The sequence below is a fragment of the Borostomias antarcticus genome, assembly GCF_949987555.1.
Source record: "Borostomias antarcticus genome assembly, chromosome: 1".
Taxonomy (NCBI): Eukaryota; Metazoa; Chordata; class Actinopteri; order Stomiiformes; family Stomiidae; genus Borostomias; species Borostomias antarcticus.
The window spans coordinates 42,207,092-42,279,180 of NC_140234.1; the positions used below are offsets into that span (position 1 = coordinate 42,207,092).

The 72,089-nt window shown below is 46.1% G+C and overlaps 1 protein-coding gene across 1 annotated transcript; it reads right to left on the bottom strand.

Moving 5' to 3' along the window:
* Positions 1-1,946: 1,946 nt before the first annotated feature.
* On the bottom strand, positions 1,947-47,664 carry gmnc (geminin coiled-coil domain containing; the record flags this gene model as incomplete). Its single annotated transcript, XM_084462065.1, has 5 exons — positions 1,947-2,804; positions 2,896-3,012; positions 3,100-3,182; positions 3,386-3,554; positions 47,635-47,664. The coding sequence occupies 5 exons, from the start codon at positions 47,662-47,664 to the stop codon at positions 1,947-1,949; spliced, it is 1,257 nt and encodes a 418-aa protein (XP_084318191.1).
* Positions 47,665-72,089: the final 24,425 nt, after the last annotated feature.

Consider the following 72,089-nt stretch of genomic DNA (forward strand, 5'->3'; position numbering starts at 1 on the left):
AGTAGTAGTAGTAGTAGTAATAGTAGTAGTGGTAGTAGTAGTAGTAATAGTAGTAGTAGTAGTAGTAGTAGTAGTAGTTGTGGTAGTAGTAGTAGTAGTAGTAGTAGTAGTAGTATTATATCGTGACAATGGAGAAACAGTAATACTAAAGATTTGTGTAAAGAGGTACCTTCCTAACTAAGGACTCCCGTGAATCCCCCCTGGGTGTCAGGGGTCTTCTCACGCTCTCCAGTCAATAGGCAAATCTAATCCACAGAACAAAAAGATTTCACTCATAAGCATTCACAACCCAAACGATACCCTGATGTTCAACGGTTATTTTAATGGGTGTTGATATACTATCTATATTAAATTGCAATGCCACCATTGGGCTGCAACGTAGACATGTTTTCCATCCTGTATGTTGTTGTACAGTGAAACCTTCTGATAGTCACAAAAATAAATAATAATAATAATAATAGTAATTATAACCTCCATGGTGCTCTGTAACCCAATACAATAACTACTCATTTCAGTTAAAATATGCTGTGCCAATCAAATACAAGTGGTTTAAGGAAATAGTAACATATGTTTTAATGGATTATTATGTACTATTTGGCCAAAAGGTTCACTCTGCTATTCAAATGTGGACTGTCTGCTTTGCAGCTAACTTTAGTTGTTCATCATTACAGGTATATGCTAGCGATGATGATCAGGTGGGGTAAAATGATATAGTCATGTCTACTCAGATTGAGTGGGCCGTATTGAGTTTCAGCAGGTAGGCCCACTTAATGATCCCTTTGCATGCCCAATACTTAGCAAGGAAACAGAGGCCTGGTTTTATCAGCCTCCTGTCTCAGGGTCTGTGCCTTTCATGCTGCTCACCAACCCAATCTGGTGGACATCTGCAGGGGGCTTTACCGTGTCATTAAGGATAGACCACTCACTCAGGGACCACCACGGCCAATTCTGGGACCCAAGTTTCCCTCTGCCCCGCTCAGCTCTCGGGGGAGCCCGTTGCCACGTCGGGTCCCAAAGGGGGTGCAGCCCATCGTTACCTAGGTGGGCGGTTTAGGGTGGATATCCCTCAGGGGAGCTGCCAGCCCCCTTTTGTTGTCTAGAAAAGGGAACAGGAACACCAGGAAAAGTGCAGGGGAGACAGGTGCTATGGTGTGCACGGTAGGGCCGGATCACCATGTAGCACAGAGCTGCGGCTGACTTGGATTAGCCATCTATCCACCTCATGTCCAAGGGCCTGTATACAGTACAGTACTCACACTGTGACTAAGTGGAAGTCTGTTATCCAACTGACATAAAATATCAGCATGACACACCACAGTGTGACAGTCACGTTTTCATCACAGAGTGCGGTTTTAAATTCAAAATCAGAAGGCAGTTTGTTACTGTGATTTGTAGTGTTTACCGCTGGCAGCGATGTGTGAAGCATTCTGCATCAATCTGTCAGCCAATAAAGGCTCAACAAATCAGAAACCACATTTATTCTTGATGACACTAGTACTACCAGTGACATTTACAGTACAGAAGAGTTAAGAGTTTAGTAGAAATGTTTACACATTGAAGCCAAACTTTTAAGATGTTTTGTGTGGTTGTGGCTCAGCAGCTTTTCTCGTTTCCCCCAGTGTATTATACAATCTGTTGTAATATCTAAAGTTATCAAATTCTTATTAAAGGTCAGTTGTTTAAAAGCTACATTTTTGTAGGTAGAGTTCACTGTGCTCAAGTCTGTACAGTAGGCAGTGTGACCTACCGTAGGTCTATACCAGTATAGTGGCACCTCACCAAGTTGTACTACTGCTTTTACGACCGTTGTACGACCGTTTTTACAGTTTGATGGGCAGTGTTTTCCGGCAGCATGGGTGCTTGTCACTGTGGCAGTCATTGTTCTGTCAGTATTTTATGCTGGCATTTATCAATTGCCCTACATCTCAGGAGTTCTTCCCCACAGCCTAGGGCCCTTGTTTGGGGACCCAGGTGAAGCTCCACCCTCCCCGGGTGTGTTTGCGGACGAAGGCCTGGCCCTGGGGGAAGCTGTGTGTGCGCACGCTGCTGGAGGAGCTCAGGGACATGCTGAAGGCCACGTCAGTCCGACAGCACGGGGCGGACGGGCCGAGGGGGGAGGGGGCAGGGTTGAGGGGGGAACCGGACAGACTCCGACAGTGTCGGCTGGGGGCGCCGCTCAGCCTCGGACATCTGTCCTGAGATAGGACTGGGGAGGACGTCACCGTGGGGCTGAAGGGCTGTATGTCCTGAGTTGACAACGGGTTATTGACCAGTGTAAGAGTTGACTGAAAGGGTGTGACATGGTATTTGGGAGTGACCACAATATTAGGGCTAAATAGAACAGCAGATCCAGTAGCAGTGACATTACAGCAGGGGTCTCTGGAGACTGTCATGGGGTTAAAGTTCGGGCTGTAATTAGTGGACAGTTCAACACAAGGACAGGGGTCTGTGGCGCGAATAGGAGATCTGTAATTGGACATTTCCTCACTTGTTGTTGGGCAGTAGTTATCAGAGGGGTCCTGGTTGGGGCTACGTTTCGTGTCTGAGTCAAAGGGGGAGCTGAAGCTGAATCCAGCAGAGGGGTCGATGGTGTCAGCATCCTTCAGTCCCAGCGTCCGCAGGATCCAGTGGTCGACTGGCGACGTTGAGGCCAGCTCCTCCGCCGTGCAGAACTCCAGGGAGAGGTTCCGGCGCGTCCGTTTCACCTGAGAGCTGAACAGGAGCTGGCTGGTGCTGAGGTTCTGGAGCTCTTCCTCCTTGGCCCGTTGGTTCCTCTTTCTGTTCTTCTTGGCAGAGAGGAACCTCTTCAGGACATGAAGGGATGTTGTTTTGAGAGGCATCATCTCTGAAAATCACTTAACTGTGAGTCAGTAACTGATTTTGTTGAATCATTACCTTAGATTTTTCCTCCAGGTTCTTCACATACGAAGAGTTAACAAACTCTTTGAGTCTGTTGTTTTCCGCCTGCAGTCTGGCCAGTTCCTCCTCTCTCAGTATCAGTGTGTCTTGGAGCTTCAAAAAAGCAAGAAACATTGAGAGACCATATCTCAGAATCAAATCTGCATCTAAACTATTACCCAGTCATGTTCTTGTAAATACCTGTTTGTTCCTACTCAGATGGGGGGACAGGTGATCAGTCCAGATAGGGTCAGGAGTCCCATAGTTAAAGCATGCAAGTGTTTCTTTTTGTGAGAGAAGAAAAAAATAACTGAAATAACCTTGTGACTTGACAAATGAACCTAAACAATAACCTAAACCGGTCATAAACATGCGTGTGGAAATATAGGCTAATATGGCAAAATAGTCATTTCTGTGCAAAAGAAGAGTAACATATAGCCCACCCATCATAAATGACTGTCACGAGATTTAATTTCAACAGAATTACCCGCAGGCTCGCGCTGGCAAGATGTGTAGTCCGGGGGACCAACGGCCCGGGAGGAGGCCAGTGTTTCCGTGGTAACGTCAACACTGTCTGCGGACGTCTGGCCGGTATAAGGGCAGTTGTCGCGCTGGCCCCCTACAAAGCTCAGATCTCGGCAAGTCAGGACAGTGCTCTGCGGAGAAAATGGACAAGAGAATATCTAAAACAATGATGAAAAAAAGTGTAACCGTAATAATTGCGTGTAATTTGAAGTGTAATTTCTTGATATTATTTGAGACAATAGCCAACATCCGAAGGGACTGTAGCTCGCTACAGTTGTAACTCAATCACCCCCCCCCCCCCCATCACCGAAGTGATAACGTCTCTCGGGACCTTTGGCTCGCTGAAGTGATAATCCTCTCTCTCTGTCCGTCAACGAATCAGGCGAATTTAGGCTAGGCTACTCAAAGAAAATTGGTCTAGGCTACTGCCAGAGAACAGTAGATATTATAGCCTATTCGAATTAAAATACTTAATTAAAATCATCCTGTTTCCTCGCTCTATCAGAATTCCTCATATAGGCATTGTCAATATGCTAAAGTAGCCTATGCCATATAATCAAATTCACAAAATTAATTGATTTTGGTTTCATCATCCGTAAGAAACACAAACCCATCCTCACATTTAACTAAACGCACCAAATTGTCTGTCTGCACTGTCACCATTGTGAACATATGGAAAATTAGGCTAAAATGAAATTAAGCATAAAACATAAAACATTGACATTACTATGCGTACAAATTGCATTGTCTGTGTCTTAAAATTGTGTTTAGTCTAGGCTACTGGTCTGATTGGGACACTTACCATTGCGCAGACTGGGTCGCACAGGCAGGGCGCATACGGTCGGTGCTCCGGTAGGCTAGATCTTTTTTATGAAGTCTGTTGCGCGTATTGGGGGTAGTGATCGAGTTCTCATCATCTTAGATATGCCATTGGAGTGACGCCTTAGCCCTGCACTCTCTTCAAGCAATCCGAGCTAATGTCGTCAAACTTGTGACGTGTGATATTGGATCAAGACCTCATTTAACTTGTGACAAGTGAGAGCGCAACTAATGCCTTCAAGACACGTAATTATACCTCATTGAAGAAGGATTAAAGTTTACCCAATTCTAAATGTCTAGCCTGCAAGAACATCTACCTCTTCCTCTGATACAAGAAGAACATTTCGCGAACGGAGATCTCAGAGAGAGAGTTAATGTGTAAAGAAAGAAAAGATAGGAGACACAAGGAATTAATTTGAGCAAACATGTCATTGGTAGACATTCATACCCCCACCTCAACTGCCAGTTAGAAGAAAATAGCATATTATTGGGTGACCCATTAACCCGCCATTTACATGGAGAGAAAGAGTTTAATTATTGCAACATTTTATTGCCATATCGATTGATAATTAGAATCTAATTAGCGTCTAATTCATGCTATGTTGAATTTAAGATTACATCACAGTCATTTAGCAAAGGCTTTTATCCAAAGCGACTTTTGCATTTATACTACTACCACTACTACTACTACTACTACTACTAATAATAATAATAATAATAATAATAATAATTCATTAAATTTATAAAGCACTTTTCATTGAGAGACAAGGTCAAGTACTGATAAAACGGTTTGTTGTCTCCCCAAATGCGCTACGCCTATACCTCAATTCCTGAATGCGATTAGGTATGACCCAAATCCCAATACTCCATCGATGTGGAGTCATTCCACAATTTCGGTGCACAAAATGAATGAGAATGCAGCCTTCCCAAATATTTACTTGTGACTGTGTGGTATACAGAGAAGGCCAGCATCAGAAAACCTGATGCTGGGAAGTGATGTTCAAGCTGGTAATGTGATGGTCTTGCTGGGAAACCAGCTTGGGTATACTGGTAGTGTGATGCAGTAGAAAGAATCCTCATGCACTCCATGGGTATATTTTTTCAAACGTTTTATTTATTTTATTTTTTTGTAAAGTAGGCCTACCTGACACACACACTTAGGTTACAAACTTCATTTAAATCATTTTCTGGAGGTTTAAATTGCTGGGGTGAAATTTACCCCAAGGAAACCAAATGTAGTGTACATTTGAGGATAGCAGGAGGCTAAATGCACACAAAATTACTTTAGCCTTTCCTGAGCTAGATATTATCAAACAGATCTATAAGCAGAATTATGGATGTCTGGCATCTTCATGTCATGACAGCTAAAGCGCTATAACACTGGGCTGGAGTTACAATTATGTGTACTGTACCTGTAGCAAGCTGCCAACCCAACAAAGTGGAAAGATGAAGAAAAGCACAGGTACTCTCACTTGTCAGTCCTTGGCGAGGACCAGGAAGACACGTTCAGCTCTGAGGATGAGCCACATACAAGGGGTCTGCCTGGACACATGACATCACTGGTGGTCCACCTGTCACCTCTGACATGTCACTTTCACATGACTGCACAGCAACATGGCACACAACATACTTGTGCACATTTCACAGGGTGTTCACACATAATTCTGTCTTCACTCTAAAGGAAATATATCTGACACTGAATATTGTGATAATTAGACATTTTTATAAAAAAAAAGTTTTTCAGCTTGATTTGAAAATGTAGCCCTTTTTTTATATATCGGTCCAAAATATCAGTATCGGTCAGCTAAGACTCTCCTAAATCAATATCGGTATCGGACCCAAAAATCTGATATCGGTCGGGCTCTAGGCCGGACCCTCCTTTCCAGCACCTTGGAGTACACTTTCCCTGGGAGGCTGAGTAATGTGATGCCTCTATAATTTGCACACACCCTCTGGTCCCCTTTTTTGAATATTTGGACCACCACCCCAGTCTGCCACTCCTTTGGCACTGACCCGGCCTTCCACGCAATGTTAAAGAGGCGTGTCAACCAAGACAGCCCCTCAACACCCAGCGCGTTCAGCATTTCTGGACGGATCTCATCAGTCCCTGGGGCTTTGCCACTGTGGAGTTGTTTGACTACCTCAGTGACCTCCACCAAGGAAATTGACGACCCCCCATCATCTTCCGGCTCTGCCTCGATCATAGAGGGTGGATTAGTCAGGTTCAGGAGTTCCTCAAAGTGCTCCTTCCAACGCTCAACAACCTCCTCAGTTGAGGTCAGCAGTGTCCCCTCCTTGCTGTATACAGCTTGGATGGTCCCCCGCTTTCCCTTCCTGAGGTGTCTGATGGTCTTCCAGAAACACTTTGATGCCGACCGAAAGTCCTTCTCCATGGTTTCTCCGAACTCCTCTCACACCCTCTGCTTTGCCTTGGTCACGGCCAAAGCCGCAGCCCTCCGGGCCAGTCGATACCCTGCAACTGCTTCTGGGGTCTCCCGGGCTAACATATCCCGGAAGGCCTCCTTCTTCAGTCGGACGGCTTCCCTGACCACCGCTGTCCACCACGGTGTCCGAGGGTTACCGCCCCTCAGGCCACAGCTCCCAGCCGCAGCTTCAGCAATGGAGGCTTTGAACACCGACCACTCATGCTCGATGTCCCCAAACTCCACAGGGATGCCTGAGAAGCTCCGCCGGAGGTGGCAATTGAAATCTCTCCGGACAGGCTCTTCCTCCAGACGTTCCCAGTTCACCCTCACTACACGCTTGGGTTTCCCAGGTCTGTCCAGAAGCTTCCCCCGCCATCGAAACCAGCTCACCACCAGATGGTGATCAGTGGACAGCTCTGCCCCTCTCTTTACCCGAGTGTGCAAAACACATGGCCTCAGATCAGATGATACGATAACAAAATCGATCATCGACCTTCGGCCTAAGGTGTTCTGATGCCAGGTGTACTTGTGGGCATCCTTGTGTTCGAACATGGTGTTTGTTATGGACAAACCATGATTGGCACAGAAGTCCAACAACAAAACACCACTCGGGTTCAGATCGTGGTGGCCATGCCTCCCAATCACGCCCCTCCAAGTTTCTCCATCATTGCCTACGTGTGCATTGAAGTCCCCCAATAGGACAGTGGAGTCCCCTGCAGGAGCCCCAAATAGGACTCCACTTAGGGTCTGCAGGAAGGCCGAGTACTCCGAACTGCTGTTCGGTGCATAAGCACAAACCACAGTCAGAGTCCCCCCCCCACAGTTCTAAGGCGCAGGGAGGCGACCCTCTCGTCCACTGGGGTGAACTCCAGCACAGAGGCACTCAGCTGGGGTCTAGCTAGTATAGTCACACCTGCCTTACGCCTCATACCGTGAGCAACTCCGGAGAAGAACAGGGTCCAACCCCTGTCCAGGAGTTTGGTTCCGACGCCGGTGCTGTGCGTGGAGGTTAGCCTCACCATGTGTAATTGGTATCGCTCCACCTCCCTCACAAGCTCCGGCTCCGTCCCCCCCAGCGAGGTCATGTTCCATGTCCCCAGAGCCAGCCTTTGCTGCCTGGGTCCGGTCCGTCGGTGCCCCCCGCCTTCACCGCCACCTAGTTGGCAGCGCACCCGACCCCGACAATTCCTCCCGCGGGTGGTGGGTCCACGGGACGATGGAGGATGAGATGGTGTTGCCACGTTGCTTCTTCGGGCTGGGCCTGGCCAGGCTCTGTGGTAGGCCCGGCCACCAGGCCCTCGCAGGCGGGCCCTCCGTCTGGGCCTGGCTCCAGACGAGGGCCCCGGGCTTCCTCCGGGCCGGGTCTCTCTTCCTTTTAGTTGTTCTGTCATCAGGGTTTTTTTTACCTGTAACCCCAGGTGGGGGGGCTAGGGTGTACTACCACTTTCCCAAGGTGGACCCCCAGACTAGTGGAGGGAAGGAGGCGTCTTACTTCCCCATTCTAGTTTTGCACAGCAAACTAGCCACTGCCTTACAATAAAAAGTATGATTTAAAAAAAAAAAAAGAAGATAAAAGATGTATCTGTCTGACAGGAATACATATTAATCTTTGACAGGGATACACGGTAACATTCCAGGACTTATTTCCATTGTGGTCCCTGGTGGCCATCAAACAACACGTTACATAATTGCATTCAGTTAACAGTGACAGATGCAGTACTAACATTTACATGTTTGCACTATCCACATGTTTAGCAGTGTTGCTCATTCCACGAATGCACAATCCTTATAAGTTGTACCTCGTTGTAAAGGTGACTTATCAGGCTTTCCAACAATATGAAATACAATACCAATTGGTATTATTAAAGGGGAGAAATAATCGACCGAACTAACATTTCTGAACTATTTTGGGCGAGTTTGGATTAGGGCTGCACAATTAATCGTGAATTAATCCAAATCGCGATTATGACCTCCACAATTAACTAATCGCAAAAGGCCGCAATTAATGTGATTAATAATTTTGCTTTGAATTGAGTGTGCTAGGACTACACGGACGATTCACGCTTATGCTGTCTGACCAATCACATGCGTTCCCGCTGAGTGCGCAACAATTTCACTGAGAAGACAGATTGCAGTAGGTCAAGACAAGTGTCACAAGAGTACCCGCAGCTGTGAGTAGTGAAAAAATGAGCGAAAACGAGATCAGTGAGTTAGTAGCAAGAAAGGGATGAACGTCCGTGATTTGGGAGAATTTTGGTTACGAAAAAGATGATGTCGCTCAAGCCCAGCAGGTCATATGCAAACTGTGCAGAGCTAAAGATATTACTTTGAAATATTAATTGCAATTATTAATCACAACTAGAAAGTACATTTCCTGGAGAAAATGTGAGGTGGGCTAGCTGCTGCAGCTGTATGTAACAGCTACTGCTAGAACTACTACGGACCAGGCAATCTCCATGCACCCACCGGCGAAGACCGTGCGTCTCTAGCCCAATCAGGGGCTGAGTTGTGGGGTCTGTGGTGTGGACAGTGGCATGGTGGTGAGACTCCGCCCCCTCAGGTCAGAGCTGGTCGAGGACAGTGTACCCCTCTCCGGACCACCTACCCGCCCGCACCGGTGAAGACCATGTGTCTCTAGCCCACTCAGGGGCTGAGTTGTGGGGCCGTGGCGTGGATAGTGGCGTGAGTGTGAGACTCCGCCCCCTTGGGTCAGAGCCGGTCGTGGATAGTGTAGGCCATGCCGGGCTACCCACCTGCCTTCACCAGTGAAGACTGTGTGTCTCTAGCCACCTCAGAGGCTGTGTTGTGAGGTCCGTGGCGTGGATAGTGGCGTGATGGCGAGACTCCGCCCCCTCCGGTCAGAGCAGGTCGGGGGCAGTGCACTGACATCTGGGCAATCTCCATGCACCCAACAGTGAATACCGTGTGTCTGTAGCTCACTCAGGGGCTGAGATGTGGGGACAGTGGCGTGAATAGTGGCGTGGTGATGAGACTCCGCCCCCTCGGGTCAGAGCCGGTTGAGGACAGCGTACTGCTCCCCGGACCACCCACATGCACCCAACCGTGAAAACTGCATCTTTCGCCAACTCAGGGTCTGAGATGTGGGGACGGTGGCGTGGATAGTGGCGTGGTGGCGAGACTCCTGTGGGGGGCAGGTCAGTGATTGCCAGGCCATCCCAATGCACCCCTCATTGGAGACCATGTGTCTATAGCCCACGCCGGTCGGACCAGTAGCTGTGGAGGTGTTGCAGTAGTTGTTTGTTATAAGTACTGCTAGTACTACACTCAAAAATAGATTAGACCACTCATCATAACTCATAGTTTTATTGAGTTCAATAGCTGAAAGAGGAGAAAATATATTAATATGAGTTTGCAGCCTGAAAAAGAGTGTCATTTTTTATGAGTGTCAATATTTCTTTGAGGAAGAAAGAAAGAAAGAAAGAAAGGATGGAAGGAAGGAAAGAGAAAGAAAGAAGGAAGGAAGGAAAGGAAGGAAGGAAGGAAGGAAGGATGGAAGGATGGATGGATGGATGGAAGGAAGGATGGAAGGAAGGAAGGAAGGATGGAAGGAAGGAAGGAAGGAAGGAAGGAAGGATGGAAGGAAGGATGGAAGGAAGGAAGGAAGGAAGGATGGAAGGAAGAAAAAAAGGAAGGAAGGAAAGGAAGGAAGGATGGAAGGAAGGAAGGAAAGAAGGAAGGAAGGATGGAAGTAAGGGAAGGAAGGATGGAAGAAAGGATGGAAGGAAGGATGGAAGGAAGGATGGATGGAAGGAAGGAAAGGAAAGGAAGGAAGGAAAGGAAGGAAGGAAAGGAATGAAGGATGGAAGGAAAGAAAGCAGGAAGGAAGGAAGGAAGGAAGGAAATAAGGAAGGATGGAAGTAAGGGAAGGAAGGAAGGATGGAAGGAAGGAAGGAAGGATGGAAGGACGGATGGAAGGAAGGAAAGGAAGGAAGGATGGAAGGAAGGAAAGAAGGAAGGATGGAAGGAAAGGAATTAAGGATGGAAGGAAAGAAAGAAGGAAGGGAAGGAAGGATGGAAGGATGGAAGGATGGAAGGAAGGAAAGAAAGGAGGAAGGAAGGATGGAAGGAAGGAAGGATGGAAGGAAGGGAGGAAGGAAAGAAGGAAGGAAGGGAAGGGAAGGGAAGGGAAGGGAAGGGAAGGGAAGGGAAGGGAAGGGAAGGGAAGGAAAGGAAGGAAGGAAGGATGGAAGGAAGGAAGGAAGGAAAGAAAGAAGGAAGGAAGGATGGAAGGAAGGATGGAAGGAAGGATGGAAGGAAGAAAGGAAGGAAGGTAAGGAAGGATGGAAGGAAGGAAAGAAAGAAGGAAGGAAGGATGGAAGTAAGGGAAGGAAGGATGGAAGGAAGGATGGAAGGAAAGGAAGGAAGGATGGAAGGAAGGAAAGGAATGAAGGATGGAAGGAAGAAAGGAAGGAAGGAAAGGAAGGAAGGAAGGATGGAAGGAAAGAAAGAAAGAAAGAAAGAAGGAAGGATGGAAGTAAGGGAAGGAAGGATGGAAGGAAGGATGAAAGGAAAGGAAGGAAGGAAGGATGGAAGGAAGGAAGGAAAGGAAGGATGGAAGGAAGGAAAGGAATGAAGGATGGAAGGAACGAAAGAAAGAAAGAAGGGAAGGTTGGAAGGAAGGATGGAATGAAGGAAAGAAAGGAGGAAGGTAGGATGGAGGGAAGGATGGAAGGAAGGAAAGCAATGAAGGATGGAAGGAAAGAAAGACAGAAAGAAAGAAAGAAGGGAAGGATGGAAGGAAGGAAAGAAAGGAGGAAGGAAGGATGGAGGGGAGGATGGAAGGAAGGATGGAAGGAAGGATGGAAGGACGGATAGAAGGAAGGAAAGGAAGGATGGAAGGAAGGAAGGAAAGAAGGAAGGATGGAAGGACGGATGGAAGGACGGATGGAAGGAAGGAAAGGAAAGGAAGGAAGGAAGGAAAGGAAAGGAAAGGAAAGGAAAGGAAAGGAAAGGAAAAGAAAAGAAAGGAAAGGAAAGGAAAGGAAAGGAAAGGAAGGATGGAAGGAAGGAAGGAAAGAAGGAAGGATGGAAGGAAGGAAGGAAAGGAATGAAGGATGGAAGGAAAGAAAGAAAGAAGGAAGGAAGGGAAGGAAGGATGGAAGGAAGGATGGAAGGAAGGAAGGAAAGAAAGGAGGAAGGAAGGAAGGATGGAAGGATGGAAGGAAAGAAGGAAGTATGGAAGGAAGGGAAGGAAGGAAGGAAGGAAAGAGAGAAGGAAGGAAGGAAGGATGGAAGGAAGGAAGGGAAGGAAGGATGGAAGGATGTAAGGAAGGATGGAAGGAAGGAAGGAAGGAAGGAAGGAAAGAAAGCAAGAAGGAAGGATGGAAGAAAGGATGGAAGGAAGGATGGAAGGAAGGATGGATGGATGGAAGGAAGGAAAGGAAAGGAAGGAAGGAAAGGAAGGAAGGAAAGGAATGAAGGATGGAAGGAAAGAAAGCAGGAAGGAAGGAAGGAAGGAAATAAGGAAGGATGGAAGTAAGGGAAGGAAGGAAGGATGGAAGGAAGGAAGGAAGGATGGAAGGACGGATGGAAGGAAGGAAAGGAAGGAAGGATGGAAGGAAGGAAAGAAGGAAGGATGGAAGGAAAGGAATTAAGGATGGAAGGAAAGAAAGAAGGAAGGGAAGGAAGGATGGAAGGATGGAAGGATGGAAGGAAGGAAAGAAAGGAGGAAGGAAGGATGGAAGGAAGGAAGGATGGAAGGAAGGGAGGAAGGAAAGAAGGAAGGAAGGGAAGGGAAGGGAAGGGAAGGGAAGGGAAGGGAAGGGAAGGGAAGGGAAGGAAAGGAAGGAAGGAAGGATGGAAGGAAGGAAGGAAGGAAGGAAGGAAAGAAAGAAGGAAGGAAGGATGGAAGGAAGGATGGAAGGAAGGATGGAAGGAAGAAAGGAAGGAAGGTAAGGAAGGATGGAAGGAAGGAAAGAAAGAAGGAAGGAAGGATGGAAGTAAGGGAAGGAAGGATGGAAGGAAGGATGGAAGGAAAGGAAGGAAGGATGGAAGGAAAGAAAGAAAGAAGGAAGGAAGGGAAGGAAGGATGGAAGGAAGGATGGAAGGAAGGAAGGAAAGAAAGGAGGAAGGAAGGAAGGATGGAAGGATGGAAGGATGGAAGGAAAGAAGGAAGGATGGAAGGAAGGAAGGAAAGGAATGAAGGATGGAAGGAAAGAAAGAAAGAAGGAAGGAAGGGAAGGAAGGATGGAAGGAAGGATGGAAGGAAGGAAGGAAAGAAAGGAGGAAGGAAGGAAGGATGGAAGGATGGAAGGATGGAAGGATGGAAGGATGGAAGGATGGAAGGAAAGAAGGAAGGAAGGATGGAAGGAAGGGAAGGAAGGAAGGAAGGAAAGAGAGAAGGAAGGAAGGAAGGATGGAAGGAAGGAAGGGAAGGAAGGATGGAAGGATGGAAGGAAGGATGGAAGGAAGGAAGGAAGGAAGGAAAGAAAGCAAGAAGGAAGGAATGGAAGGAAGGAAGGATGGAAGGAAAGAAGGAAGGATTGAAGGAAGGATGGAAGGAAGGAAGGAAAGAGAGAAGGAAGGAAGGATGGAAGGAAGGAAGGGAAGGAAGGGTGGAAGGAAGGAAGGATGGAAGGAAGGAAGAAAAGAAAGCAAGAAGGAAGGAATGGAAGGAGGGAAGGAAGGATGGAAGGAAGGAAGGCGGAAGGAAGGAAGGAAGGAAGGAAGGAAAGAAGGAAGGACAGAAGGAAGGAAGAAAGGAAGGAAGGAAGGAAGGAAGGAAGGAAGGAAGGAAGGAAGGAAGGAAGAAATGAATATGAATGCTACCACAGTAGTCATTAAAGGGTGCCTGTACAGAGAGCCTGCACGTGTCCCCAAATTCAAATCCCAACTGACACTGTGAGCATCCTCTCATTCACTTCAATGGAAAGGCATGTTGGATTCAGACAGCTCTCTCTCAAAAAGTATAAAGGTCACAGCCTAGATATTGACACCGTAGGAATCCTGAGAAAATGCTGAACATTTTAGGCTATGATATGTCTGTGTAGCTTAAAAACTGTAGGCATGGCGACGAGTTAGAAAAAGGGTAAAAATGCAAAATTAGCAGCTCAAAAGGTAGAGGGTGGGCCCATATGTTTCAATGGAGAGCGCAGTTGCCAAACAAATCGTCATACAGCGAAAATTATAAGTCACACGGCTAAGATACTTACATTGTACGAATCAGCACAGTTGTGTGAAAGTTTTGATGTATAATAAGTGTGTGAGCTTTCAAAACTGTAGGAGTGCCAGCAGTTTACAAAATGTGTAAATATTTTAAAAGCAACAGCTGCCACCACTCTAAAAACATAATGATACTGAACATTCCACCAGCAGTTTCAATGGCACAAAAATTACTATTAAAAGTTAAATTACTAAAAAACTATAAAAAATATCAAAAATCTGAATACATCCGTTAAAGAGCTAAACATCGTGAACATTTTAAAGTTTGAATGAAGTTTCTAGCACAAAGTATGTAGAAGTTATAAAGGACACAAAAAACGGGGAGAATAATAAAGAAAGAAAGAAATAGTGGGAATATCACAAGTTGGGCTAGCTTCTGCAAGCTAGCCCACCTAATTACCACTTTGAAGCAAATAATCGCAATTATTATCTTTTGTCATAATCATGCAGCTCTAGTTTAGATGCTGTCTAACAGCCTCTGTTTTACCTTTTTCTTAAAAACCTGTGGGTTCTGGGTATGAACTAGCCTAGCCTAAATAATACCTGGGGGTATAAATTGAACTAGCCCAGAACATACCTTGGGTATAAAACGGGCTAGCCGTTTGGATTGGTTTATTTATTTTACGTTCAAAGTGTATTGTATTATATATGCACATTTCAACTTGTGGGATATTTTTATTTGACAGAGTGCTTGCCCAACATAATATAACCGTCATGACAGCGTTTGATTGTCTCGTATTGAGCTTGATTACCTATACAATGTCGCCCCCCATTGGATCTATAATGAACTGCAGTTGTTGTTTTTTCACTTTGAGAACGAACGCTTGGAGCTTTGAACCCTAAAAAATGACATTCAGAACCATGTTTCACAAAGCTAGCTAACTGAGCAAGCCTGACTTCTGCAATGAGTAAAACCTGGAAACTCTTCAAATCTGGAACATGGACTGAAGTAAAACAGAGCTTTCCGGGTTTTGCTTTGTGCAGAAGTCAGGCTTAACCAGTTAGCCAGCTTTATGAAACAGACCCCAGGTCAGCTCTAGGGTGAGGTGAGGGTTCCTCAGCTTGGTTGGCATGAGAGTGAGGTGGAGTAGGCTTTGGCTCAGGGTCTGCCGCACTGTCATTAATAGAGTCAGGGGTTAAGTTGAGCACTGCGTTTAATTGCTTCAGTCTTTCTTTATGGTCCCGTTGGTTTTGCCTCCATTGTCTCCTCTTTATTTCTGCACCAAATTTATCTAATTAGCTCCTGGACCATCCCTGCCTGTTTACATCTGTGGTATAGCTACCAGTTAACAAAAATTATTATAGAAGTGAGATGAAATTAGTCAAAGTGAACTTTGGCTTGATTTGTTTTATTACTTTTCCATAGTAATTTTCATTTTAATGTACAGCCCTTGTGGCTACTACACTGAGTAGCCTAACAAAAACGTTATTCAGACAATAGATGGCCTCTCAGTATGATAAACCAATTTTGACTTTCCATTTTTCTTTTATTGAACTACACTTGTTACTTCTTTCCTCCATCACAAAACAATACCTCTCTTTTTTTTTTTGCCAGAATCTCCTCCCTAGTCAGTGGCTCAGCATTCCTCCAGGTGCTGAGCCATGCTGCAATGTGAGGACTGGACACATACATATTAAAAGCACACAACACACAACTTAGAAGCAACAATACAATTTCAACACAGCATAAAACAACATTTAAAGCACATAATACACAACATACGTAACCATAAATGGAGACATAGTATCCTTAGAAAGGAATAAGTCAGAAGGCGGACGGAACCTAGTCAGGGAAGCAACTACAGATTCCAATTAACTCATCAAGCTGCATATATATCAATCAATCAATCAAAGCTTTATTTGTATAGCGCATTTATTACCCAGAGGCAACACAATGCGCTTTACAGAGAACAAGGGAGGTGGGCATACATCCCATCCCTACATATTCCAGAGGGAAGCAAAAAAACAGTAATCACCCGGTAAGTGAGCTGTAAAAATTCTTCCCTGACCCCTCTCAACAAGGCGATCGAGCAAGCTCCAGGAGTATGTTTGTCTACCGGCTAAGAACATTTATAAAGCAATACATTACATTAAATTACCTTTCAGAGTAAGATAAGCTAAAAAACAACATAGGAGAGACATGGCTGCTTCAGAATCAGTCCTCTCTTCTTTGACATGCCTGCACTTTTCTCTTTCCTGTGGCCATTTTATTCCTGAATCATCTTATTTTTCCAGTTTTCACTGACATTTTTGTTGTTTGCTTTTCTTTGGGGATCAAAATCTGCAAAATCTCTGCAGGTAACTTACAGTATAGACTACCTAAATTAACGGTGGTAAAAAATAAATAAAAAAGTTCCTGAGCTGTCCATGGCACTCGTGTTGGATCGGCTGATATTTGGCTGCCTTCCAAACGAAAACTAGACTTTATTTGTTTGGTTTCAGTAGCTTATCTATTTATTCAGTCCATCATGATCAGTGGTTTTGTATTAGGCTACTAATTGTAAATTGTGTTACCCATACTACATTTGCGTGCAAGCCAACGATGAGTCATCAAAGAGCCAAATGTGGCTCCAGAGACACAGGTTCTGGCCCCCTAGCCGTGCGATGAGTAACATTGCAATTGAGTACTGTACTTTTTTTTTTTTCTGATCAAAATGTTTTATTTCCATTTTTTATATAGCACAAACACAAATTATGGATAATGACAAGAATAACTACTATAACAACAATGGTAAAACCAACAATAAAAGCAAAAATAATAATAAAAGCGGGGTGCAGCAGGGTCTACAGAAGGGGAAGATGACTATCTTTCCGGTCACCGTGTGCGGCGCAGCTCTGCGGCTAGGGTCTCCCACGTCTGCTCCGTGCGCGGCCGTGCCTTGTGAAAGCAAGCTATAGACTGCTCCAAATTAACAATATATCTAAGAGAGCTCATCCAATAAATATGCATCGGCAGATCCGGTTTGAACCAGTGTTTATTGATGGTTTTCTTGGCCGCCGTAAAGCTGGCAAACAACATTCTCTTCTGGACAATACTCAGTTTATGGTCGGAGTCGTCATTTAGTAGGCATAGGCATGGATCAGGGATAATGGTAGTGCTCAGCAGGTCAGCCATAACTGAGGCGACCCGAGCCGATAGGTCAGCTACTTCTGGGCACTCCCAAAACATATGTAGAAAAGTACCGGGTGTGGGGGCGGTACAGATCTGACAATTGTAGTGGGGTTGTAATTTCATTTTATATCTGACATATGGAGTGGCATATGTCCTGTGCACCACTTTAAAGAGTATTAACTGGTGTGCTACATTCTGAGAGGTTAAATCCCTATTGGACCAAACCACCTCCCAGTCCAGTTGAAAACCCAGCTGACCTAGTTCTCGGGTCCACACTGTCTCCACGGGTGGAGGTACTCTAATGATGAACAGTAGGTGTTGGTAGATTTTGGAGACACCTCCTCATGTGCGTGGGGTAGGTTCGATCCATGGTGACATTGGGTGAGATACTATAGAGCCCTGTCGAGGAACACCATACAGGTATGTGTTCAGGGAGGCCCTGAGTTTAAAATAAAAGAATGGGGACTTATCTGGGATAGAGTATCTATGCTGTATCTGCTAGAATGTTAAGAGGGCACCATCTATGATTATACTGTTAATAGTGTGGATGCCGCGCGTGCTCCAGAGGGGCTGTACAAAAGGAAAAGAAGTGACTTACAATAAGTAGGATACGTACTGTACAAGTACATGTCAGCATACACATTGCCTGTTCCTACCCAGCTAAATGAATGAATCTATGATTGAACTCCCTCCCCTTGAAACCCTCACCATGCATGGAACTGACAATCATTAGAAATAAAACTACACTGCATTTTACAACCTTGAAATTTGTCGCTTGTCTTGCAGTCTTTGTCTCTGTGGTGTGTGTGTGTGTGTGTGTGTGTGTGTGTGTGTGTGTGTGTGTGTGTGTGTGTGTAGAGGATCTTGAGCAGTTTTCATGAGGTGGGCTTCACCCTGTGGTTGGTCTCAGTTGTTAGCAGGAAGCACACTGCTCTCAGGAAGCTGTCTGCTAATCAGTCAGATCCTACCGTTCCACCCTACTCTACCCCCCCACCCCCCTAGCAACCAATGGGACAGGACCCCCGTGGCTTCAAGCAGTTGGGCAGTTAATTGACACCACTCTGGGGCAGTAATGAGAGTGTGCAGGTGGAGTACCTGGGAGTCTAACATTGTGGCTCTAACACAGATGTCCGCCCCCCCCCCCTGCCCCCCCCTGCAGAGAGCTCTAAGGACAAGAGACTGCAGAAGACACTGGATTTGTTGGGCAACAACCGTGCCATGTTGTCTGCCTACAACCTGTTGTTAGGCAGCAGACAGGTCTGTTCCCCCGGTTGTCTCTGCGTGGGGCCCATGCCTCATGAAGGTCTAAATAAACTATATTACCATGTTAACCTCCCATTATAGACCCAATTTCAACTCTCCATTCTGAAACAAGCACATTGAACATTGAACTCTGACACAAGACTATACAAGAAACATTTGAGAGCAAAGATTATTTTTTATTTTTTTGAAAAGCACATTTCCCTCTCAAGTGTACTCTCAACGTCAGCAACAGCTCACTTTTTTGTGGCTCACAGAGCACCATGCTGATCCAAATCAGAGGCTTATTTCATGGACTCAGAATCCTCTTCATTAGAGGGTTGAGGATGTCCCGGAGGAAAATGGGCGGGTCGACGCTCAGCCTAGCTAACCCTGCTAACTGAGCAGACACTCAGCCTAGCTAACCCTGCTAACTGAGCAGACACTCAGCCACTCAGCCTAGCTAACCCTGCTAACTGAGCAGACACTCAGCCTAGCTAACCCTGCTAGCTGAGCAGACACTCAGCCACTCAGCCTAGCTAACCCTGCTAACTGAGCAGACACTCAGCCACTCAGCCTAGCTAACCCTGCTAACTGAGAAGACACTCAGCCACTCAGCCTAGCTAACCCTGCTAACTGAGCAGACACTCAGCCACTCAGCCTAGCTAACCCTGCTAACTGAGCAGACACTCAGCCTAGCTAACCCTGCTAGCTGAGCAGACACTCAGCAACTCAGCCTAGCTAACCCTGCTAACTGAGCAGACACTCAGCCACTCAGCCTAGCTAACCCTGCTAACTGAGCAGACACTCAGCCACTCAGCCTAGCTAACCCTGCTAACTTCCAGCCATGAGCCTGGGTAGTTTAATGATGGCAGCAATAATATGGCTTTTCCTAGGTTAAATGCAATTATTGTAAGTCGCTTTGGATAAAAGCATCAGCTAAATGACTAAAGCAATGTAATGTACTTTCCTTCATGGCCACCTAAACACAAACTCCTTAAACTCAGAGGACCTGTAGAGTCAGTGTGAAGCCTCAAAACGAGGACCTGTGGAGCCTCAGCCTCACAAGCTTGACTTGCACACAGGGGACCTCTTCACTTCCACCTGGCTCCTCCTTAACTCTGCATTGGTGTTAAACACCCCGCAATAATAAAGTTCATCCCCAGTGACCATATCCAGCTATTGCCTACCAGGATCGTAGCTTGGACATGGTTGGCTAGCCGCGCGTGCTGCTAAGCTTCTTTTATCTTAACAATGGCTGCCTGCTGAGAGCTCTGTGCCAATTAAGCCCTCGGGCCGAGAGAGCCCGCCCCCGTCCAGATTCTACGCTCTCGTCCCAGACGGGCCGAGCCAGCTGCCCCAGGCGTGCCGAGGACCCCCCTCGTCTGCCATGATATTCCGCTGGCAAACATAAACGTCCCCCTTTGTGTGATGCAGGAGAGCCATATTGGTTCCTGCAGGACGTGTGTCGCCCCCGTGCCCAGGCGTTCCCCGGGGCACCGTGCTGCCACCTCTCTCACATCAAAGCAGGGGCGGCCCAGCAGGTAGAGGCTCTGACCAGACAACTTAAAGGTGCAGTATGCTATTTGTGATGTCCTCTTAAGACTTAGGAAAATGTATGAAATATTTCGAAAAATGCGTCCCTTTAGGCCGCCCTCCAAAGCCACTCCTCCAAACCGGGGCAAAACAAATGACACTCGCTAGTCAGGTAGGTAGGTTGACAGGCAGGTAAGCCATCCAAGTTGGTAGCTCAAAATGATTGGACACTTATTACAGTCCTGCGACTTACAGATTTATTTCATTTTAGAGTCAGAGCACTTTATTCATTGCTGTCAGGATGTAATGGGAATTGCAAAACATATAACAAGTGCTTCTGAACTGCATACTGCACCTTTAAGCGGAAGACTGGTTCAACCTCCCTCACACACTTGACTTCGTAGGAACAGGATATCTATTCAGTCAAGTTTCTCACACACCACCATTTGTGACACTGGCACTTCCTGTTGTGATGGACCATGACAACAATTTATAATCAGACTGCTCTTCTCAGTAACCTCTCAGATTTGCTTTTCGAAGCCTCATTCTGGAGACTCTATCAAAAAAAAATACAGTAATGCTTAGACATCCGGCAGTCTTTGTCCTCCATGTTTTGCTCCTCTACTGTACTTTGCATGGTTGATTTGTGTGGAATGTGCTTCAACACAGAAGGCTGCAGATTAAACTAGAACTGGTCGGAACAGCGCTGATTATAGGTTCATGTTACAATCTTTATGGCGACTAACCATTCCTCAGCAGAAGGGAAGCCTTGCTGGACTTATGGCCTCTGCTTCTGCTTGGTACCGTCTGCATAAACTGTGAACAGACAATAGTGTCATGTAACACGTATCGCGTGGCAGCATACCCCCTTATGTCTGTTAACAATGACCTAGCACTGCGACCTAACAATGACCTAACACTCCTGTCGAGGTGACCGTACCCTACTCCATTGGCTACTCCATATTCCAATTGGCTATACTCGGTCACATGACACATAAGCGAGGCCAAGGCATGGTAAACGTGTGCCGACGTTAGTGTGTTTGAGTTTCTGTCTCAGACAAAGCATACTTGGTGATTAGTGGGGCATGAGGTAATGAGATACCATATTTCCTGGGAGGCTGGTGTTTGGAGCAGGTCCAGCACAGTCTTTGTGTGGACCCCACCCAGTGTGTGCGTGTGTGTGTGTGTCTGTCTGTCTGTGTCTGTGTGTTTGAGGGCCACAGGATAAGGTGCTCTCTCAGGAATGGGTTAGGTTTATAATGTGCACCCATTGGGGCACGATGTCAGATCAAATCCCTTCAAAACTGTCCCGTATTACCTTTCCTTTTTAAATATCAAATACCTGTGAAAAGAGGTGTATCCAGATTGGAATAATCCTGTACACTCACAGATATGTACCAAATAATCAGAATACATCAGATTACCTGGTGCATATCCGTGAGTATATAGGATTATTTGAGTTTGGATGCACCTCTCATCTGCTGCTTTTACTTTTATTCTGGTCTTTTTTTTAAATGTTGTCAGTCTTTAGTCTCTCTCCATGGCTTGGTTTCTCCTGTGCAGTCTTTAAGGGTCCCTCACCTGTTTGCCTAAGCCTCAGCAGGAGGAGCGCCACTGCACGTGTAATCTGTTATAATCCCACCAGGAATCCATTTAACTCTCCTTAATCTGTCCCCTAACTTTTCATTACTTCCATATTAGCACACTTTACTCAGTCTCCGAAATGTAATACAGCAGTTAATTTCCCAAACAACACATGTAGAGCACAGTGAATGTGTGTGGACGTGGGTGTCATTTTTGTTCTCGATTAACCTTAATTTAACCAGGTTTAGACCCATTGAGATTAAAATCTCTTTTTCAAGAGTGACGTGGCCAAGAATGGCAACAGTACAAACGGTTTCATATACTCTCACATTATGACTGTAAAGGAATCCTTATGGACAGGTGCATAGGAGATAATGTCCATGGAGTAGAAGAGACATTCCCACACACGGTCCTTTATTAGCAAAGGAACTTTATTACAACAATGTTTCAGTCAAAGACGTTTGTCAGGTTAAAATGAGGGATAAATGGCATAACAGGCATATACAGTATGTATAATCAACTGCTCCTCCGGCTAATCACATGTTCGGAAGCATCACTCAATCAACCCCACCGGCTGTAATCAATAAGATAATCAGAACAGCCAATCTAGTTAAAGGGGTAGTGTGCTATTTTGGACATGTAGTCCTATTTATGGTCTGTCTACCATGAACCTGAAACATAGAGATCATAATTTCACTGACCGTTCCAGTATGTAGCTACAGTAACTCCAGTTTTTATGCAGGCACTCATAGGGCTACAATGGAAGTCTATAGGGCATAAATTCATCCGAATCCGAATTTCCTGGAGGTTTACAGCGTGAAGGGATGCGTGAAGGGATGGCTGTTGTATGTTCGGTGAAATTAGTACTGTTTACAAGTTACTGTTGTTTCGAAATGCAGAGGCGAAAGGACCTATGGTGTTTACAGGACGACTTCAGAGCTTGGTAAGCATAAACCATGTAATTCCTGAACTTGAAATCCACGTATATCATACTTTTTAGAGTTTTCCGCGTGTGCCCATAGCTAGCAACGAGCCAGAGTGCGCGCGCCGACGTTATTGACACAGAACTCTGTACTGCACAAAACAGAAATATTTTAACCTGTACTAGTCAAATACATGCCAGGGAAGCCAGGAATAGGGCTAAACATTAAATTCAGTGTACTTATCCTTTAATAATTTCTTAAGAAACATTTCTTTTTACCCTCCACTTACACCGTTTCCAAGAAAACTGGCATTCACCATTGTTCTCACGTGGAAAATAAGAACAGAATCTATGAACACGAAAGAGCAGCGGGCTCCAGCACGCATGCGCACAGCGTGCTGGAGCAACGATTGCGCGCTGTGCGCATGCGTGCTGGAGCAAGTGGGGAAGCTATTTCGTTTCGAAAGACGTTTCTAAAGATCATATTACAGAGGAATGTGAACAACCACAACAGGCCTACGCTCTATGTAAGAACAACTAGCGATTCATAAAGACAGATTGATGAAAACAACCGTTTCGCGGCAGTAAATAGATTTTTAGAAACTGCATTCTCGGTGCCCCCACCACCGCCATTACATGGATATACTGGCTCGCACTGGATCTTCTACATGCCTCCGAACTACACCAAAGTGATCTCGGTGAGTCAAACGTCTTATAATATGTCGTAAATAAGGTCCAGGTTGTCAAAAACGAGCATTGTCCTTTAAAGGGTTCCACGTTTGCAGAACTAACTTTTTCATTGTTTTGCATACACATTTGAGTCTCTGATGGGCCTACTAACATACAAAGTATGAAGTGAAACAACCCAGTCATTTTGTTGTGGTCAACCGAAATGAAAACCCCCCAAAAAGTCAGTCTCAACAAGCCATTCAAATCTCCAGTGTCAAATTACGTCACAGTCGAGGACCTATTATAGTAATCCCGCCTCCATCTGAATACCTCCAATCACCTGCGTTTGTTTACCTGGCTATGAAGGCTGACAATATTTGCAGGTCCCGCCTGCTAGCATAATATCTTAGCATGGAAAATGCTCTGTTCTTGGATGCTCAAAGGTCAAGAAGCTCAAAGGACAGAAGATGGCAATGCTTCCGCTGAAACTGGCAAAACACTGGCAGTGTTTTTGCCAGTTAGTTAGAGTAGAGTTAGTTGCACAGATCTTTTCAGCCGCGGGGCTATTCACATTAGTTTGGTTGTTTGTGGCCCTTTCGCCTGTTCCTCGTGAGCCATGATGAGTTGATCCTTCCTCCTCAGGCCCTTCGACTTGGAGAAGGTGAGGCGCGTGCGTTTGCTTTATGTGATAGTAATACCAAGTATACACCCTTTACTCATTTTGACAGCCACAAATGCCACACACCATGCGAAAGTCAGGGCTGCAAATGTGCATAGTGTTAACTTGAATAATTTGCTCGAACGTGTGATATTTATTCGATCTAGACCTAATAATACATACAGCGAAAACATCAGAGCGGGGTTTTCAGCTGACTGATTGCCAATATTCAACGATCCATTATGAACGACTGGCTAACGTACGAGCACACTCACAACAGCTCGACTCGTCTGGCGAGGCGAGCTGTTAGGCTCGTAGGCATAGTAACAAGACCAGACCCCACCACGCGCATGTAAATCGCAGGGTACCTGTAGCACAAGCACACAACCATGGGACCTGATTATGAAGAGAGAATGGCTGATTATGAACTTAAAAAAAAATATATATGTATATATATATATATACCAAAATGTTTGAGGGGGCTTAACCGGGGCATAGCAGATTTGTGACGGGGCTATAGCCCCGCGTAGCCCCGGTGTAGCCCCATCCCTGCACACACACAAACACAATCATTGTATATTAACATTGAGCATTTTAATAATAATAATGAAGGTGTCAATTTGAGTGTCAAGTGGCAGAAGATTCCGCTGAAGTTGAGGTCCCGAGACATCAGCTAGTCCTCCACGTTCTCCTGTGCCCACTTGTGCTCCACAATCTCCAGGGCGTCCCACTCACTGACACACACACACACACACACACACACACACACACACACACACACACACACACACACACACACACACACATACACACACACACACACACACACACACACACAAATAGACAGACACAGACAGACACACAGACAGACAAATAGACAAACAGACAGACATATCTCCAGACCAGGGCCTCCCAGTCACTCTGACAGACAGAAAGATGCACACAGACAGACAGATGCACACATAGATAGACAGACAGACAGACAGACAGACAGACAGACAGACAGACCCACTCACGCACACATAAAGACAGACAGATGCACACACACACAGACAGACAGACAGACGCACACATACAGACAGATGCACACATACAGACAGATGGACACAGACAGACAGGCAGATGCACACATACAGACAGACAGATGGACACAGACCAACAGACAGACAGAACAGAAAGATGCACACATACAGACAGATGTACACAGACAGACAGACAGATGGACACAGACAGACAGACAAATGCACACATACAGACAGACAGAGATGTACACAGACAGACAGATGCACACATACAGACAGACAGACAGACGGACACAGACAGACAGATGCACACATACAGACAGATGGACACAGACAGAAAGACAGAGACAGATGCACACAGACAAACACACAAAGACAGACAGAGACAGATAAACACATACAGACAGACACATACAGACAGATGTACACAGACAGGTGCACACATACAGAAAGACATATATGTAGGGTGAGTTCAGGTAAAGTGGGCCATCAGGTAAAGTGGGCCATTTATGCAGTGTCGTCATTTATTATGGTTAAAATCAACATCCCAACACCAAATCAGAGTGGGCGTGGTCTGTCCTCACAGGGGGTCTATACAGTGAACACACTTGGTAAGTTCAGTGGCATATGCCATTCTATTTCTCAATGTTAAGGCTGTTAATGGAATAGAAATTTGGTAACAAGTTGTACTACTGGCTTATAATGAAGTAGTCTAACCACTGGTTGAAATACAGGAAAAAAAGTGTTCAATAATCTTTCATTTTTATGAAAATAATGATTTATGTCACTGGCCCACATTACCTGAACATGCTAGATATTGTGGGCCAGCATTGTTCAGGTAAAGTGGGCCAGCATGTTATGCTTTATTTAGTTATCTTTTATTTATTTATCTATAGGCTAAAGTTAAATCCTAACCTAAACCTAAAGTCTAATCCACCATTACCCTAACCTTATTCCTACCCCCTAGCTAGCTAAATAAAATGATCGTTGTAGTACAAAGGTTAAAGGGTAGAGCTATGGTTAGCTAGAGGAAAAGGTGGTCCAAACAAACAAAAAAGGAAACGTGGGCGTCAGTCAAGACCAAACAAAATGCAATGGCTGCCAGGAGACCTATGGGGATAAAGAGTACCCCACAAAAGTAGAGGACTGAGTCAAATGTGTCATGTGCGAGCTGTGGTATCACCAGTCCTGTGCGGAGGAAAACGGACTCCTTGATGAAGGTGGTTTTATTTGCAGGGAGTGTTTCCTAAAAATATAGGCTGAATGACAAATAGTCTACTGCAGGAACATTGACAAGAGTGATTGACATAGACCTCCATGATTTAAACGATTTTTTTTTAACTACACATGATATTTTTAACGACACATGATATTTTTTATACCTAAAGGCCTATAGTGCCTAAACATTGAATTACATGATTAATATTTATCTAATAAAAATGTTCATTGTTAATGTTCATGTTAATATTCAGTGAAAATAAACCTGTTTTAATCTAAAAATGACTGGCCCACATTATCAAACAAACTGGCCCACATTATCTGAACATGCTGCCTAAGTGAAAGAGGGGGTCATGGTAGGTTTGAAGGTGTGTAATTTGTATTCCAATTTAATTCCAGCTCAAACATGTTTATAAGGCCTAAAATGATTTATTGAAGCATCATTGGGGTAAGTTAATATTTGTTTCAAAAGTCTAACGGAGCATCTACCAAAAACTGTCCCACATTACCTGAATCCACCCTACACATACAGACAGACAGATGTACACATACAGACATACAGATGTACACCTACAGACAGGTGGACACAGACAGATGCACACACATAAAGACAGATGTGCACTCGACAGACAGATGGTTGCAGTGTTAACTAAATCGTCAGCACCACACAGTAGGCTATAACACACAACATCAGTATTATTATACAACTACCCTAATAGCCTACATTTGATTGTTATTATATGAAAATTAGACATTAGGCCTATATTTGCAATAATACGTAGCCTGCTATTCTAAAGCCCAGTTCAGTCCAAACATTAACAACAAGACTGCTTGCAATAAACAATAATAATTCTAACCCTATTGTAGTCTAATCTCGCTTATTGCATGTCGTTAAAACGCTGGTTGCAATAGACTAGACTGTGTGTGGTTACTGTTGTTGCCTTATGCTGTGCGTTATTGCTGGTATTCTAAATTGCAAATAACGTTAGAGGGGCGGCATAATGCACGCGCCGGAAATAATAAAGACAAAGTCTTATTCCAGCCAGATTTGTCCTGAAATGCCTGTCCTTAAAATGATTGGGGTATATAACAATTGAAAGTGTTACATCATTGATTAGCTATGTCAATAAATGAAAAGTAGTCTTGAGCTTCGAGTAACTTTACAACGCTTAGCTAACTAGCTAGCTACTAGCTAAAATCACTGAGGTAATTTTTAGTCTAATTTGTAATCTTTTGTCACAAATCTGGATGATTACATATATGACAACTAGCAATACATATAGGCTGTAGTGGACTCTAATTCCCAGAAAACCTGCGGTGTGGTCCTATTTCCCGGGTCCTATTTCGGCGTCTGCACGGCTGCAGCTGGATACTATTGTGCGATTGGTCATTTCGAGCAAATATCTCCCCTTTTACCGTGAACGCGCTCATAGCTAGATTGGACCAGCTGGGTCGACTTAACGAGTTGATAGCCACCGTCATAGTACAGTTTATCTGTGATTGCGGTTTACTCGAGCGAGCTAGCGAAAAGTTATCCTGGATATGTTGAACGAGCTTCGTAGTACGGGGCCCAGACCTGACGTTATAACCTTAGCTAACAATGCAAGCGAGCTAGCTAAACCGTGTGCAAGCTAGCTACAGTAAGCTAACAATTTTTAGTGTTTAGCTAGCTAATGTTATCTAGTGAGCGTCCAGACCGTCTTTTAAGATTTGACATCAGTCCAGCAAGCTAACGTTACCTGTTTTTGTTCTTCAGCTTTTTAAATCTTTTTGCTGGGCAGTTTTTGAAAATGAATGGTTGTTTGCCTGCGTCTTACTCTTTTCATTTTGCCTTGCTCAGCCAACATCAACCTGGAAAATACCCACAATGAGCTGCGGAAAGTTAGTAAAATGAATTAGCGTCTGATGCGTCTTTTCCAGGGATGCTACAAATGTAATTTTAACCTATATTGACAGATAACTATCTTTCCCCCAAACTAGCTCAAAAGTTATAAAAACAACAACAAAATAACCACAACAAAAAGGCAAAGTGGTGATGAAAAGAGAGGGTTTAAAAGCACACGTTTGCACCTTCACTTGAATAGTGGGTGCAGCTGTGCCGCTTGCTCTATAGCGCAGGAGCCAGTGTGTGTAGCATTACCTCTGGCAGACTGATCTACATTTATAACTGTCTTGGTTAGGAGTGGGAGTGGTGAGTATATGAGTAGGAGTGAGGGAGTATGTGAGTAGGAGTGAGGGAGTGGTGAGTATGTGAGTAGGAGTGAGGGAGTATGTGAGTAGGAGTGGGAGTGGTGAGTATGTGAGTAGGAGTGAGGGAGTATGTGAATAGGAGTGGGAGTGGTGAGTAGGAGTGAGGGAGTATGTGAGTAGGAATGGGAGTGGTGAGTAGGAGTGAGGGAGTATGTGAGTAGGAGTGAGGGAGTATGTGAGTGGGAGTGGTGAGTATGTGAGTATGTGAGTAGGAGCCAGTGTGTGTAGCATTACCTCTGACAGACTGATCTACATTTATAACTGTCTTGGTTAGGAGTGGGAGTGGTGAGTATGTGAGTAGGAGTGAGGGAGTATGTGAGTAGGAGTGGGAGTGGTGAGTATGTGAGTAGGAGTGAGGGAGTATGTGTCTGTACAGCATATTCTTGTTGACAGCCTTTAAGTATAGACTATTGGCTACACATAAATCAGTAGAGAGATTTGGTCATAACCCTGTCCAAGGGACTTGGGGGAGATGGGGTGGGGTTCTTGGGGACGGAGTGGTGCCAGGGTCCCAGCATGCGCTCGGACCAGACAAGAGTTGTCCAATCAGAGCTACTAATCCCTGCAAAGTTCACACTTTGAGGGGGCCCTTGGCACTGGCCACAGCTTTTACTAAGCAATAGTGCCCCCAAGCCTCAATGGCCAAAACAGTACCCCACCACAACACCCCCTAGTCATCCCCAAAAAACAACACCCCTGAACTCATTAAAACACAGAGCAGCATAGAGCAGCGCTGGGGTCGCTGGTGCTGTGATGTGGGTTCCAAACCAAATAAAGGAGCAAGTGGGGAGAGGGAGGTGTGGAGTGCCTGCATCCAAACCCTGTTATGCCCGAAGACATCAGGCTGGATAAGGGCCAAGCCTGAAGGGGTGACATGGAAGAAAGAGAGAGAAATACTCTGAGGGATAAATAGTCAGCCTACAGTGTACATGCATTCTATTACTCTTTCAGAAACAAAGTTAAATTTGTACAATCACTTTTGAAGACCTTAAATTAAATACCTTACAGTAGCTCGGTCTGTACAGGGGACTTTTTTATGAATGTGTTGGCATTTCTAGTATGGTATCTTGTACTGTGTCAGCATTTTATTACTGTAATAACAGGGAAAGTCATAAGAAAGATTTCCTCAGGCCGAATACAACACCACCTTATCCTAATTAGGGGCCAAGCACAAAGTGCGAAGCCCCTATTGTTATTGATGGTATTATTATTATTATTATTATTGGGGGCCAAGCAGCGAAGCGCTAAGCGCTGGCACCCATTGTTCTTGTACCTTTTCTTATTATTATTATTATTTATTATTATTCTTCTGCCATTGGAGTCTATGGCAGCCCATAGAACCGTATGGTAAAAAGTTGGGAAAATTGGCACACTCATTCATGACAGTCCCCAAAGTCTTCTCACCAAGACCCATGTCCACAGCTTGAACGCTCTAGCGCCACCAACCTGTCAAAGTTGGAGGTGCATTTGTGCATGCAACTTTTGACCTGTAAGCCTGATTTTCAAAAACGAGGCAGCGTTGGATTCCTTCGCTCAAGCCAAGTTCAACGTACCCTATGACATCATTTTCCACCATATTGGATTTCCCGCCATATTGGATTTAGTGTAAAACACTCAAAATGTATCTCCTCCTAGGTTTTTTCACCAATCTGCACCAAACGCAGTATGCACAATCTATAGACCGATGTCCACAAAAGTCTTACAGGGATTTTTGATTGTCCATTGCGTTCCCTCGTGACAGCCAATCAAAATTGGCCGAAAAGCTGCAAAACAGGAACTGGGGTCATATCTCAGTAATGTTTTAATCTATCAAAACCACATTTGGCACACTCATCCGGGACACACCCATGACATCTGTCCCCAAGCCTTACGTTGACATCTCGTGCACTCTAGCGCCACCAGCGTGTCAAAGTTGGAGTTGCGTTTATGCCAGTAACTTTTGAACTGTATGTCCAATCTTCAAAATGATGGTAGCAATGGATTCCCTGGCTCATGCCGAGTTCAAAACACCCCATGGTTTCATTATTACTTCATTTGTTTGATTGCAGAATGAAAGAAACACTTTTTGTCCTCTGCACAATTTCACCAGTTTCAGAGGTTTTTGGAAAAAGTCACACATTTTCTAAACTGCCATCCCTCTTCTAATTCTCACAGCTCATACACATTTTATATATCAAAACGTTCACACGACTCTTGGGATTCATAAAATCAAAAAAGCTAAGCTCTTCGATGTATATTTTTCACTCTGGGACAGTTCGAATAATGACTCCCCCCCTCCATTGAAATCAATGGAGCCACGCTCTAGAAAATCTCTCTTCGCTCTAGAATCTCTAACTGTTTCTAACTCTTCACCTCTCCTACACTTCTGAAGACCGAAGGACATTTTATACATGGAAATGTTCGCGTGATTGTCTGGATTCTGAAGAAGTAAATAGTTGAGCTATGCTATGTATACTTTTCGCTGTGTGACAATTTAAACAACGACACCCCCCCCTCTCACTCTACCGAGAGGAAGCAACCCTGCCAGGTGATATTAATTAAGTGCTCAGGACTCAGACTCACGGGGTTAGGGAAGGCTCACATGCCTTGTGGACTAGGGTGGTTCACTTTTGCAACATCCTGTGTGGCACAGTGGTTAGCGTGTCGGCCTTGCAAGCAGCAGGTACAGAGATCGAATCCTGTTCAACCATGTCTGACTTTTGACATTTTTTGCTTGTTGTCTTTGATGCGCTGGTCGTGCGTCCCGCTTGGCCCCCACAACGCTGCTTGCAGCTTTAATTTATTATTATTATTATTATTCCTCTGCCATTGTAGTCTATGGCAGCCCATATAAGCTTATGGTAGAAAGTTATGAAAATTGGCACACTCATTTGGGACAGTGCCCTGACCCTCCTCACCAAGTCTCATGTCCACACCTCACCCTCTCTAGCGCCACCAACGTGTCAAAGTTGGAGGTGCATTTATGCATGCAGCTTTTCTTCAGCAAGTCCAATTTTAAAACTTCAGGTGTCCTTCAATTCCTTGGCTCAAGCCGGATTCAACGCACTCTATGACGTCATTGTGGCCATCTTGGCTTCTCCGCCATTTTGAATGATGTGCAAAACCCTTAAAATGTATCTCCTCCTAGGAACTTTCACCAATTTGCAAAGAAATCGGTGGATGTCATCTATACACCAATGTCTACAAAGATTGTACAGGGATTTTTGATTATCCATTGCGTTCGCTCGTGACAGCCAATCAAAATTGGCAGAAAAGCTGCAAAACAGGAACTGGGGTCATATCTCAGTAATGTTTTAATCTATCAAAACCACATTTTGCACACTCATTCGGGACATACCCATGACATCTGTCACCAAGCCTCATGTTGACATCTTGTGCACTCTAGCGCCACCAGCGTGTCAAAGTTGGAGTTGCGTTTATGCCAGTAACTTTTGAGCTGTATGTCCAATCTTCAAAATTATGGTAGCAATGGATTCCCTGGCTCATGCTGAGTTCAAAACACCCCGTGGTTTCATTATTACTTCATTTGTTTGATTGCAGAATGAAAGGAACACTTTTTGTCTTCTGCACAATTTCACCAGTTTCAGAGTGGTGAAAGGCGCATTTTGGAAAAAGTCACACATTTTCTAAACTGCCATCCCTCTTCCAATTCTCACAGCTCATACACATTTTACATATCAAAACGTTCACACGACTCTTGGGATTAATAAAATCAAAAAAGCTAAGCTCTTCGATGTATATTTTTCACTCTGTGACAGTTCGAATAATGACTCCCCCCCCTCCATTGAAATCAATGGAGCCACGCTCTAGAAAATCTCTCTTCGCTCTAGAATCTCTAACTGTTTCTAACTCTTCACCTCTCCTACACGTCTGAAGACCGAAGGACATTTTATACATGGAAATGTTCGCGTGATTGTCTGGATTCTGAAGAAGTAAATAGTTGAGCTATGCTATGTATACTTTTCGCTGTGTGCCAATTTAAACAACGACACCCCCCCCTCTCACTCTACCGAGAGGAAGCAACCCTACCAGGTGATATTAATTAAGTGCTCAGGACTCAGACACACGGGGTTAGGGAAGGCTCACATGCCTTGTGGACTAGGGTGGTTCACCTTCGCAACAGCCTGCGTAGCACAGTGGTTAGCGTGTCGGCCTTGCAAGCAGCAGGTACAGAGATCGAATCCCGTTCAACCATATGTCTGACTTCCGAAAATCTCGGGCCCATCCTTGACCCTTGTCAAACATGTCACCACGTCAGTCTAGCTGATTCCTTGTCTGCTTGCAGTTAAACTGCTTGGCCCCCACATTCCTGCTTGCAGGTATATTTATTATTATTATTATTCTTTTTTCCGCCATGGGAGTCAATGGCAGCCTATAGAACGGAGTGGTAACTTTTTACCAAAATTTGCATGATGGTAGAGGATGATGTGCTGAGTCCATGGAGCACGACCCAGATCGATAAGCCAATAGGGGGCGCTATAGCAGCCGACTGAAGTTGCGAACTTTGAACAGGCATATCTCAGGCCCCGTTTGACCTACAGACATGACACTTTGCACACATATGTCTCTCCTCATGATGAACAAATTTGCCTCAAGGACCCATAACTTCCGGTTATATAGATTTTCCGCCATCTTGAATTTTTTGAAAAACACTTCAAATGTATCTTCTCCTAGGAATTTTGACCAATCTGCACGAAACTCGGTAGGCACATTCTCTAGACCAATGTCCACATAGGATGTTCAGGGATTTTCAATTTTCGAAAGGGTTCGCCCGCTACAGCCAATCAAATTTGGTGTCCAAGCCGCCAAACAGGAAGTGTGGTCATATCTCCGAAAATTGTTAATGTATTAAAGCCACATTTGGCACACTCATCGGGGACAGTCCCATGACCTCTGGCAGCAAGTGGCATTGCGACAGCTCAAACCTTCTAGCGCCACCACCATGTCAAAGTTGGAAGTGCGTTAATGCACACAACTTTTGACCTGTGTAACCGATTTTGAAAAATGAGGTACCGTTGGAATCCCTCGCTCATGCCGAGTTCATCGCATCCTATGATGTCATTTTCCACCAATTGGATTTCCCGCCATTTTGTATTTTGTGTAAAACACTTAAAATGTATCTTCTCCTAAGGATTTTCACCAATCTGCATAAAACTGGCTGTACACATTCTTTAGACTAATGTCCACAAAACTCCTAGAGGGATTTTCGATTGTCGAAGGTGTTCGCTCGCTACAGCCAATCGAATTTGGTGTCCAAGCCGCCAAACAGGAAGTGTGGTCAAATCTCAGTAAGGTTTTGATGTATCATAACCACATTAGGCACACTCATCGTGGACGGTCCCGAGACCCCTGTCACCAAGTCTATGTCGACACCTCAAAGTCTCTAGCGCCACCAACCTGTCAAAGTTGGAAGTGCGTATATTCTGAACCGTACGCCCGATTTTCAAAACTGCGGTAGCGATTTGAATAGACTCCTATGACGTGTTTCGCTTGTTGTCTTTTATGCGCTGGTCGCATGTCCTGCTTGGCCCCCACATTGCTGCTTGCAGCTATATTCTTATTATTGTTATTTTGCACAGTTCCTGTGGACAATCTTCAGAATTCTCTCAAGTTTGAGAAATTGTGGCATTACGGTAATTCAAAGGACTGACCAGGGACCTTTTTCCAAAATAGATCCCCGTCTTAATGGGACTCCCTGCTTTAATAAAGCTTACCTTTCTTCCTTTTCTTTTTGTTACAAATTGCCCCATCTGCTGGTAGAAAGATGTAATGCAAACTGTACCTGTAAATTACTTGACACCACTGATCTAGTCTTAGGGTAGTAATCCTGGCACTCACTCACCATGGTTCTCATTAATATGGCACTGCCAAAGAATAGAGTTAATAAGTCCAGACAAAACATAAGAGGCCAGCATCAGAAGTCAGTCGACGACATCTTAGAGAAGTGTTTGTATTCTTTCAGAAATGAGAATGAGATTTAGTTGTTAAGCGGATTTATCCGGCTATTGAGAGAGAAAGAGAGAGAGAAAGGCTGTTTTGTATCTATATGTGGGAAACTGTGCCTCTCTCATGTCCGGTGATGATAAACCAAGTGGGATGGAGTGAGGAATGGAGTCTGTGGTCCAGAGGAAATCTTAGCCTGAAGCCCATTGTGGTTCTGAACATTCCCCATCTACTGGACCTTGGGACGTGTGTAGATGGCAAGATGAGACAGATATGAACCTCGTCTCTGCCTTCAACCAAGATATGGAATCCTTTAGTAGTTAGACACTAGGACAAGGCCTATGAGTGTCAGAATTGGCATCTTCAAGTTCTCAAGTAATGAATTATGTTTGACTGAAATTAGGGTCAATGTCCATGAATCAACACAGAAAGGGCAAATAGATAAACCTAATGCAAACTGCGGCAACATGTGCTGTGTGATAAAGTTATGAAGTTATGATCTGGAGCTCAGATTAAGAAAGGCACCTGTAGATATGGGGTGTGTGTGAGTGTGTGTGATACCTGTTCTGATGGAGTACACACTCTAGTTCGTCACGCCCTGCAGCTCAGCGGCCTACGGGGGTGGGGAGAACACCCTGAGCATTAAGAAAACAATCAGAGCTGAGGCCTGTTTTACTGAGCCTATAAATGAAGGGCTGTCAGTCCTGGTGTTTACGGCTCATTGTTTGGACTCTGCTGACCTGCGCTCTGGTCAATAAAAGCTGCCTGCAGGGCCTGGTGTCCCGCCATCCTCTTTTACAATGCAAATTGTCACCATCTGAGGTGACATCTGAGGCTGGCAGACATGCGTCACTGATGGCTCTGTGTCACGCCATAGCCACTCTGCTAGGACTGGGTCCAGGCATTATCATTCCACCACCCTCCTCAAATACCTCAGCCACCCATCACTATCCTACCTCGTAGATTTATAAACCTCAAATCTTCAAAGCTCTCATTCACGCTGTGTAATTTCTGTGGATTCAGTCCTGTCAGACCTGCTAGAGGACATACATGTCAACATTGGGATTTGTAAATAAGATAACATCTTCTGAGAAGGAGTGTATTTGTCTACTTGACCAGTGTGGTCGATTTACATGACAGTAAAGCACAAACAGTACTGTTGTCCAATGCCATTCAATTTTCTGTAACAATCTTTCGCATCACACTAAATACCCTTTTAGAACAGGCCTTGCTGTATGGAATGCATAATAAAGCATTTATAACTGTGTGGAATGCATAATAAAGCCTTCATCAATCAATCAATCAATCAATCAATCAATCAATCAATCAATCAATTAATCAATCAATCAATCAATCAATCAAAGCTTTATTTGTATAGCGCATTTCATACCCAGAGGCAACACAATGCGCTTCACAGAGAACAAGGGAGGTGGGCATGACTCTTCTATTCTGTTTTAGGGGAGCTGCTTGCTACCTGTCACCTGGTAGTCAATGACTTCCTCTCTCAGAATATCCTTATTCAAGCTCAAACTAGGGAACAGTCAAGTAAAGTAGAACATTATCTGTCCCCCGAGGGGCAATTGGTTGTACAGCAGAAGAGAGAATAATAACACATAATAAATATCACTATACACACACACAATATCACACATAGACATGGCAATGAGAAGTAAACCATAATTAACAACAGGGCCCATTGCCTTGCCACTGCAAAATAAAACAGCAGTGTTGCTAACTGAACATTGTTGATTGATCTAAACCATGCGATACTTCATAACACTCAAAGTATGTGTTGCCAATTGTGTTTGTTGCCGTCAATTGTAAACTGTCCCTAGTAGCTACCTGTCCCTGGAGTGTAAACTGTCCCTAATAGCTACCTGTCCCTGGAGTGTAAACTGTCCCTAGCAGCTACCTGTCCCTGGAATGTAAACTGTCCCTAGTAGCTACCTGTCCCTGGAGTGTAAACTGTCCCTAGCAGCTACCTGTCCCTAGAGTGTAAACTGTCCCTAGTAACTACCTGTCCCTGGAGTGTAAACTGTCCCTAGTAACTACCTGTCCCTGGAGTGTAAACTGTCCCTAGCAGCTACCTGTCCCTGGAGTGTAAACTGTCCCTAGTAACTACCTGTCCCTGGAGTGTAAACTGTCCCTAGCAGCTACCTGTCCCTGGAGTGTAAACTGTCCCTAGTAACTACCTGTCCCTGGAGTGTAAACTGTCCCTAGCAGCTACCTGTCCCTGGAGTGTAAAGTGTCCCTAGTAACTACCAGTCCCTGGAGTGTAAACTGTCCCTAGCAGCTACCTGTCCCTGGAGTGTAGTCAGCCCAGATGCAGGCTGCTGTCCTCTCAGGTTTTTCAGGAGCTGGGAGTCCATTGGAAAGGAGGTGAACATTTTTCGCAAGGTCTTCACAGTTCTACAACTATATAATTTTAGTAGTTTATAATATATGTGTGCATTGGATAGTGGGAAACATTTCAGGCACACTATCAGACTTCTCAGGCTGTCAAAAGACAGGATCATAGTACTTATTATATATTAAACTACAGTTATACACTCACTGAAAGATTGTTTTGTCTTGGTTGAAATGGGAAACTCTACATTTCTGACCCTGGCTGGTATGAGGCCTGATCAGCACATCTCCTCTTCAGGCCTGTGAATTTGTACTCCCTCTGACTGTAGACAGTACCAGTAGTCATAACAAAATAACAGACATATTAATAATAAGCATTATCATATGTGATTATTCATCTTTTATTCTGTCATTATCCTAGGAAGTCATGACACCCAGAAAGGCAATATTAATGGTGCGTTCGTTTATAACTGGGAGGTGGCAAATTGCGACTTGCTACTAGGAATTATTAAATAAAACGCCGCATGAACTCACACTTCCTCGTCGCAAATTCAAATATGTTTCTCAGCCCCCAGTTGCCGGCTGACGTCAATATCATATCATATCATCATCATATCATTCGCTATAGCTCGAATGCACAGGTCGGAGGTAGGTATTTTGCCACTTGCGACTTGCCAGCTCCAACCACAAACGAATGCACCATTAATTCAACTAAAGGCTTTAAGGCAACACTCTAGATCATACTGTAAAGTGGAGAGATGGCTTGCCAGTTCATGAACTTTGTCTTTCCTAATGATGGTCAAACCATGCCTATATATATGGTGAAAAATGCAATCGAAACATAGCATAGTAAAGTGTAGATATTTCCTGAGTGGAGTTTACTATTACATTCAGTAGAGCACCCCACAGACTGACCCAGTGTTTCCAGCTCTCGCAAGACAAATCACAACCGCAGCTTCCAAAACAAGCCCAATAATAAATAATACATTTGCATATAATGACGTCACACGCTACTTGCTCATTAAAAGTCGATGGGTCGTTGTCTAGGGAAAATGCCCGCATGTACTGTATGTCTGAAAGAATACATTTGAAAACGGGCCACAAAACCAGGGCCCATTCTCAATATATAAACCTTTATTTAGCAAATGGACATATAGTGCCATAAACAGGACTTAAGCGCTGATAAGTTTGGTTAAAGCTAATAGGTAAAAGTAGTTGTAGTCTGTGACCCTGCGGGGGCGCGGCCCACTGCAGATATCCACCCTTTGAGTTGCTTTTCCTTCTCCCAGTCTTTATTCAATTTTTTTCCATACTTGCACCACATTGTTGGCATTGTGGAAAAAGCATTGAGGATGCTGCTAACAAAATGGTGAGACGACTCCAGGTCCTGAGAGTTCTTTCATAAGACAGCTAGGACAATGTGCAGCTGCATGATCAACAGACAGCTAGGACAATGTGCAGCTGCATGGTCAACAGATAGCTAGGACTATGTGCTGCTGCATGATCGACAGACGGCTAGGACAATGTGCAGCTGCATGATCAACAGACAGCTAGGACAATGTGCAGCTGCATGATCGACAGACAGCTAGGACAATGTGCAACTGCATGATCGACAGACAGCTACAGTAGGACAATGTGCAGCTGCATGGTCAACAGACAGCTAGGACAATGTGCAGCTGCATGATCGACAGACAGCTACAGTAGGACAATGTGCAGCTGCATGGTCAACAGATAGCTAGGACTATGTGCTGCTGCATGATCAACGTCATTGATCCTCTCCAATGACGGGGACGGGGTTGTGGGGTGCAGGATTGGTCAACATGGGCTGGGATTTGTTGTGGGACGGCACTGATATTACTGGCTGTAAGCAGCATCAGAGCTGTGCCCATGTGTACCCTTGCTTCACCAGACTCTCTTCAGGGGGGCTGAAAAGCTGTGTGTGAATAGTACAGGGCCCTGGAGGTGGTGGTGTTGGTGATGATAGTGTTGGTGGTCCTGGTGTTAGAGGTGTTGGTGGTCGTAATAGTGTTGGTGGTGTTGGAGGTGGTGATTGTTAAGTTAACTTTGGTGGGTGCTTATAGTACAGTTAATACGATAGCCCTAATACAGTTTTGTGAGTTTCTTCTAATGCAGTCTTTACGGTAAACTGGAGGAATGCGGAAGGCGCGCTGTGCGCGGGTGTTGGGGGTTTTAGGTGTTCTGTTGGCTGTGGCCATGATGCTGCTGAGAGCATAAATAAACTGAGTTTACTAAGTACAGTTGTCTTATTTGGAACTAACAATGGTAGCAGAGGATGGCTGCCTCTTATGGTAATAACTACAGACTGCCTCCTGAGTTTGATGAGAAGAAGTCTTTTGAGAGTTGGAAAAATGAAGTGGAAATATGGAGACTGGTGACGGACTTGTGCAAGAAGAAACAAGCGTTGGCTGTAGCCCTATGGTTGAAGGGTAGGGCGAGGGATATTGCTTAAGGAATACCTGCGGATGATCTAAATAAGGATGATGGAATTACCACTTTGATTCGGGAACTTGACAATGTGTTTTTGAGAGAAGAGAAGGACAGGGCATACGAAGCCTATTCTGAGTTCGATCGGATATCGCGGGAGAATGCCGTCTCGATGGTGGACTATATTGTTGATTTTGAACAGAAATATAACAGGATGCGTAAATTCGATATGGTTCTACCCGATGCTGTTTTAGCATTTAAACTACTGGATACAGCAGGTATCGACGTGAAAGACAAGCAACTGGCATTGACTGCATGTGGTAGGCATACTTTTGTTGATATGAAGTCAGCACTAAAACGCATATTTGGAGACAAGCATGAGCAAAAGGCGGGAGTCATTAAAGTGAATCAGGATGCAGCATACTACACAGATCAAAGAAGAGAGCAGCCACAAGCCCAAGGTGGGCAAGCTAGAGGACCACTCGCAGGCACAAATCCACTTGAGTAAGTATGAAAGACGAACGAAGTGTGGAATTTGTCAAAGCACATTCCACTGGGTGAAAGATTGCCCACATAAGAAAGAACTTGTAAAGATGACAGACCAAAATGAATGCACGGGAGAACCTGATGAGTGTAATATAACACTGTTTTCTAAGGAATCGGATGCGGAAATATTCATGGTTGAGGCACTGGGATCGGCTGTCATTGATACGGCATGCACGAGGACTGTATGTGGTGAAAAATGGCTGGATAACTATGTAGGGGGACTAAATGAGAGCCAAGTAAAAAAAAGTAGTTAACACACAGAGTAACAAGCCTTTCAAGTTTGGGGATGGGCGAGTTGTAAATTCTACAAAAAAGGTAAAAATACCAGCCAAGATAGGAGAAACAAAATGTTGTATTGAAACAGAAGTAGTCCCATCTGACATCCCTTTACTGCTAAGTAAAATGTGGCTAAAGAGAGCAGGAGCTGTGTTGAACTTGGAGAACGAAACAGCGATAATGTTTCGGCAACCAATAGCTCTGGAGTTGACTTCATCAGGACACTACTGTCTAAACATACTGGATAAAGAGTCCCCAAGTGATACATATGAGAATGTGGTTCTGGCCATCACAGAGAATATGACAAAGGAACAAAAACACAAAGCTTTACTTAAACTTCACAAGCAATTTGAACATGCATCCGTTGATAAACTAAAGAAGCTCCTGACAAATGCTGGAAATACAGATGATGAGTGCACTGCTATTCCAGAGGAAATAGTAGGAAAATGTGAGATATGTCTTAAGTACAGCAAGGCTAAGCCCAAGCCTGCTGTTGGTCTTCCCATGGCCTCCAGATACAATGAGACTGTGGCAGTAGATCTACATTAGCTAGAACCTAATGTGTGGTATCTACACATCATCGACCACTTTACTTGCTTTAGTGCGGGTAGCATTGTGACCACAAAGAAACCAAGTGTGATAGTGAAATCCTTCGTACATTCCTGGATCAGTGTCCATGGTCCACCAGAGCGTCTCTTCAGTGACAATGGCGGAGAGTTCAACAATGAGGAAATAAGAGACATGGCAGAGAACTTCAATATCGAGATCAAAACGACGGCTGGCTACAGTCCATGGAGCAATGGCTTGCTGGAACGCCACAACCAAACACTTACAGAGGTGATACTGAAGGTAAAACTTGAAAAAAGGACTTGACTGGAGAACGGCTCTGGATTGGGCACTCATGGCGAAGAACACAATGCAGAACGTGCATGGCTTTAGTCCACATCAGCTGGTGTTTGGACAGAACCCAAACCTTCCCTCTGTGTTAGTCGATCAGCCACCTGCTTTGGAGGGAACTACCATGAGCGCATGGGTGGGACAGCACATAACAGCATTACACGCAGCAAGGAAAGCTTTCACAGAGGCAGAATGCTCAGAGAGAATCAGAAGAGCTCTTCGAAAGCAGCTTCGTCCAACAGATGAGAAGTATGAAACTGGGGACAAAGTGTTCTACAAAAGGACAGGCTGTGTTGAATGGAAAGGCCCTGGAGTTGTGATAGGGCAAGATGGGGTGGTGATCTTTGTACGCCATGGTGGGACCTATGTCAGGGTTCATCATTCTAGGCTGCGGAAGGTGGATCAGGGGAAAGTAGATGCTAGTGAGGGTCTAGAGCAACCTGGGGAAAATGACACTGAGGGCAATATGAATGTATCTGTTACTGATAGTGATATGAATGTACCTGTTACTGATGATGATATGTATGTTGATATGAACAATGACATTGGGAATATGCATGTTACTAATGGTGATATAGGTGGTGACATGAACAATGACGGTGAGGCTGGGGGTATAGCAGACCATGATATAGATAACTCTCAGGGTATCAATCATAAGGATAATCACCAGACAGGCATAAGGGTAGGAGCCTCCCTAGGGCTGAAAACAGGTCAGACAATCAGCTTTGTGGATTATGTAACAGGTGCTTCTCACACAGCTAAAGTAATGGGACGAGCAAGAAAGGCTACAGGGAATAACAGAAACTGGTACAACCTACAGTACTTAGATCCTTCTGACATCGCCGGTACTTTGGGGTCAGCTGATCTTGGTAAGGTAGACAACCTTCAGGTTAACCCAGTGTTAGGGCTAGCGGAGGAGGACCCAAAAGCAGACTCAAAACGGCTTGGAGGTGAAGCCCGGAGGCGTGTTTATTGGTCTGGCCAGGCAGGATCAGGTCGGAGAGGCAAGCGGGGGGTCAGGCAGGGACGTGGTAGTCAGACAGACGTGGGTCGGGCAGGAGCGTGGTACTCAGACAGGCGTGGGTCAGGCAGGAGCGTGGTACTCAGGCAGGCGTGGGTCAGGCTGGAGCGTGGTAGTCAGACAGGCGTGGGTCAGGCAGGTTCGTGGTCCTCAGGCAGGCGTGGGTCAGGCAGGTTAACTAGGATAAATGAAAACAAAGAACGGTGAGACAGGCTCGAGTAAGGAGTAGGGATTTAGCTGGAGTCGTGTTACCCACTGGGTTGGTCAACGATCTGGCACAGAGGGCTGTGTGGACCGGCTTCTTATCCTGCTGGCGATTGGTTGATCAGGACCAGGTGCGTTGAGGTGTGGAGGAGAGGCAATCAAGGTGACGCACGGCAGGTGTGGATCGGGGGCGTGTCTGGCTTGTGACCGCAGACGTGCCCGCAGTTCCCGCTGCAGGCTCTGGGAGGTGCTGGGGGAAACGGAGTCCGGCACTGGAGAGACAGGGTCAGGCTGGGGGACAGGCTGGGGACCAGCGTCAGAACCGGGGCTCGAGCCGGGGTCAGGGGGCCGAGGAGGTGGACGAGGCTGACGCGGCGGTGCCGTGACAGGACCCCCCCCTCTACGGGCGCCACCTGGCGACCGACCGGGCTGGCCAGGATGGTCACGGTGGAAATCCCGGATAAGAGAGGGGTCCAGGATGAACCTACGGGGCACCCAGCACCGCTCCTCGGGCCCATAGCCCTCCCAGTCCACAAGGTAGTGCAACCCCCGACCCCGCCGACAGGCCCCCAGGAGCCGTCGGACAGTCCAGGCCGGCTGGTCGTCGATGATCCGGACAGGTGGCGGGGTGTCGCCTGGCGGGCACAGAGGGCTGACAGGAGCAGGCTTAACACGGGAGACATGGAACGTGGGATGTATCCTCATGGACGGGGGCAGCTGCAGTCTGACAGCAGAAGGGTTAACCACACTGTCTATCTTGTAAGGACCAATGTAGCGGGGTGTGAGCTTATGTGACGAGGCCCGCAGGGGGATGTCCTTGGAGGAGAGCCAGACCGCCTGGCCGGGCTGGTAGACAGGGGCCGGGGTCCGATGGCGGTCTGCCTGGTGCTGGCTCCGACGGGTGGAACGAACAAGCGCGGCTCGGGCATCCCTCCACACCTTGTGGCAGCGGCGGAGATGGACCTGGACTGAGGGCACGGCGAGCTCCTCCTCCTGCTCAGGGAATAGAGGTGGTAGATATCCCAGGGAGCATTCAAACGGAGACAAGCCAGTGGAAGAGCTAGGAAGGGAGTTATGGGCATACTCCACCCAGGGAAGGTATCGGCTCCAGGTAGCGGGGTTACGACCAGTGACACAGCGCAGGGCTTTCCCCAGGTATTGGTTGGCTCGCTCGGCTTGCCCATTGGTCTGGGGATGGTAACCCGAGGACAGACTCACCGAAGCCCCGATGGCCCGACAAAACTCCCTCCACACCTGGGAAGTGAACTGTGGACCTCGGTCAGAAACGATGTCCGCAGGGATGCCATGGAGCCGGACCACGTGGGTCACCAGAAGGTCAACAGTCTCAGACGCAGAGGGGAGCTTGGGCAGAGGCACAAAATGGACGGACTTGGAAAAACGGTCCACAATAGTCAGTATGGTGGTGTTACCCTGGGAAGGGGGCAGTCCAGTCACGAAGTCCAGACCTATGTGGCTCCACGGGCGACCAGGGACCGGCAGGGGGCGCAGCAGACCGGAGGCGGGTTGGTGCGAGGCCTTGCTCCGTGCACACACCGTGCAGGCCCGGACGTACTCCCTGGTGTCCTGGGCCATGGAGGGCCACCAGAACCGTCTCCTGAGAAGGGCTAGAGTGCGGCTGGACCCCGGATGGCAGGCAAACTGGGAGGCATGAACCCACTGGAGGACCTGGGGACGGACATGGTCAGGGACAAACAGGCAGTTAACAGGGCCGTTACCTGGGTCAGGCTGGGTCCTCTGGGCCTCCTTCACCAGTCCTTCGATCTCCCAAGTTACAGCGGCCACCACACATGAGGGAGGAAGGATGGTGTCTGGTTCGTCAGTGTCCTGGTTGGGGGGAGCATACTGGCGAGACAGGGCGTCAGGCTTGACATTGCGGGATCCTGGACGATAGGTGATGGTAAAATTGAAACGACCAAAAAACAGAGCCCACCTGGCTTGCCGCAGGTTCAGTCTCTTGGCATTCTCGATGTAGGTCAGATTCTTGTGGTCAGTCCACACAATGAAAGGCACCTCAGCTCCCTCCAACCAGTGCCTCCACTCCTCAAGGGCTAGCTGGACAGCAAGCAGTTCCTTATTGCCCACGTCGTAGTTACGCTCCGCGGGCTCCAGCCGGCGGGAGAAGAACGCACAGGGGTGGACTTTACCATCAGTGGGTGATCGCTGGGACAGCACTGCCCCCACTCCACTGTCCGACGCGTCGACCTCCACAATAAACTGGAGAGAGGGATCAGGCTGGGTGAGGACCGGAGCAGACGTGAAGAGCCTCTTCAGCTCATCGAAGGCCGCCCCCGCCTCGGGGGTCCACGAGAAGGGGACGTTCTTGGAGGTGAGCGCGGTCATGGGAGCGGCCACCCGGCTGTAGTTGCGGATGAAGCGCCTGTAGAAATTGGCAAATCCTAGGAACCTCTGGAGGTCCTTACGGTTCTTGGGGACAGGCCAGCTCACCACCGCCCTGATCTTCTCGGGGGTAGCCTGCACCTGGCCACTGCCGATGATGAAGCCCAGGAACTGCACAGAGGTGACGTGGAATTCACACTTCTCCGCTTTCACAAACAGCTTATTCTCCAGAAGCCTCTGGAGAACCTGTCTGACATGTGCGATGTGCTCCTCATGGGAGCGAGAAAAAATTAGGATGTCGTCTAGGTAGACAAAAACACAGCGGTGGAGGAAGTCCCGGAGGACGTCATTTATCAGGGCCTGGAATACTGCAGGGGCGTTGGTAAGTCCAAATGGCATGACACGGTACTCGAAGTGTCCGAGCGGGGTGTTGAACGCTGTTTTCCATTCATCTCCCTCTCTGATACGGACCAGGTGATACGCGTTTCTAAGATCGAGTTTGGAGAATATGGTAGCTCCCTGGAGGGGTTCAAAGGCAGAGGCGAGGAGGGGCAGAGAGTACTTGTTCCTCACTGTTATGCTATTTAGGGCCCGGTAGTCGATGCAGGGTCGCAAGGTGCTGTCCTTCTTGGCCACAAAAAAGAATCCAGCACCTACCGGAGAGGACGAGGGCTTGATGATGCCTGATGCCAGGGAGTCACGGATGTAGGTCTCCATCGCTTCCCGTTCAGGCCTGGACAGGTTGAACAAACTCCCAGATGGCAAGGGGGCTCCAGGGAGGAGTTCAATGGAGCAATCATAAGGGCGGTGGGGTGGCAGAGTAAGGGCCCGCTGCTTACTGAACACCTCCCCAATGTCATGGTACTCGGGAGGGACTATGGACAGGTCTGGGGGTCCAAATGGGGCGATGGCGCCCCCAGCAGGCGGCAGGGCCGACGTGAGACAGGTGTTATGGCAGTAGGGGCTCCAGCCACTCACCTTATTAGTGATCCAGTCAATGTGTGGGTTGTGACGTCTCAGCCAGGGCTGACCCAGAACAATGGGGCTTAGAGACGAGGAGATGACTAGGAGGGACATGGACTCATGGTGGTTACCTGACAGAACCACATCAAGAGGCTCGGTGACATGGGAAACGTTGGCTAAGAGCCCGCCACTCAGGTCATGGACGTCAATGGGGGTGTCACGGGGTATGGTGGTGATGCCAGCTTGACGGACCAACTGAGAGTTGATAAAGCAGTCGTCGGCCCCGGAATCAACCAGAGCGGGTACAGTGAAGGACTGCCGATTAACAATAATAGTGGCCTCGAGGTGCATGCGCCCCAGGGCATCGGCGGAGGACATCACATTGAAACCGGCTCCGGCGGTCCTAGACTGCCTGGGAGGGGGTGTGGGAGACGAAGCACCGCTCACCAGCGATCCCACTTTCACTGGCGAGCTTGGGCTTTTGGCCGAACGGGGCAGGACACGCGGCTGTGTCCGGGCTGGCCGCAGTAAAAACAGAGGCGCTCATTTACCCTACGGGCGCGTTCCGCCTCGGTTAGGCGTGCTCCGCCTAGCTGCATGGGTTCGTCTGAGGCAGGGTATATCGAGGCCGGCTGAAAGGGGACCGTTTCATTGTTAGGACCCGGGGAAGTTCGAGGCGGTAGACTGGGAAAGCGCTGACTAGCGACCCGAACTGCGGGAGTAGGAGCACGGAGATTCCTCTCTTTCCTGCGCTCTCGAAGGCGGGTTTCTATCTTGACAGCAAGGGAAATCAGGAGATCGAGAGAAGCCGGCTCATCTCTGAGTGCCAACTCGTCTTTAAGAGACTCAGACAGACCCGCTTGAAAGGCTGACTGTAGCGCCGTGTCATTCCATCCACTATCCGCTGCTAGTATTCTGAACTCGATAGAGTACTCGGCAACACTATGGCTTCCCTGCTGAATGCGCATAAGGCGAGAGGCGGAATCGTGGCCCAGGAGTGGATGGTCAAACACCTTTCTGAACTCGGAGCGGAACGCGCTGTAGGAATTCAGACAGGAAGCCTTGGCCCTCCATGTAGCCTCGAACCAGCCAAGCGGCTGGCCGGTGAGATGGCTGGACACAAACGCGATCTTCTCAGAATCCTGGGAGTACATGCTGGGCTGGTGAGTAAAAATAAAATCACACTGCATGAGAAATGTGGAGCACTGCACTACGTCGCCGTCATAGGGCTTGGGGTTAGAGAGGTTTGGCTCCCGCCGGTGTAATACCCCTGGGGCATCACGTTCAGCGGCAGGGGCAAGGCCAGCAACGGGGTTGTCTTCCGGGGCTGGGAGAACGACTAACCGGCCCACCTGCTCACTGAGGGTTGCTAGGGTCTGGGCGATGGACTGCAGGTTGCGCTCTGTCTGGGCGGTCTGCTCAGAGAGTGTCTGCATCCCCGTACCAAGCTGTTCCACGGCGGCTCGGGTCTCACGGAGAGCATTCGCATGTTGTCCAACGATGAGGCCCTGGCTGGTGATGGCTTGGCGAAGGGCGTCCGCTGGGTCCATTTGAGGCCAGATCGTTCTGTTAGGGCTAGCGGAGGAGGACCCAAAAGCAGACTCAAAACAGCTTGGAGGTGAAGCCCGGAGGCGTGTTTATTGGTCTGGCCAGGCAGGATCAGGTCGGAGAGGCAAGCGGGGGGTCAGGCAGGGACGTGGTAGTCAGACAGGCGTGGGTCGGGCAGGAGCGTGGTACTCAGACAGGCGTGGGTCAGGCAGGAGCGTGGTACTCAGGCAGGCGTGGGTCAGGCAGGAGCGTGGTAGTCAGACAGGCGTGGGTCAGGCAGGTTCGTGGTCCTCAGGCAGGCGTGGGTCAGGCAGGTTAACTAGGATAAATGAAAACAAAGAACGGTGAGACAGGCTCGAGTAAGGAGTAGGGATTTAGCTGGAGTCGTGTTACCCACTGGGTTGGTCAACGATCTGGCACAGAGGGCTGTGTGGACCGGCTTCTTATCCTGCTGGCGATTGGTTGATCAGGACCAGGTGCGTTGAGGTGTGGAGGAGAGGCAATCAAGGTGACGCACGGCAGGTGTGGATCGGGGGCGTGTCTGGCTTGTGACCGCAGACGTGCCCGCAGTTCCCGCTGCAGGCTCTGGGAGGTGCTGGGGGAAACGGAGTCCGGCACTGGAGAGACAGGGTCAGGCTGGGGGACAGGCTGGGGACCAGCGTCAGAACCGGGGCTCGGGCCGGGGTCAGGGGGCCGAGGAGGTGGACGAGGCTGACGCGGCGGTGCCGTGACACCCAGTGGATAGTGTAGAACTATGTTCTGATATGCAGCAAAATTATGTATTAGTAACAGACGGTGTATCATTTGATGAACTATCAAAACAAGGCTAGGCTAAACAAGATGAGATCAGTAGCTGGAAGGAGAATGGGGGGTTTGAGGAGGTAAAAGATGTGGGTCAAAGGCAGGTGTCAACTAGATGGGTGTGTACACTAAAAGAAACCCCTGATGGTATAATACCCAAAGCGCGTCTTGTGGCTAGGGGTTTTGAAGAATTAAACTCAAAAGATCTACAGAAGGACTCACCTACATGCTCATCTGAGTCCCTCAGACTACTCATGTCAGTTATATGTCAGAAAACATGGACATTGAACTCTATGGATATCAAGTCAGCTTTTCTTCAAGGAATGGACCTGTCTCGGGACATCCACATTCGCCCTCCTCCTGAGGCTAAAGGTGAGGGAACACTGTGGAAGCTAAGAAAATGTGTCTATGGACTCACTGATGCCTCGCTTTACTGGTACAACAGAGTCAAAGCAACTATGCTGAACACAGGGGCCACTATGTCACAAGTGGATCCTGCTGTCTTCTACTGGCTTGATGAAGAGTGTAATGTGACTGGTGTCCTTGCCTGTCATGTGGATGATTTCATCTGGGGTGGCTCGCACGCATTTGTCACTACAATCATCCCCCACCTCAAAACAGTTTTCCAAGTGGGACGTGAGGAACAGGACAACTTTCGCTACGTGGGAATGGAGCTCACCACACTAGATGGAGAAGTGCTCGTACAACAAGAGATCTACATAAAGAATCTTCAGTCCATTCTCATAGACCCATCAAGAGCTTTGCAGCGTGATGCTCTTCTCACAGAGTGTGAGACTAACGACCTAAGATCAAAGATAGGACAACTCTTATGGGTGGCTAGACAGAGTAGGCCAGATATCATGTTTGATACATGCATCCTTGCAGCCAATCTAAAACATGCTATACAAACCATGCATGAAGCGATAAGGTAGTAAGAAAACTGAAATCAGAACATGTCACCCTGAAGTTTCAGAACTTAGGAAAGAAGGACTCTTTAAAGCTTGTTGTTTTCAGTGATGCTTCCATGGGAAATCTCCCAGATGGAGGAACACAAGGAGGACATATCATAGTGCTGATGGGTGAGGAAGGACGATTCTCGCCAATCTGCTGGCAATCAAAAAGGATCAGAAGAGTGGTTCGTAGCACGCTGGCAGGAGAGACACTTGCTCTGGCTGATGGTATTGATAATGCCATATTTCTGTCCTCCCTCTATTCTGAATTTACCACAGGAACGGTCAAACAGCGCACCCTACCTGTGATATGTGTAACAGACAACTACTCCCTTGTGGATGCCATCAAGTCCACCAAGTCAGTGACTGAGAAACGACTGAGACTAGAAATAAGTGGAATCAAAGAACTTATCCAGAGCAAAAGGATCCAACGTATTCTGTGGTCAACTACAAAGGAACAGCTGGCAGACTGTCTGACCAAAAAGGGAACATCTTCCCTGGTATTGCTTGAGGCACTGAAGAATGGACAGTGGAAGCTTGTTAACTGAATGACTGTTTATAAATATGTTTTTTGTTTTCCTGAATTATCCTTGAAGTTTTTTTGTTTAAAAAAAGAGACGAGATTGTTAAGTTAACTTTGGTGGGTGCTTATAGTACAGTTAATACGATAGCCCTAATACAGTTTTGTGAGTTTCTTCTAATGCAGTCTTTACGGTAAACTGGAGGAATGCGGAAGGTGCGCTGTGCGCGGGTGTTGGGGGTTTTAGGTGTTCTGTTGGCTGTGGCCACGATGCTGCTGAGAGCAAAAATAAACTGAGTTTACTAAGTACAGTTGTCTTATTTGGAACTAACAGTGATGTTGGTGGTGCAGGTAGTAGTGGTGGTGGTGGTCCTGGTGTTGGTGATGTTGTTGGTATTTGGTGGTGTTGGAGGTGGTGTTGGTGGTGGAAGTAGTAATGGTGTTGGCGGTCCTGGTGTTGGTAATGTTGTTGGTGGTGGTGTTGGTAGTGTTGGTGGTGGTGTTGGTATAGTTGGTGGTGGTGTTGGTAGAGTTGGTGGTTGGTGTTGGTAGTGTTGCTGGTGGTGTTGGTAGTGTTTCTGTTGTTGGTAGTGTTGTTGGTAGTGTTGGTGGTGTTGGTGGTGACGCTGGTAGTGTTGGTGGTGTTAGTAGTGTTACTGGTGGTGTCGATGGTAGTGTTAGTGTTGGTGGTGTTGGTAGTGGTGGTGGTAGTGTTGGTAGTGTTGGTGGTGACGTTGGTAGTGTTGGTGGTGTTGGTGGTGGTAGTGTTGGTGGTGACGTTGGTAGTGTTGGTGGTGTTGGTAGTGGTGGTAGTGGTGGTGGTAGTGTTGGTGTTGGTAGTGTTGGTGGTGGTGTTGGTAGTGTTGGTGGTGACGTTGGTGGTGTTGGTAGTGTTAGTGGTGGTATTTGTAGTGTTAGTGGTGGTGGTGTTGATGGTAGTGTTGGTGTTGGTAGTGGTGGTAGTGGTGGTGGCGTCGATGGTGGTGTTGGTAGTGTTAGTGGTGGTGGTGTCGATGGTAGTGTTTCTGGTGTTGGTGGTGGTGGTAGTGTTAGTGGTGTTGGTAGTGTTAGTGGTGGTGGTAGTGTTAGTGATGTTGGTGGTGTCGGTAGTGCTAGTGTTGGTGGCGTCAATGGTAGTGTTGGTGGTGGTAGTGTTAGTGGTGGTGGCGTCGATGGTAGTGTTGGTGGTGTTGCTAGTGTTGGTGGTGATGTTGGTAGAGTTGATGGTGGTGTTGGTAGTGTTGGTAGTGGTGTTGGTAGTCTTTCTGTTGTTGGTAGTGTTGTTGGTAGTGTTGGTGGTGGTGGTGTTGGTAGTGTTGGTGGTGGTGGTGTTGGTAGTGGTGGTGGTAGTGTTGGTGTTGGTAGTGGTGGTGGTAGTGTTGGTAGTGTTGGTGTTGGTATTGGTGTAGCGTGTTCTGGGGTTAGAGCTCTGACTATGACCGGTATAATTTATGATTATACCGTGGTTATCACAGATATGAAGGAAAATGGATTTATGGCATTAAATCACTCGTATGGGGCACCACCCTTTTTTGTACAGGGAAACACGATAACCTTTATCAATAGTCTAATTGATTAATCAATCTCAGTCTGCAGGAGGAGTCCTTGACTCAATCAAGTGACCTAAGATAATGTGATGACGCTCGGACATGGTCAAAAGTTAATAATGTTTATTGAAATTATACTAATCAATTATCAAAATAATATTATAACACAATTCAAATAATAGATGGAAAAACACATGGCATAATGAAAACACAGCAGAAATGAAAAGAATGATGTCATGGGTTATCACAGCCTAAGTCTAAGTCTTCTAAGCTTAAACAACACTTTGGCATTTCACACCACAATCATAGGAGACTGTTGGATACAACCTTAGTAGCGGTGTGTTAGCGCGTTGTCCGGGCGGTGTTGTCTGGCTCGAAGCATGGAGGAGGCATGTATCGTGGTGGTCGCTCGGTTTGATGAAGGGGCAGCGCGCCTACGCTCCCATTGAAACAGTGAAATTAGCGTTGCTGCGCGAAGTTGATGTTCGCGGGGTTCAAAGTTCAGTTTCAGAGTTCACAAGTTGCAAATATCTCATTCAAAACCTTTGATCAACCGGCACACAGCTTGGATCCTGGGTCACGTGTTACTTGGGGAAACACGGACCCTGGTAGTTGAGGGTTATAAGAGAACAAGAGAGAGAGAACTTCCTGTCTGACCCCTTTTTAAGGAGCAGAGAGTGAGGTGTGACCAGTGGGCGTAGAAAGGCACCTGATTGGTCACTTGGATCAGTAACCCAGTGGGCCCTTGTTACCATCGTAATACAGAGCTCACATTCTGTACTCACTCTGGAATCATCAAATATCCCGGTTATGGTTTCAACATGATATGACAATTCCACAACATGCATAATCACCTGAGTCATGATTTTAGCCACAGATGGATACCAAACTAGGCTATGGTAGACTTAGCAGCATGGGAGCAGTTATTTATAACACACAATACAGTTGCATTACAAATACAGTGCATCACACCATAACTTGGTTCACCGGGCTTATTCACATGGTGTTTGCATTACATGGGGGAAGATGGAGCAGTTTCACTTTATTAAAGAAACCAGGCAAATAGGTTCACTCCTTTGTCTCACTGTGAGTGTCTGGATGTGGAGTATGGCAGGCCTGTCGCTGGGGGATGGGGAGCAACAGGGTGTGAGAGGGTCTCTTTATCAAGATCTGCATTCCAACCTTCCTGTGAAATGGCCTCACAATATCAACTGTTCTGTGGTCAGTAGAACTGTGTCATGTCCTATACTCCTACAGTGGCGTTGGTAGTGTTGGTGTTGGTAGTGGTGTTGGTAGTGTTGGTGGTGGTAGTGGTGGTATTGGTAGTGTTGGTGTTGGTAGTGGTGTTGGTGGTAGTGTTAGTGTTGGTGGCGTCAATGGTAGTGTTGGTGGTGGTAGAGTTAGTGGTGGTGGCGTCGATGGTAGTGTTGGTGGTGTTGCTAGTGTTGGTGGTGGTGTTGGTAGAGTTGGTGGTGGTGTTGGTAGTGTTAGTGGTGGTGTTGGTAGTGTTTCTGTTGTTGGTAGTGTTGTCGGTAGTGTTGGTAGTGGTGGTGGTAGTGTTAGTGGTGGTGGTGGTGGTGTTGGTAGTGTTGGTGGTGGTGGTGGTGTTGGTAGTGTTGGTGGTGGTGGTACTGTTGTTGGTAGTGTTGGTGGTGGTGGTGTTGGTAGTGGTGGTGTTGGTAGTGTTGGTGGTGGTGGTAGTGGTGGTAGAAGTGTTGGTAGTGGTCGTGGTGTTGGTAGTAGTGGTGGTGGTAGTGTTGGTGGTGGTGGTGTTGGTAGTGGTGGTGGTAGTGTTGGTAGTGTTAGTAGTGGTGGTAGTAGTAGTGGTGGTGTTGGTAGTGGTGGTGGTGTCGATGGTAGTGTTGGTAGTGGTGGTGGTGGTATCGGTAGTGGTGGTGTTGGTAGTGGTGATGGTAGTGTTAGTGTTGGTAGTGGTGGTGGTGTTGGTAGTGTTAGTGGTGGTGGTGTTGGTAGTGTTTGTGGTGTTGATGGTAGTGTTGGTGTTGGTAGTGGTGTGGATGGTAGTGTTGGTGTTGGTAGTGGTGGTGGTGTTGGTAGTGTTAGTGGTGGTGGTGTTGGTAGTGTTAGTGGTGGTGGTGTCGATGGTAGTGTTGGTGTTGGTAGTGGTGTGGATGGTAGTGCTGGTATTGGTAGTGGTGTTGGTAGTGTTAGTGGTGGTGGTGTTGGTAGTGTTAGTGGTGGTGGTGTCGATGGTGGTGTTGGTGTTGGTAGTGGTGTGGATGGTAGTGTTGGTGTTGGTAGTGGTGTTGGTAGTGTTAGTGGTGGTGGTGTTGGTAGTGGTGTGGATGGTAGTGTTGGTGTTGGAAGTGGTGTTAGTGGTGGTGGTGTTGGTAGTGTTAGTGGTGGTGGTGTTGTTAGTGTTAGTGGTGGTGGTGGTGGTGTTGGTAGTGTTAGTGGTGGTGGTGGTGTTGGTAGTGTTAGTGGTGGTGGTGTTGGTAGTGTTAGTGTTAGTGGTAGTGGTGTTGGTAGTGTTAGTGGTGGTGGTGGTGTTGGTAGTGTTAGTGGTGGTGGTGTTGGTAGTGTTAGTGGTGGTGGTGTCGATGGTGGTGTTGGTAGTGGTGTGGATGGTAGTGTTGGTGTTGGTAGTATTTGGTCTAAATATTCAAACAGGAGGACAGCTGGAATCAAGTTTCCTGGGCCCAGAGCTTTGAATCCACCCACTCCACCAAGTGTACTGATTGTTCTGGTCTGGCAGTGTGACATGAAACAACGGTTTATCTGTGATGATGATGGGTTCAATGAGTGCCAGGAGGACTAATCAGGCCAATCAGCTCCCCTGGCAGGACTAACGCCGTTGTCAAGCTATTGTCAAGCATTGTCTGGAGCAGAAGGACACGTCAAATTCAGCTAAGAATCCTTTTGGACTAACTAATTGTGTTTCCTTTCTGTATCATTAATCTTATTGTGAATTCTATCAATGTAAATGTAAAACTTAAAATGATGTCCCTTGCAGAAAATAATGTCAGACTGAAATAGAGTGTAACAAGTTGACAATTGTGTCTGATATGTCAAGAAGAGTATTTGAGGGTTGAGACTAGGTATGCGATATGTCATCCTGCCCCTACTTTATTAGTCACTTCCACTGCCACAACAGCTACTGTTATCACTGAACTGACACACGCTAGCAGCTCTCTGGTTTGACTGCAACCCCCCCCCCCCCCACACACACACACTGTACACACGCACTTACTGTATGCACAAAGATGCACATACACACCCACACACACGCTCTGCTCCACCTGTGGTGTCAGATGATGGGAATCCTTGATAGTCTCACATCTGGCAGTGTGCAGCCACTGCTTAGGAAGCTCCCAAGGCTTGCTGGGAAAGAGGAAGAGGGGTTGTTTTCTTTGTCCGACTGTGTCCCCTGCTTGTTTACCCAGTAATGAGTGCAATCACACGCCTCACTGGGTTCCCGGAGGTGCTGTCCCACGAGGGTCCGGCCCAGCCCAAACCTCAGCCCGGACACAGCCCTGTAACCTAAACACAGGACTGATTCACACTCCCGTCTCAATTTGAGGAAACTCTACATTTTGGCCAACATATAAGCCAATTTCCTTCTAGATTCCCTTCCTGGGAGAGAGAGAGAAAGAGAGAGAGAGAGAGAGAGAGAGAGAGAGAGAGAGTGTGTGTGTGTGTGTGCGCGAAAGACAGAGACCATACTCTTGTCAATCCCTCACTCGTTGTTTGGCCGGGTCGCTCGTTGCTCCATCCACCCCCCACTCCCCAGTCCCCACACTGTGCGGCACCAGCGAGCGATTACTGGTAAAAAAATGGGAAAATACGTATAATGTTCATCTCACTCCCACAATGGAGAAAGTGATGTGCACCAGGTGTTGCCCCAATCTCCTTAAAACACATTTCCGTTTCTGCTTCCACCAACTCCAGTGGCCCAGACTATTTGTCCCTGTCAGGCCACCATCCATCTAGGGTATGGTTGGGTCTGTCAGAAGGTGAGGTATGACGGTTCACATGTGGGCAGGGTCAGCTGGAGGTCAGGTGTACACGGTATTCACTTGGGTCACAAAGCCCTATCACCCTCTGACCTTCCTAACTGTGGGACAGTGGGGCTCTTCTTGTTAAATACTTTGTTGATATCTTCACATATAATCTCACTTGGCTTTTCCACTATGAACCTGGACTTTTACATTACCTTGCTCTGATATCCTGTACTGTGATATGGCTGTTTTGAAAGGATCCTTTTTGGCCACACACCATGTCAGCCAATCTATTGCTTTAGTCTGCTCAAGAGCACTGCATCCCAGAGCTGATCTGGAGTCAGCCAGAGGAGCGGTCCTGCTTCTTCACATTGCTCACGGCTACAGGAGAGGACTGTAACAAGGAGCCAGGGAAAAACACACACACATGGTTTTGCTCTCAGACCCTAAAACAACAGCCTGAGAAAGTCATCCTGCTGTATCTGCCGTGGAAGAGGCTTAAACAAAAGAGCAGTCTGTCTCTTGGCTTCCCATCCGATCAAGTTTCCCTCCCTGCGTCCGCTCACACAGCTGCGAGCCTCTGCTCCCCTTGACTCTCAGACGGACTCACACAAGGTAAACACTCAGCCAGGAAAACTGTATGGTGAAGAATGGAGCAAAGGATAGGCTTGATTTGGCCAGAAATGTTTTTTTTTTCTCAGGCTCAGGCTGAATTATTTACGTCTTATCTGCTTCATAAATGCAGCTCAGGGTTGTATGTTTTTCAGGGCTTCTGAGGGCTGGCTGGCTCGCTCTAGAGGGGCTTGGAATATCTGGAACCGGAGGCCTGAGAGACAGTAGAATTGTGTTTATGGTCAGATGCAGTATCTACTGTAGTATAACTCATAAAACATAATAGCTGTACCAAGAAACTAAATATAGAGTGTTGATTGTGTGAACATTTACATTTCAAAGATTAAGATCAGTCCCACTAAAACAACAGTGCCAAGAGCCAGGGGGCAGGCATTATTCTGTGCCCGCCCGTAAGTTCACCTCACACAGCTCTTACCATAGGTATCCAGCATTATCCTTTGTGCTGTCACTTTTTCCAGCTCCGGGAATGTGTGTGTGTGTGGTTGTGTGTAAATATGTTTCTCCCCTCTCTTTTTGGGAGTGTTGTGGGGTCAGAGGTCAGTATCCTGACCGGGTTGCCTCCACATGCTGCTCGTTCCGCTGGTCATTGATTGGCTTACACTTTGACCTCAGCTCCTTAACTCCCTCGGCCACCCTTCCCTAGCAACGACAGTTTGGGGTTGCATGACAGCATGAGTTGAGAAGGTCTTTGTTAATGATGGGAGAGAGTGCGTGTGGGGTGGGGTGTTGGGGGGGCAGGCAGACGGGGGGGATCCCGAGCGCAGAAAGATTTTTCCGACATTATTAGAGTGTTAGCCGTGTCATTATAAACGCAGGTGTGTTTTCTCAATGACCAAATTCTTCTGCTGGTGAATGGAGTCTGTCAGACCCAACTAGGAGCATTGCCGTCAGGTGCGACCCTCCCAACCCTCCTTAAACGCTGTCCCTGTCCCCGACCCCCCCACCCCTTACAGCGCCACAACACCACCACTGGGTCCCTGTTGCCTATTGCAACCCCCCACCCCCCGCCACAAGCGCACTATTTTTACTCGGAGTGAACACACACAGAGGATCAGGAAATGGCCGCTTACATGATTTAATTAGCTCTAGAGGGGTGTTCAGAGGTCACCCTCCATTCAGAGCAGAAACTCTATCCACTCATTGATTCTATTAAAAGCCCAGGGTTTGTGTCAGAGCAGGAGACTGGGCTAGCTCCTTTCAGCCCTGTAGATACGGCCAACATACATTAGGAGGAGCTGGCGCTCTCCATATGAACAGCTCTTTACCCCATCATAGACAAAAGTCCTTATTAAGTCTCTTGGCCTGATCGGCAAGGCAAAGCTTGTTGAATAAGTGTTGGAGAGATATTTCAAAGGTACCACAGTTGCAAGATTTTCTGGAATATAGGTGGTGGGTTTTTAAAGATTGGTTCTGCTAATAAACGTTTTAGCATATTTTTCTTCAAAAAAAACAAACTCAGTTTGCCAAATTGTTTTCAGAAAAAATGGCTGGCCTTCTTCTATGTTTGTGCCATGGGTAGAGCTCATGTGCGGGCAGAACTGCTTTAGAAAACAAGTGCTGAGGAGTTTTTTTTAGAAAATTATTGAAGATGTTAATTAACAAATACATTAGATCTAGGGTCTCCCATCCTATATCTGGGAATGACGTTATCACAGCACAGTATACGTCCTCAGGGTTACATACTGTAAGGGGTCATATCCACATATCACCGTTTTCTGAGTGCCAGTGCCTTTTTTCAATTGTTTCTAATGAGGACAGAGCGTTGGTGGCCCTGTGTGCAACGACAGAATGAAATCAACCAGGACTAACACCATTCCGCTAATGCCGGAAAGAGAGACAGCATGGAATCAGCTGAAAATGTTCTCCATCAACCAACAACATTATGGATAAATGAGGCTCTATAGGGAGGGAAAGTAATCTCATTGCCCCCTAGTGGTAGTGTTCCTAATGCCGAGAGAATGAATGGGATTTCTCATAGACACGTCTTTTGAAAAATTATATCTTGTTCGACACTGAAAAGTTAGTAGAATGCCTTAAACGGCAAATACTTGGAGACAAACTTTATTAATTCTGGTGATCATAGTTGATTTTCAATCACAATCCGAATTATGAAAATATTTTTCTAAATTCCATTGACTTTGACTGGAGGAAGGGAGCAATTTCGAAAATTTGAAAGAAGGCGAAATACTGTTTGAAATTCTCACGGTTAGTAGGTTATTACTGAAAAGACACTCACAAGTTTTTGTTTTGATAACTTCACCGAAATGGCTTCGCCGTAATTATTAGAAAATCCGGTCTATGGGAGTTTACATTGAAACTCCTCTCCGATAGGAACAAATCCGCTAGGGGCGCATGTTTTCACTTTCACTCCCTATGTCCAAAAATTCTGAACTTTGAACCCTTTAAGAGGAAGCAGCAACATTAAGATGTTGCCATCTAGTTTGTTCTGAATTGACTTTTCCAGCCAGTCAAATTGCTGTTTCCGCCTCAGCCAATTCAATCTTTAATTTCATATATATAGGCTATGTATCATTACAATTACTATCAATGTAATCATTGTTGTATTATTACAATCAGGCTGGATTCCTTACTAATATATTGATAGTTGTCATGTTTAGTATTTTTTGTGTCAGTGTGTCCCAGGGTTTGGGGAAGAGACAAGTGGACATGATAGCGGAGCCTGTGTGGGGCCAGCAGATCACTGAGCCACGCTGAGAGACGTCTGCGCTGGGAGACGTCTGCGCTGGGAGACGTCTGCGCTGAAGCAGTCAGGCGACTGGAGAGAAGACCTTAAACGCATGCTGGAGGGAGGAGGGTTTTTGTAGCAATAGACGAGAGCAAATTCAGAGAAAAAAGAAAGGTAAAGTTTGTTTTTGTAAGTAAAATGGTCATTTCTGTTACAGTACAGCACATCAGCATTACTACGGCACTATAAATACAGTGGCAACATATTTTGATAGAGTTAAAGGGACAGACCATCCAAAATGATGTATAATTAGACTCTCCATGGTAATACTGCCTTGCATATGTCCATTTCATAGCATCTGAATAATAATATAATCCAGATTCTGATTCCTTTATTGTCAGGGCCTTTGTACATGTACAGGGGAGTAAAATTATTGGGTTCTGGCTCCTCAACCTCGTACCAACAACAAGGTAATGACAGTTAAGTATGATACAGCATAATAGTAATTAAAATGGTGCAATACTACATACAGTAATAGAAGGCTATAGTGTGTAAAGTGTATTATGCATTAATTAAACATGTCTATTGCACAGCACACACTGCATGCTTTTTTGATAATTTCTTCATCCATACTTGTATGGGATGGTGATTGCCTTGTGGTTCATTGTCACTGCTCTTAAAATCAAGTGACTGGTGTGAAGTGGTTTTACTGGTGATAATGTGTTGAGAGCTTAACAAATGTACCACACAACAGTTATTACCTGTCCTTTCCTTCATCCAGGTGAGATGGGTCACTTTTAGTTCTGACGCTTTTATGATGCCAGTAAAAATATTGCTTAGGTTTGGATTACAAAATGCCCAGGGGGTATTTTGTAGGATGAAGAAGTTAGCAACTTTCCAGTGATGCTGTTTTAGTAAGATCTGTTCACTAAGACTGACAATTTATTGCTTTTTTTCATCCCCATTACACTCAGATGCTAATATAAGGGTAAATCTTACGGTGATAGAGGGCTATGGGATGTGTGGAGGAGAACAATGACATTGCATTAGGAGAACAATTACAAAACACGTACAGTAGACATGTAATTGCTGCACATTAAGGTTTTATTAATTCTCCAGTAAAACTGCAAGCAAACAATATGCCTCTCCATTCTCTAGAGCGCATCCAGTGCAAATCAGGTAAATGTCTTTATTTCCCAAAGAATATGCCTCATGGCAGAGTGTGTGTGGATGGATTATAAATATATGATGTGTGATGCTTAGCTTGTAGATGTCATGGCAGACTTGTCGTATGTATTTTTCCACTACTTCCTGTGCTAGCTCCTCCCAGAGCAAAGTGTAAATACTGACTGGTACCTGCAGTGTCTGGTGAGGAGAATGGGGGATACTGTTTGCATACTGTATGAAACAAGCCACAAGTGACATGTTTGGCCAATGTGCAGTTTTACTACATTTTGACATGTTATGAAATACATGGTGAATATCTTCAAGCAAGGTATCACTCAAGCAAGGTTAGTAGCCTATGACTTGACTTGGGGTGGTTCTTGATCAATGTGATTGTGCATTGAATAATAGTGAAGAATAAGCAATCTGAGTATTCATGAACATCCCTACTGTTTTTAGGGACTAATACACTTTGTCCTTCATTGATTTCACAGTTTTGTCACTGTTGAGGTACCAGTAAGTGTACTCTTTGACTAATTTGATTAAAAATGAGATGAATGAAGTACATCCCATCAATCTAACAAAAGTAGGACACATCACACCAAGTTTTTTTATGAATTTACTCATTCTCCTGTTGTTGAACTGTATAATCTGAGAGTGGTTAATTGTCTTTTATATTAACAGTTTCTATGTGGTGCAGGATAGATTTGATAATGATTCATTATTAACTTTTTCTCGCCCATTTATAAAATAAGGGTATCCATTGGTTTAAACTCGGACATCAAAAAGTAAACAAATCTTTTGTTTTATGTACAGTTTATTTAACATCAAAACAATGGTATTTTGTGGTGTGTGTGTGTGGTAGTGTGTGGTGTGTGTGTGTTTATGAATTAGGTTGACATTGTGAAAGGGAGTGGTGTGTGGACGGGCCACCACGTTTGGACCTCAGAAAACCAAGTCCCCACACCAACGGCAATGGTCAGGAGGGGGTCTTCTGTTGGTGGGGGTCTTCTCAGTGGACACTGCTGAGAAGCAACCTCAAAGGTAATACCATTTTGAATCTGTGGTCTGTAAATGGGACACTCTTCAAAATCAAATCAAACTTTATTTGTATAGCGTATTTCATACACAAGGCAACACAATGCGCTTTACAGAGAGCAATGGGAGGGTGGGCATACGACCCACCCCTACATATTCCAGAGGTAAGCAAATAACAGTATCACCCAGGGGCCAGAAAAGTGAACTGTAAAAATTCTTCCCTGACCTCTCTCAACGAGACAATCGAGCAAGCTCCTGGAAAATTTGACAATTGAGTTTTTATATATGTATATTTTTCTGACCAAACTCATATCTTCCATCTTCCTTGTCTGCCATGTCTGAAGGTGTTTTTTTTTTTATGGAAAGTGTTTGCATCCTGATCCTCTCCTCCTCTCCTGGTAAGACTGTGAATGAGGAGTGGAGGAGGAGGGGCAGAGACTGGCAGATCACAGTAGATAAATTAGATAGATACTGTAGATGATAGATAGATAGATAGATAGATAGATAGATAGATAGATAGATAGATAGATGTTCGATGCATATTGTCATATGCCAAGATGTACATCATAACTGTGATTGTCCAAATATTTTTTGCAAGGCACTGTATAGTACAGTTCTCAAAATACAAAACATCTGTGGGAAAAGAGTTAATTTACATTAGGAAAATAACCACTGCTGTTTACAGGGGATATAGCAAGACCAATTCACTGGCTCAGTAGAAGGAGGCAATGGATGAACATTTCATGGGCTACATTTATGGTATGTATTATAAACCTTATACAGAGCCCCTGGACATGAAAAAACTGGAAATCCGTACCTACAGACCAGTAATCCGTTCGTATGGACTGGTAAACCATCTGCAAAGATTGTAGGCAAAGACTAATAAACAGTAATGATCAACCAACATTCTCAATGTACTAATTCTGTCAGGGTTTATAGAGAGCTTGTGCAGTCATTACTTTGTTAGCTGGGTTTATCAAATAGTAAATACATTTCTAAACAGCTTTCATTTGCCCTTTTCTCTCTCTTTACAGAAGCAGTGGAGAAAAAACACCCTGCCAGTACCAAGGGCCAGTTGGAGACCTCCATCATCGAGTCCATCCTCACCTCCTCCATCCCCACCTGGTACACCACTGCTACAGCCAAAGACAGGGCCAGACTGCAGCAGGTCATCTGCTCCACCGAGGAGGTGATCGGCTACAACCTGCCCTCCCTCCAGGCCCTGCATGACTACAGTGCCCTGAAGCAGACCAGGAAGACTGTGGCCGATCCCTCCCACCCCGGCCGCAATCTCTTTGTTCCACTCCCCTCCAGAAGGAGGCTGGCGTCCATCAGGGCCAAGACCTCACGCCACAGAGAGCTTCTTCCCCACGGCCACCTGCCTCATCAACAAGGCTGGTGTCTCCCTCTGACCCTCCCCACCACACCCCTGACTGTTGAATGTACTGTACAAAGGATGCACCGCACTCATACAGTTTCATGTCACACACACTGTATACACATACACATGCATACAAACTTTACACACATACTCTCACACATTACACTTTGCACACTCACTGTATACACTGACCGCACATTTTGTATACTTTATTTTTTTTAAACCTTATTTTTAATTTGTATTTTGTACTGCTCTGTGTACTGTCCTGCCTCGCCCCTGCACCCTGAATAATGTTGTCTCCATGTTATGCACTATTCCCGAAGCAAAGTACAAGTATGTTGAAAAACTACGTCAATAAAACAAATTCTGATTCTGAGACAGCAGTGAACTTAAAGTTGGGAGAATTGAGTTTCAAAAATAAAGAGCTACAGCAAATGTTTAAAGGAGAATTCAAGTCTATGATTTTGTAGCCTCTAAACACATTAAATATCTGTCTTGTTTACAATGAACTTCAACCAGACCAGAAAATGTAATTATTTTTTGTAATAAGTTCAATAAACTGAATGTGGTGGTTACAGACGCTATTATTTTTAAAGACTCAACTGACCAGCATGTATTGTGCGAAACTGAGCTATCAGAAGGAGGCGAACGGAGTTGGAATCCGGCAGAACAACAGCGGTAGCCATCATTTATATCTCGAGCGAACATTTGTCAGACCCTGTATCTAACTATACTTGCTATTGAAGAAAAAAACACTGACAATGCCAAAATATTGTGCAATTTGTGGAATCAAGGATTTAGCTGCACAGGCAGGAGTAACTTTCCATTGGTTGCCGGAACACCACAAAAAGTCCAAAGAACTCAGGTAAATGAAACATCTGCGTCGGTTGTCATCTTTTGTGCGAATGTGTGTGAACGCCTATTTTTCATAGAGGGTTAGCATGGTGCACCCGCCTCGAGTCCACGTCCTCCTAGACATTTTTGTGTTGTTGTAGTCCGTTATTTTGCTTCTGGGGATTTTCCGACGCGACACATCCCTGGAAGTGCAGACTTCTTGAACATGCTTTGTTAATATCAATCAATCAATCAAAGCTTTATTTGAGTAGCGCATTTCATACCCAGAGGCAACACAATGCGCTTTACAGAGAACAAGGGAGGTGGGCATACACCCCACTCTCTACATATTCCAGAGGGAAGCAAAAAAACTAATCACCCGGGGGCCAGATAAGTGAGCTGTAAAAATTCTTCCCTGACCCCTCTCAACAAGGCGATCGAGCAAGCTCCAGGAGTATGTTTGTCTACCGGCTAAGAACATTTATAAAGCAATACATTACATTAAATTACATTTCAGAGTGAGAGAGGCTAAAAGCATCATAGGAGAGAGAGAATATTCTACGGACATGCTACATCATCCACAGCAGACACGGGGGTATCTATCGGACTTCGGGAGGTCTGCTTGTGACAGTGGGGCATCCACTGGACCTGGTTAGAAGATAGGAGGGCGAGAGAGAGGCACTAGGGAGAGGGAAGGCAGAGGGAAGGCAGAACAGGGTTAGTAGCACATAGAGCCATACAGACCACACAGATATTGAAACAGGTAACCTGGGGCAAGCTCCTGGAATATATTTGTCTAATGGCTAAGAACATTTAAAGAACAATAAATAACATTAAATTACATTTTCGGAGCAAGAAAGGCTAAGAGCATCAGGTCCAGGCCTAAGCCGGATGTGGACTGATGTGTGTCTGTGTGTACGTGTGTGTGTGTACTAAATACTACGATATCCACAGCTCCGCAGCTGACACTGGACCTGGTTAGAGGATAGGAGGGAGAGAGAGAGGCACTAGGGGAGACAGAAAACGGTAAGTAGCACACTTACAACACAGCAGTCAGAACAGAACAAGCCTGTTTCAGGATAACCAGCTTCTGTACACTACTTGATATACATACTGTATATTGCATAGCAGGATAAATACCAATGTATACAGAGGATTCACAGGTAGGTTTGAGGCTGCCTTTCTGTGTCTCAAGGTCCTAGCTAGTGATTGTAGGCTAGGTCGAAAAGGTACGTCTTGAGGTCTCGCTTGAAAACCTCCGTTGTTTCGGCCCTTCTTAGGCACTCCGGTAGGGTGTTCCAGAGGTTGGGGGCATAGAAACTAAAAGCTGCCTCTCCGTGTTTCATGGTCCTGGCTTTTGGAACTGTTAAAAGTTCAGTGCCTGAGGATCTAAGTGGTCTGTTGGGCATGTACTTAACAAGCATGTCTGAAATATATTCTGGTGAGTGACTGTGGAGAGATTTATAGACTAGTAAATAGTATTTTAAAGTCTATTCTAGAGTTGACAGGTAACCAGTATAGTGATTTTAACGCTGGTGTGATGTGTGCCCTTCGTCTAGTCTTAGTGAGGACTCGTGCTGCAGCATTCTGTATCATTTGTAGCTTAGAGATTGCTTTCTTTGGTAGGCCTGATAGAGGAGCATTGCAGTAGTCCAGCCTGCTTGTGATGAAAGCATGCATTAATCTTTCGGTGTCAGCCTGAGAGAGAAAGGGTTGCACCTTGGCAATGTTCCTTAGGTGGTAAAAGGATGTCTTTGTAATATTCTTGATGTGGTTTTCGAAATTAAGATCTGAGTCAAGTATGACACCGTGGTTTTTAGCCTGGCAATTGGTGTCAATTTCCAGAGTTTTTAAGTGTGCAGCTAGTTTCTCTCTTTCAGCTTTTTCTCCAATGATCAGTATTTCTGTTTTGTCCTGGTTTAGTTGGAGGAAATTATGTGACATCCATACATTCATATCTGTTATACACTTGAAAAGGCAGTCAACCAAGCTGTAGTTACTGGGTGTTACGGAAATATAGAGTTGGGTATCATCTGCGTAGCTATGGTAGCTAATATTGTGCCTCCTGATGACACTGCCAAGGGGCAGCATGTACAGGCTGAAGAGTAGAGGTCCTAGGATCGATCCTTGGGGCACCCCACAGGTCATAGGTATCTTTACTGAGCTATATTCACCGAGGGCAACGAAGAAATCACGACCGGTTAGATAGGTCTTAAGCCAATTTAGGACTGGACCAGAGAGGCCAACCCACTTTTCCAGTCTTTCGATGAGGATTGCATGATCTATAGTATCAAAGGCTGCACTCAGGTCAGCTCAGCATTAATTCTCAGGTCATTTACAACTTTGACTAATGCCGTCTCTGTGCTATGATGGGCACGAAAGCCGGACTGGAAAAGGTCAAGGGTACAACTTGTAGCTAGGAAATCATTAATCTGTTTGAAAACAATTTTTTCCAGAATTTTACTCAAAAAGGGAAGGTTGGAGATTGGTCTAAAATTGCTAAAAACTGAAGTGTCAAAGTTGTTTTTCTTCAGTACGGGTCTCACCAGAGCAGTTTTAAGTATTGGTGGGAAGACACCTGTAGATAGGGAGTCATTAACAATGGATAAAATGTCATAGGATACAGAGTCAAAAATAGTTGAAAAAATCGGTGGGGATGGGATCCAGCAGGCATGTGGAGGTTTTGAGTTTGGATACTACTTTTCTCAACATTTCTGTGTCCATCAGTGTAAACATGCTCATATGTCCATTACATGGAGGGAGAGAATCTGTGAACGGGATGCATGGCCTTTCCTGAGTGATATTCCTCCTAATATTCATAATCTTATCTCTGAAGTAAGCTGCAAATTCCTCACATTTGGAGGTAGAGAGCAGGTTATCAGGTGTTTTTACGGCAGGGTTTATTAGGCTATCAATTGTTGAGAAGAGCACTCTTGAATTATTTCGGTTGATAGATATCAATTTTGAGAAGTGGTCTTTCCTTGCATTTCTTATTGCTTTATTAAAAGCAGAGAGATGTTCTTTGAGAATATCATGGTGGACCTGTAGCTTGGTTTTTCGCCATATACGCTCAGAACTTCTGCAGGTTCTCTTTAGTTGATATGTTTCCTCATTTCGCCATGGAGCTTTATTATTGGTTGTGATCCTTTTCAGTTTAATAGGTGCTACAGAATCCAAGGCTGCCCTTACTCTGGTGTTAAAGGTGGTTGCCAGGTCTTCAATAGTTGCTAAGGGCCCCACTTCTGGAGTTGATAAATTGTTTGTGGTCATTATTTCTCTAAAACTATCGGCTACTGTGGAGGTAAGATAACGTTTCTTGATAAAGCGCTCAGTACTACTTTTGACTTTAGGAACCAATGCAGTGAAGAAGATACAGAAATGGTCGGAGAGGGCGAGGTCACTAATAGAGGAAACAGTGATAGTCAGGCCCTTAGTAATAACTAGATCAAGGGTGTGGCCGCGGTTATGGGTTGGCTCAGAGATATGTTGGGTAAAATCCATGGAGTTTAGGAGGTTGATAAAGTCCCTAGCTTTCGAGTCCGCCTCAGTGTCTACGTGTATGTTGAAATCTCCAATGATGATAATCTTATCATAATTTGTATGGATGATGGACAGGAGTTCTGAAAATTCTGTAGAGAAGGCAGGGCATTGTTTGGGAGGCCTGTACACGGTTACTGCCAGAACTGGGGGCTGGCATTTTAGGACAATAGCGTGGTATTCAAAAGAGGCGAAATCATCAAAGGAGATGGTCCTGCAGCTGAGGGCATCTGTAGCTATTGTGGCTGTTCCTCCACCTTTTTTCCCCACTTCTGATAGATTGAAAAAAGCTGTAGTTAGGAGGAGAGGCTTCAATGAGGGCTGCTGGTCCATTTATATTTAGCCAGGTTTCAGTTAGGAACATACAGTCTAATTTACGTTCACATATAAGATCATTAATGAGAAAAGTTTTGCTTGGTAGGGACCTGACATTTAGAATCGCCATTGAAATAGCTTCCGGAGAAAAGTGCTGGCTTGCCTGACTAGTAGGCCTGGATGGTATATTCACTGGAACGGATATCAGGTTTTTTATATTAGATCCACCTGACTGTTTCATTAAGGTAATAGGGGTGCGGTGGGAGATAATTCGCTGAATGGCATATTCAGGTGGGCAGAATTCGTTTATAGAAATATAAATGTCGCTATGCCAGGTCTCAGTAATAATAGATAAGCAATGCAGGTAGGAATAGAAAAGCAATGCATTTCTGAAATGCATATAAAATTGATTTGCTATTTAATATGCATACAGTGTACACCCACTACCTCATAGCAATACCAAAATATATTAGAAATATATTTATTCAAGTACGGATCAACTAGCTGATCAAATAACCCAGTGGGTAGAGCTGTCATCCATCCTTCCACCCATTGTCGTCCGCTTATCCGGGGAGGCAGCAGTTCCAGCAGGGGGTCCCAGACATCCCTTTCCCTAGCAGCATCAACCAGCTCTGCCTGGGGAATCTTTAGCCGCTCACAGGCCAGTGCGGAGATGTAGTTCCGCCACCTAGTCCTGGGTCTACCACGCGGCCTCCTCCCAGCCGGACACGCCTGGAACACCTCCCTAGGGAGGCGCCCAGGAGGCATGCTCACTAGATGCCCGAACCACCACAACTGGCTCCTTTCGACGCAAAGGAGAAGCGGCTCTACTCTGAGTCTCTCCCGGATGACTGAACTTCTCATCCGATCTCTCAGGGAGATCCCAGCCACCCTCCGGAGAAAACTAATTTCAGCCGCTTGTATCCGTGATCTCGTTCTGATCCACCCTTCATGACGATAGCATAGGTGAGGGTGGGGACGAAGATAGACCGGTAGATCGAGAGCTTTGCCTTTTGGCTCAGCTCTCTTTTCGTCACAACAGTGCGGTAAAGCGACTGCAGAACCGCACCAGCTGCTCCGATTCTCCGGCCAAACTCCCTCTCTATGGTTCCCTCACTTGTGAACAAGACCCCCAGATATTTAACTCCTTCACTTGGGGTAAGGACTCATTTCCTACTCGGAGCGGACAGACCACCGGTTTCCTGTTGAGAACCATGGCCTCAGACTTAGAAGTGCTGATTCTCATCCCAGCCACTTCACACTCAGTTGCGAACCTATCCAGAGAGTGCTGGAGGTTGCAGGCAGATGATGCCATCAGGACCACATCATCTGCAAATAGCAGCGACGTGATCCCCAGCTCACCGAACTGCAAACCCACCTCCGCACGACTACGCCTCGATATCCTGTCCATGAAAATCACAAACAGGATTGGTGACAAAGCGCAGCCCTGGCGGAGGCCAACCCCCACCCAAAAGGAAAACGGCTTACTGCCGAGGACACGGACACAGCTCTCGCTCTGGGTGTACAGGGATTGGATGGCCTTAAGTAGGGACCCCCTCACCCCATACTCCCGCATAACCCTCCACAAGACCTCTCGAGGAACCCGGTCTTAAGCCTTCTCCAAGTCCACAAAACACATGTAGACAGGTTGGGCAAACTCCCAAGCCCCCTCCAAGATCCTTGCGAGAATGAAGAGCTGGTCGGTGGCTCCACGACCAGGACGAAATCCACATTGTTCCTCTTCAATCTGAGGTTCGACTATCGGCCGGACCCTCCTTTCCAGCACCTTAGAGTACACTTTCGCTGGGAGGCTGAGTAATGTGATTCTGAGTAATGTCTTTGTAATTGGCACACACCCTCTGGTCCCCTTTTTTGAATATTGGGACCACCACCCCAGTCTGCCACTCCTTTGGCACTGACCCTGCCTTCCACGCAATGTTAAAGAGGCGTGTCAACCAAGACAGCCCCTCAACACCCAGCGCCTTCAGCATTTCTGGACAGATCTCATCAGTCCCTGGGGCTTTGCCACTGTGGAGTTGTTTGACTACCTCAGTGACCTCCTCCAGGGAAATTGACGATGACCCCCCATCATCTTCCGGCTCTGCCTCGATCGTAGAGGGTGGATTAGTCGGGTTCAGGAGTTCCTCAAAGTGCTCCTTCCAACGCTCAACAACCTCCTCAGTTGAGGTCAGCAGTGTCCCATCCTTGCCACAGCTTGGATGGTCCCCCGCTATCCCTGTCAGAAAATTTCAAAATCTTTAATTAATTTCCTGTCATTTCCAGATACGTATGTATGATTATTGATGATATTATGTCAATGTAAATTGGGGGTACCTACACACTCTTGAATGGAAGTCTATCAGAAAAACATATTTTCCGTGCAGTGCCCTGATCTGCCGTTAGAAGCTATGATAAAAAAGCCGATTGTTATGGAGGCTAGAGGGCGATGTGGACACCACCAGAATCCTCTCTCAAGATACAACTATCCTCCCTCCTAAGCACTTATTCTTTTTTATTGTATTGTATTGTATTGTATTTTACTGTAGATTGCTATTCTTGCACTTTGCCTTCAGCACGAGATTATGCTCTTAGTCACTTGTTGAGGAGATGCACTTGTGAGTTCTGGCAAGTAGTAGTACATTGGCTTTTCCTACGTTAAATGCAATTATTGTTAGTCGATTTGGATAAAAGCATCTGTTAAATGACTGTAATGTAATACACTGTCCCCCATGCCATTGTACTTTGGACAACAGTGCCGATGATAACATGTAAGTCATTGTAAAACTGTTGGTGATTTGATTTATAGGTCAAATGTACCTGCAGTGTTGACGCAATCACAACATTATTTTTAAGAACATTTATTTAATTCTATGTTTAATTACTTCATCGTAAATGTTGACAAGGAGCCTCCTCTGTTGTAAGGTTAAGTTACATTACATTACAGTCATTTAGCTGACGCTTTTATCGAAAGCAACTAACAATAATTGCATTTAACGTATGAAAGGCCAATGTACTACTACTTGCCAGAACTCACAAGTGCACTTCTTTCCAAAACAAGTGACTAAGAGCATAATCTAGTGCTGAAGGCAAAGTGCAAGAATAGCAATCTAAAATACAATAAGTGCACTAAAATACAATAAGTGTTAAGTATACTGTAGAATACTCCAGTCACGTCAGACAGATACAGTAGAGTATTGACGGAAGAGATTACCATAATAACAGATTACAATAATAACAGATTACGATAATAACAGGGGTTACCTAATGTGGACATGGACTCATTCAGTGTTTAACCACACATCCACAATATCACAGCGCAATAGGCTGTTGAATGCTGGACCTTCTGTGAAAGCCATTAGGCGTAATTGAAGTGGGAGCGATCATCGAGCATTAGCCTTCCAGTCGCGGCTGTTTGGGCTGCGGCAGAATCACTGTCTCCACTCAGAGAGGAACATGGAGCCTCTGTCACATGGGCAGCAACTGAAGTCCCCCCCTGCTCCCAGAACACAACCCCCTGCTCCCAGAACACAACCCCCTGCTTCCAGAACACAACCCCCTGCTCCCAGAACACAACCCCCTGCTCCCAGAACACAACCCCCTGCTCCCAGAACACAACCCCCTGCTCCCAGAACACAACCCCCTGCTTCCAGAACACAACCCCCTGCTCCCAGAACACAACCCCCTGCTCCCAGAACACAACCCCCTGCTCCCAGAACACAACCCCCTGCTTCCAGAACACAACCCCCTGCTTCCAGAACACAATCCCCTGCTCCCAGAACAAAACCCTCTGCTCCCAGAACACAACCCCCTGCTCCCAGAACACAACCCCCTGCTCCCAGAACACAATCCACATCATTTGCACGCCGACACACATTCTGTCAGGCATGGCGTGCATACTGACCACTTAACTATACACACAGGCGTGTTAACACACTGGTTTCCTTTATGGTGGTTAAACACTATGAGTGTTGTGGCTCTTTACTAACACAAATCTCCCCTCCAAATCCTCAGGACTCTGAAACGGAACACAGCCGATCCCCCATCTCTGTAAGTACAGAAACAGGCTTCCTCTTCTCCCATTAGTAACTGCCTGAGAGGCAGAATATACAGTGAGAAGACATTCCACCTCATCTGATATCCTGATGTCTTCAGCTCTTCCCAGCTATTTATACAGTACATTCATACTGGCTCTTGTAGCAGTTTTACTCTGAGTTGCCTGAAGGATCTTAATATAACTGCTGCAATAAAAGTGGCTGGCGGTCTGTTTTAATTTAAATATAGTGTTCGAGAAGTCAGCTAGGTTTGCTGCGGATTCCCCACAGCCCACTGAGAACGACAGGGCTTCTCCAGAAGACAGACCTGCAAACTTGTCACCTTTTGGCTACAGTCACCTTTTTTATGTTAACCATGGTAGTTTCAGTGAATCTAGAGGGTTTTAGTTTTGTATGTCGTCACCTTTTTCACTACTCCAGAGTTTGCAGGTCTGAGAAGAGGGGCTTTGGCTCTGCCTTGCAGTTCGGACTGAGCGACATAGATTCACACAGAACCCCTACGCGAGTGTTTTCTCTATAGTGATAACTATGATGGTCCTCCTGCTACAGACTGATTGGTTTAGTCAAATTTCTCAACCGCCAGAGACCTGACTGTGAGCTCCCTGGGCTGCAGCCCAGTTTTATATAGAGATCCAGAGTTAACTCAGGCACACACACATGTAATAAGAGTTCAGCAGCCATGACACCGGACGGCCCCAGTCAAGAGCGCCTGGCTACGGTTTAGGCGAAGGGTAAGAGGGTTTATTTCTGCCTGTGTGATAGGAGCTCATCCCTTTGCTGATCCCTGCGAAGTATATGGACGTGGGAGAGAGATGTGAGAGACCACAGCAGGGGAGAGGGGAGAAGTCTGTCTGTCACCTACAGTGCACGGTCTCTCTGCCACCCCCCACCCCACCACTCTGCTCTGCTACGCTCCACATCCACAAGCCCTGTGGCTTTAAGTCCGTCATTTACAAAGCAGGCTCATCAGCACAGGACCTGACCTTTCCCTTCCTCTCTGGGACATTAACTCTGCTGGCCGACTGAAGGAGGGGCAGAGAGGGACATGGGGAGAGGGGTGCTGCTGGGGTTATGGGAGAGGCGGGGGGGGGGGGGGGGGATAGGGGCAAGCATCCCCCACTTCCCTGCCCAGCTGCTCCCCAGAGCTCCCATTAGCAGGTAATAGCCTGGGCTGGGTGATGGGGATGAACATGTTGGAGGGAAAGGGTTTAGGGCAAGGAGCAGTGGAAAACAAGGAGAAATGATGTCAGAGGAATCGCGACCACCGATTGGAGTGGAGATTCCTGAGGAGAGCCTATAAAACTGGGAAAGTCAACATCAGGATGGAACAAGCAAAGGGAGGGAAAAGTGGAACGTGAGAAATTCCAGGAACTTTCAGTGCCGTGTGTGTGTGTGTGTGGGTTCCCGAGTCCTTACACAAGGTGGGTACAATGGGATGAGTAGGTCTCTCTGCACCAGCGTATCTGCTCAAACGTGTGTGTGTGTGTGTGCATGCGCACGTGTGTGTATAACTTGCACAGGTGTAAATGATCATGTCTATGCATGCAGGTGTTCTTTAGAGTTGCTGTTTAAGTGTCTATCACAGATACCAGTTAAATGTGTGTAATGATAAATGAAAGGTTTGCCAAAGGGTGAGTCTGTTTGCAAACTACATCCACAGCACTCTGCCTAATACTGATATTACTCTGTTGACAGTGTGAAACATCTGATGGGAAGCTGTATCTTTATTTTTGTGAATGGGAGAATTTCAGGGGTTGCATAAAGAATGCTTGTGACGTATGAGGCATGTGTCTTTGAGAGAATGTAGGGGTACATAGTGCATGCGATGGGTGGAGGTGTTTATTTTTGGGAACGGAAAATGCTAAAATTAGCCGATGTTGCTAGACAATACACACTGCTCGGAACTCAGGCTCTGTGTGTGAACCTGGGTTACAGTCATTGAATGCAAAATGGTTTCAAAGTGGACCGCTTCATATATTTCAGGAAAATGTCAGGAAATAGGGTGCCAAAAGTTATTCTATGAGGATGTAATCAGTTTTTTATCATTTTGCTTCATTTGCTTGCT